The sequence below is a fragment of the Pezoporus wallicus genome, unplaced genomic scaffold, assembly GCF_028554395.1.
Source record: "Pezoporus wallicus isolate ANWC-B61680 ecotype Strahan unplaced genomic scaffold, APGP_CSIRO_Pwel_v1 contig_8218, whole genome shotgun sequence".
NCBI lineage: Eukaryota > Metazoa > Chordata > Aves > Psittaciformes > Psittacidae > Pezoporus > Pezoporus wallicus.
In genome coordinates this window covers 844,033-916,121 of record NW_026636063.1, presented here as the reverse complement: position 1 = coordinate 916,121, position 72,089 = coordinate 844,033, and the positions used below count along the sequence as shown (strand labels likewise).

At 37.2% G+C, this 72,089-nt stretch overlaps 1 long non-coding RNA gene across 1 annotated transcript; it reads left to right on the top strand.

The window, feature by feature from the left end:
• The first annotated feature begins 55,364 nt into the window (after nucleotides 1–55,364).
• Nucleotides 55,365–65,495, top strand: LOC130593644 (uncharacterized). Its single transcript, XR_008970846.1, has 2 exons — nucleotides 55,365–55,465; nucleotides 65,078–65,495. It is a non-coding gene; the product is annotated as an uncharacterized LOC130593644 (long non-coding RNA).
• The last annotated feature ends 6,594 nt before the right edge of the window (nucleotides 65,496–72,089 follow it).

Below are 72,089 nucleotides of genomic sequence, written 5' to 3'. Positions count from 1 at the left end.
CAACATGTAACTCTCCAGTTACTGGACTGTATTTACCTGGTGGGTTAGGCTGCGCAAAAGCCAGGCTCCCACATAGACCCTCACTCCCTCTGCTTAGCCAGACGAGAGAAAATAGGATAAGAAACTTCATGGATGGAGATTAAGGCAGTGCGACTTCTAAGCAGCTACTGTCACTGGCAAAATCAGACTCGACTTGAGGAAAATTTACTTTTTCTGCCTATTAAAATAAATTTAGATAATGAGAAACAAAAGACAAACATTAGAACAACACCTTTCTTCTTGCACATCTGCCCACAGAGACCACCCTTGCAGTGCTCATACTACCAAAACCTTGCCAGATCCACCCAACACAATACAATACAAAAAAGTGCTTGTCTAACAAGTTTGAAATAGTGAGAAGAAAATATTTAAGTTGAATGTTGCTGTTGCTTTTATATTTTCTGTTTATATTCTGGCTAATTTTCTGAAGAATACCCTTTTAACCAAACTTGATGGATATGATTCTATTTTTATATTAAAAAAAAAAAAAAGGCTGATGTTAGTTTTATAAAACCAAAATTTGGCTGGATTCTTCATTTAGTTTATTTTAACCCTATCAATACAACGGAAGATCATGAGTTTATATAATTTCAATTACAATTATCCATTTGCAGTGAAACTGATAAAACAACCAAACCCCTGATTTGGTTCTAGATACAATTCTATTTAGACTACTAAATAATTGCTGTATATTTAAATGGATATTGTAGACTATAATATTAAATTCTTGAATGGATCTTCCTGTCAGCAATCCATTAGATGTAATGAATCTAGTAAGACACTAATGTACTATCCATATTAGAAATGTGTGAAGTCTGGAATATCTGTGGTATAAAGTCTTTCTTAAATTTTAAAATTTCTCTGCTTGCAGGAATGATTTCACAGAAAGCAAATTATGGTAGAGCAAAGAGGGGACCTTTGAGTCACTCAGATATCTTGCTTCAGAAAATTAGAAGGATTTGTTTTGATTTCAATGTTTGAGTCTTTATTAAATTAGAGCACTTGTCATTCTGTTATGATTATAATTTGACAAATTATTTCTAATTGAAAAGCCAGTTTCCATGAAAAAATGAAATGTCTAATATAATGTAAAAAAAAAGCAATTTCAAAACTGTCAGAATTTTTCCTTACAATCGCAAATGAAATCCTTTAAATATCAATCCCGTTTCACAGAGCATTTCTGTTTTGATAGCAATATTTTTCAGTGAACTGTAAATCCATCTCTAAATGACTCTAATCTTACTCTCACAAATTTCTGTATTCTTCATTATCAGTTGCCAGTTTGGTTCGTTTTGTGCACAAGGTACTAAGCTTAACAATTAAGTTTTACAATTAGGCATAATCATAGAAGCAAACAATACATTAATTATTTCCCAATTAAAGTGTTTTGGGTTTGGTATTGTTGGGTTTGTTTTTTTTTTTCAGTTGGAAGACAGTGAGACCAGGATTTCAGGATAAATTACCTAGTACAATGAATTTAAGGAAGTCATTAATTGACAAAATGACAGTACTTTACACTTAGTTTGATTTCTGTGTGCATCAAAAACAGGCACAGGTAGGAAGATACCAACAGCCTGAAATATTTGTAGTACTTTCCGTGAAAGGAATAATGAATTTATTCTCACAAATAAAAGTAAATCAAGTTTAAACTGTGAAGTAGGAGGCTATCCTGAAAGAATAATAAAATAAAAATAAATTCTTCTCCATTGTTGTGAGTGCATTATGCACATTACCCCAAACATATTTTGTTGAGGTGATTTAGCCATAATCCACTTGTTTTGTGCTTGCATGCTTAAATTTTATGTATCATATGCACAAAGATGTATAAAAGACTATTTCTGTGATATAAATATGCATATGCAAAGCCAAGTACTGTAAGATTGAATCATCTCCATATATTCTGTAACAGGAAAATAAAAAGATGACAGGGAGCATCAAATTAACTTATTTTACTAGCTTCTCCCTCAAACACATTTTAAAAAGTGCAAAACAATGTAATTTGTTGTGGCATGCTACTCCCTGTGTTGCTATTAAACTATCCAGGTGATGCTCTCTTGGGAATCCACTCTGAACAGAGGCCTAATTCAAGACTGGATCACAACATCTGCACCAGATAGAATTTGTCATCTTCTATCTTCAAGCCCATTGGCTGTTGCTTAGCAACTGGCCAATCTCACAGAATATTTGCCATGACAAATTAGTAGCGTTGTTACTATGACAACCAGCTTTGTTACTTAATTAAATTGATTTGAATCAGAATTGGCTTTCAGGGAAACAAGTGTGTTGTATGAAGTAGTAAACACGATCTTGCAGCTAGCCATTCATGCTTTGATGTGGCAGTCCCTAAAATCAACACTATCAGGATGAAATCCACAATCAAGACCTGAAATCACTGTGGACAGATTTGCTCAAAATTTTCATTTCCTTTTCCAGAATTTTAGAGGACTTTGGATATATTTAGCCATGGTTAAAAAAAAAAAAAAAAAAAAAAAAGAACCGGAACCTGAGGCTGCTCCAGTTTCCTATTAATGCTTTGACAGTGTGAGCAGGGAATGTACTGCTCTTTAGCAACTAGTTGTGGAGCCATGTTGCACAGCTTCAGACAGAAAAAGAAAGAAAGATCAGACTATGCGGGGTAAAGAGCTAGGAATGGATTTTCTTTACATTCTTTCTATTTCTACTCCTGTGGCATTTTGACTGTTACCTTGTGAGTCTCAGTGTTTGCTATAATACATGGCTCTGCCTGGCTTGGGGAAGTGAGGGAAATCCCTTCTTTTGATACTTCAGGCCCAAGCATCACAAAATTAAAATAAGGCAAGCTAGAAATTCTGATTTCACACTACTGGCAAATTTCTTTTAACAGAAACACCTACACACATTTAATTATGTTTTCTACCCTTCTTATCCTCTCTGCAGACTGACAGAGGCTGAAGATTAACATATTTATATCTTACATATATTTAATGAATGAAACCTACATGTTAAGTATGAGTACAGCTGTTTCAGACTTCAGATATGCAATCTCACAGTTTTTCAGTTATATCTCTATTTCATCACCAGTAATGTATGGGTGGCTGCTCTTGCTGTCCTGATCTTGCAAATTTAACTGCATAACTGAAGTTGTATTTTTATTATAAAATATTAAATGAATTGCTCAGAATTATTTGAGCTTTCTCATTATGTGTGGCTGATTTAAAGCTTGAATGTGCTGTTTTGCATGGATGTTCCAAAGCTTACGCCTATGTAAACAATAAATGGGAAACATCAACCAAGTGGTGACTCACGTGGGAAACTGCAGAATGTTGACAAATTCTAAATTGCAAGGTGCCGTGTGGTCTTGCTGCATTGCTTGTGTGCTATCTGTAATTCACACTGCTATCATTAGAATATGCAGACAGCCTACTGATTCTCTCTGAAGTAGATTTTTATTTCTTTAGACTTTATTAGCAGAGTCTCACTTTTTAAATTCACTTGTTTTGAAAGTTTGACTTTGTTCAGAAGCTTCTGGAAAAATAAATCATTTAAAAGAAAGAAGAAAAAAATATGTATGTACCACTAGCAAAACCAGCTAAGACTATCTTTCACACTTCTGAATGAATTCATACAAAGCATTTTTCTCCTTAAATTGTTTTCACAGAACTTAGTAATTGTGAAAGACAATTTACATCAATGCACATAAAAGTTTCAAATACTTTGATGTCTTCTCCTGGTAAATATTAATGCGTTATATGTATTACGCTGATACAGTGATTTCATCTTCAAAAATCCTGTTGAAATGTCAGATTGTCCTTCTCATTGTTAGAGCAGAATTAATAATAGGAACTGACATCTTTACTATACAGAGGGGGAAACTGTAGATGAAAAAATAAGAAGTTGTCAAAAGTTCAGAACTCAGAATCACTGTTCACATGTCTGCCACACACATCAATATTAGGCTTCAAGTTTGGCCAGCTAAAATTACCATGAAAGAAAGCATTTCTAAAAACTGATTTTCAGGTTTCTTTATATTGTCTAGGGGGCTATAACTGAAAGAAAAAAAAAACCTGTTAGGAGAAAAAGAAATTCTGATGAGAGTTTGTCTTTTGGTGTATTTGTCTTGTATTTTTCCAAGTCTGACTGTTGAAACAATACGTTATCAGAATTGTTGTTTTCTGAAAAATAGTTATCAATGTTAATAATAGAAAAGTCTAAGGAATTAAAGTGGAAAGGAAGTGTGGAGTAAAAGTATATTCAAGGGATACATGCAAGTCTAAAACAGGGTGATGTTTCAGAGTATTCACAAGTTGGACAAGTGGTTGGAAGAAGCTGAGAAGCCATGCATAAGAAGTCAGGAACAGAACAGTTTGGAAACAAAAGAAAAAAAATAGGTATTAACTTTTCTAATGCATTAGTGAAGTGAGCCAAGGAGCTATAACTCCTCTGTTGCGTGGCTTACTGCTTCAGTCACCAACAGCAACCAGCATCATCCAATCAAGGTATATTTTTGAGAAAGGGTAACCATTTCTTTCCAGGTGAGAGGAACAGACATGTCAGCAATGTTTAGACATTTAAAAGGAAAAGGTAGCAATACAGTAAAAATTTGGATTCCTTCCTAAGAGTAATTGGCCTTCAGAAATCACGAACTAGACCAAATGTTAGGGGATTAGCAAAGCCACAAATTTAGTAGTTGAGGAACCTGTACAGATATCATTCACCACAGCATGGGGATTCTGGTTTCAGGTGTAGAGTGGAGAATTACATTGGGTTTAAACACCCAGTTTCATTCCTGTTATCTTCTCCTGCAACATAAACACAGTAGTATTTGTAACATGCCCCTGTTGCATTCAGTGATGGTGTGGTCCCAGAAACAGGCTTTCTGGTTGACAAGCAGCTGCTCAATGGCTAAAACGTGGCTAAAGCAGAGTCCTTCACTACCGTGGCCACTTTACAGTGTGAGGGTTAGGTAAGTCCAAGGGTGACTGATACAGAAAAATTGTCTGACACCCAGCATGACTAGTTATGCTACTTCTCTTGGGCAAAGTGGGCAGATACTTGCAAGACACTATCTGTTCATATTTTAGTAGGTATGTTAAATAGCAAAAAAGCTTTAACTTGGCTTAGTCACAGCTCATGGATGTCACAGTTTTATAATATTGTTCTTTTGTTTTTGTTTTTGTGGTTTTAACTGTTTCAGAGCTAAGTTAAAGCAGGAATTTAGAAGTATGGCACACTCTTTTCAGTAGTTTGTCATCAGTTATTACACTTTTCAGTCCCTACAATGGAAAAAAAGGATGGGGTCATATTTTTATCTTCAAGACTAGTGAGTGTTATTCCATTAAAAATGAATGTTTCAAGATCCTTCTATAATGATTAACTTCATATTCCAAAAAAGAAAGTTTTCTCTTTTGGAAATGCTTTAATATTCTTCTGTAACTGACTATCCTTTCCTGATTCACTGTAGGAAATGATTGGTTACTGTTATTTTCCCTACCCAAGCTATAGGATTAAAGGTACAACTGAGCAATTGAAAGCATGTCCCTTCTCTCCTCCATGAACAGTGACAGATCTGAACCACACAAATATAAACAGATGGAGTAGGACTAATTCTGATCTTTCTTAAAGCCTGGTAGCTCTGTTATAATTTCAGGGAATTAGCACTATGAAGCATTAAGATTCTTATCATGAACACAAACAGCTATTGTACTAGGCACTGTGGAAACACAGTGTAAAACATTGTACAGAGTTATAAGTCAGAGATAACAATAATGGTCATATAAGAAAGGGGAAAACACGAAAACAATGAGTCATTAGTAGTCAATGTGCTATCCATTGCACATTACAGATCAGTTTTTGGAATGCAGTGGACCTAAAAGCTGGTAAATGTCATTAAAAGAAAGTGAAAGATAAGAAATAGATAGGAATAATTTGGCAAGTAAGAGCATCATGGTTCAGGCTATAAAAATGCACTTTAAAAAAACCTGTAGAATACCAGTTGTAGAAATTGGGATAGGATATCATGAAAGCTGGCAACGGTTTTAACTGTGAATAAATAAGAAAGGTTGCATCCCAATTAAATTATGTGGATAGCATTTGGATATAAAGAACGAGGGTGTCAGAGATGAGCCAGGTTTCAAGCCTGAGTGACATGCAAGATGATGATGAATTTGTTGAAAATGAAGAAAGAGTAGAGAGTTGTTTTCTCTTAGGTCTATAAAGAGAAGTAAATACAAGATGATGATTACATTACTTGGAATAAATGAGGTGACCAAGATCTGTGATTTAGAGGAAAAGAAGAATATCAAAGAGCAAGACATGCTGCCATAAACTGAAAGTGAGTGTGAAACAATGGACCAGAGAAGAGATGAAGAATTAGAGGAAACACAAAAACAATTAAGAGTCAGGAGGACAAGATTTCAAGTGTGGGACTGATTATGCTGATGAGCTGAACACAATTTGATCTGATCATACATAGAAAATGATGCCAGCTTTGTAAATACCTGTGTGCCTATGAAAAGCTTGCTAAAAATTTTTTGTGGCATAAGTCAGATCATAATTGGCCAGATATTTATTAGAACAAGTTTATGAAGAAGACATAACTGTGTAAGAGAAAGGTTAACCTAGAGCAGGTCTAAGTCTTGACTGAAGAATCAGCAAGAACCTGGAAAAGTTGACCATCCTTCTTATAAGACTTCACCAATTAAGAACTTTATTTCATTCTACTGATCCTCATATTATTCTCTAACATAATGAAAAAAAAAAAAAAGTAAAAATTGTGCCAATATCAAAGTGACACATTGCTAGGTTACAAGCTTTATTTCCTGCATCCACTTCATATTTGTAATATGACCTCGTAATGATAACCACGCAAATATATATATGTAAATACATATGCATATAAATATACATCCACAATGCTATAAAGATACCTTGCAAGATCTACAAATAAACATTGTATTTACTGAAGAAGTAAATGTAACCAAGACCTATCACCCTGGTTTTATTTATTATAGCTTTTACTCCATTGTGCAGTACAGTGGAGTAAAAAAAAATGTATGAAACTTTGCAATTTCTTAATAAACCTCAAAACTATATGTCTTTTTCTTACTCTTTACAAAGCACTTAATAAATATTACATTATATCAAGGCATACTTTCTTAAATAGAGCAATACAAAGGACAAAGTTAAGATTGCATGGTACTGAAAGGAAATGATGTTGAGTGATGACGGATTATTTTGTAGTTAGGACTGGATTCATGTTTTCATTCACAGAATCACAAGGCTGAAAATTACCTCAAGAGGTCAGCTAGTCCGTCCCTCTGCCCTAAGGCAAAACCAGCTATACCTAAGTGATTCCCGACAGTCGCTGTCTCATCTGCTAATGATGGAGATTCCAGAGCTCCCAGACACTCTTTTCCCAATGTTCCCTAGATTTTCTGTTAGAAGACATTTCATAATGTCCAAATGTTCTGAGCCCTAATTAAGCCTATCACATCTTAGTCAGAAGGTGATCTACTAATTTCCAGATTTATTTAGATTTTTTTCAGGAATATTCTTTTAAGAATAAATTTGAAATGAGGTATTAACTTTCTGTCAGGGCTGGACAGGAAAGTTTCTTTAAAATATTTTGTATTTTTACAGTTACTTTAAGAAATTATTTGGAGATGGGATTATAGCACTGATTTATAGCACAATTATTTTTCTTCCTTTATGTTCACTGAAATAAACATCTGGTGAGTTGTAGGAACGTAGTTAGTGTACATTCAGGAGGGACATAATAAAAAGAATATACTTTTATATGAAATGTAGCATTTCAAAATATCAGGGAGAGAACTTATGTTTATATTGAGATCTGTATCTGTCTTCAGCTGATAGAGATCACTGCCCACTGGCAACCACAGAGAGCAGAGAGCAAAGAGCACCCTGAGGAAGTGTTGCACTTCGCTGTTGTGGTCAACCAAAAGTCTAGTGGCAGTGACCTCATGTTTGACTTTTTAGGTTCTTGTGTCTGTAATTAACATCACAGGGGCTTTCAGGTAGCACACTGAGAAGGGTATTGGCAACCACTGATTTATAAAACACAATGACTTTGTAAATAGCTACTCTAAATTTAGAGGGACTGAAACAACCTGAACACATTTTGACATGTTTTATTAGTTTATTTTCTTCCTTCTTTTTTTTTTTTTTTTTGCAGAGTCCAGCGCCAGTATAAGCCTTTACCTAATTCTTGACAATTCATTTATGATAAGAGAATTATAGGTCAAGGAGCTTCAGAAGTCACATCATAAGCAAGAAATGACACAACATGTGACTGCACTAGCAATAGTAACTATAGAAAATGAAAATGTAAGATATGCAAATGTTACTAGCAAACCATTCCCTCTCCCGTTAAGACAAGAAAAGTCAAATTCTCTAAAAAAAAAATGTTTTTTGTCCAACTAAAATTGTCTCATTAAAATACTGGGAGGAAGTTCTTACTGTACCCATTCTCTTTTGAACTGGTTGACCTGACCCTGACCAAAGAGTTTCAGTAGGGTTTCTATAAAATTTTTGTGTATTTATTTGTTTTGATCCTCTTTCAGTTCAGCCATGTCTAGATGCAAAAGTCTGTCTATTCCATGCATTTATGGGTTTGCACCCTTTACTAAAGATGTTGCAAAAGCTGATTTTTTTTCCAAATGAACATTTTTGCTTTTGGGCAATTTTCTTGGTTATTTTGTACCCTAAATTCTTCTGATCTACATGAAAATAATGTAAATAGAGTAAATCCTTATAAAAACACTGAAATTAATGAAAATTAGGGTTCAGCTTCAATTTGATGATCTCTCATTTATAAAGAATCAGACTATAGCACCCCTGTGCAAGTTAGAAAGGAAAAGAAAGGAGCGACCTGAGAAAACTGGAGTGTGGCTGGGAAGTGAGATACATTAGCTAGTGCCACTAATGCTCATTCTCCAGACAAGCTGGGGGATTACTAAGCTTAGACAGAGCACTGAGGGCAGTTTTCTCACAGCCCAGAAGGCCTACAAAATAGTCTGTTTTTTTTCTCTGTGCAACCTATATACCACAATCTAATCTAGTATAGCCAACAAAATTTACTGTTTAGAATGTTTTAAATAGTGATTTACCATCTCTTAAAATAAATGTTGTTTGTAGCAGACAGTCTATGGGTTAGTTTTGTTTTCCCTATCTGCCGTGAGGATCCCATTTTCCCTTTAGTATGCTGACAACACAACTTCGTTAAGGCTGGTTGGTTCCATTTGCATTGGACATCTCTTCTGCATATAGATTGATGGGTTTAATCAGCAAACCAGGAGAAAGACTTGGACATCAATCAGTGTCAGCTTTCTTTCTTTCTGTTTTCTGATTTGCTGCTTCTAGTTATCAATGAAATAAAATGGTGCCAATTTAAGATAAAATCAGAGAAATGCGAAGTTGGTGTAAAATTGTCAAAAGGCCCAGGAGCTCTACTGCATTATGATCATTGATATATTGAATAAAAACCAAAAACACCATATTTAACAGCCAGCACCAATGATTAACCCATTGTTCAGAGCTTGATAAAGAAAACATTTAGTAGGGTACTGATTAAACCATGTCATAACTTCTTTTGTTTTATTAATGAAACAAAACTGTTCCTATGCATTTTCATGGGCTCCTAACAAACAGAAGGAACAGTTTGTGCCTCAAAATAAAATCCTCTTCTACTTTTAAAAGTAATATATTCAGTACCATTTCATATTGCTAGTGTAACTGGAACATCTCAAAGTATTGTCTATCGTATCTATTTTCACAACAAACTCAAGAAGTAGGAAATCTTTTTTTCTTCATTTTAAGAACACAGTGGTCAAGTAAGGCATGGTGAGGTTGAAGTCTAGAACCTCAGGATCTGCATGCCCATATCATGCTTTTGGAAGATAATTCTGATCAAATTAAATAGGAATAAGTTTACCAAATTCCTCTAAGTATCTGGATGTATCTGGCTTGCTCAAGATCTTGTGAAGGCAATGAATCAAACTAGACCTCAGGCTAATTCCAAGCATTGCGCTGTTCTTCTTCTGCTGGAAAATACCATTTTGTTTATAGAAATTTGCCAATATGAGGTTATTTTCCTGCCTGCAGGGGGAATGGATCTTGTATTTCCTTATTGCTAGACCACCTTTATTGTGACACTGGGATAAGAAGAAAGGTATAGAATACTCCTCCCATACCTACAGCTTAGAGATGGAGGGATAAGGGAACTGGGAGAGAGATCACTCCTCCTCATGCCCTAGCATGGCCATGTAGTTTTGGTCCACAATATGGGCTTAATTAAAGAATTAAACTAGCATCCTTTTTTACAAGGCTGTAGACTGAAAAACAGTGTAGTTATACCAATTATGCCTATATCTCATAATATGGCAAAACCAAAAAAATATCAGCTCAAAAGCCAGCCACCCAAGAAGATAAAATGTCTCATATAATTATACCTTATGAAGTATGTTTCTGCTTTTATAAATGCTACTACATGTTAATGGAGATTCTCCTTTAGTTTACATGTTAGAAGTCTGTGGTTTTGAAGCAGTAAGGCCTAAGATTCCTCCCTTAGCCATGAATGTTTCTGATTTAGCTATTTACAACATTTTAATTATAAGTGGCAATCACACACATATTTGTAACATCAAGTTTATTTTACGGTTTTTAAATCTATGGCCAAACAGTGTTGCCAGAAATATCTGAGGAAATATCCATTTGATTTTAATTTATATGTAGGCAATCACAGAATCACAGAATCGAATCACAGAATCTTGTGGTCAGATATGCTTAAAATCGAAACCATATCCCTCACATTTTATTTCATACTGCAGTCTGCAATGTGGCACAGACTGAACATGTACTATCTTTTTTGCCACACACTTTTTAGAATTTTTTTTTCAAAATTTACTTTTTAAAAACCCCAAATAAATCTGACAGATACATCCATTGAGAATATTAAAGACAATTACCATGAAACAATATTTATGAAATCATTTTGATATCTGCACAAAGCCAGAGATAATGACTTGTAGATTTCTTATATTTAGGTATATTTTTATATATAAATATATACATGTTAATGTAGCTAGAAATATGTAAATATAGATATATTCATATATGCATATAAAGATGCACGTATGTATATATACATACATGTGTTAAGTCTATAGAAAACAATCTTAGTACTACATGCATTTCAACACATATGTTTCATAGGGATAGTGGGAGAAGATCCAACTGGGACTTACTTAAGAGTTATGCAACCATCCTATTCTGGAAAGAGAATTATATAAACCAAGAAGCAATAACAGAAGAACAAAGACGACCCATCTCAAATGACAGAAGGTAAGTTATTTACCCATTGTGATAATGGTGACTGGAGGAATTCTTGGCTATCCAAATGGCAAGTAGCTTGGTTTTGGTATAACAATGCTTGATATATACAGAAGTCCTGCAAACAGGACTGAGAGGCTTTCATGTTCCCAGAAGTTTGAACTCACTCTGAGATGTAGGTGCATAGGATCAATGCTGTCTAGACCGGAAGATTTCCAAAAGTATCCACTGTATTCTATGTGGGTTTATTTATCACCTCTGTAACCACAGAAGAGTAAAACTGGAAGTCATGAATGCAGAATGATTTGACAGTGATTTTAAAATATATTCAATGTGGCAATATCATATCATCTAAAAGAGCAATACTTTGTCATGTATGCTGAATTCTACCTCCCAGCACCCATCAAGGTTACTTGATGGCTTTCTGGCAACCATATTATAGTATATTCCTTATATATTCAGACTGTACTTTGCTATCTTCTATTCCTTTTCTTATAGAAACAAAGCCAGATAGATGCTTAGGGCTCACTTCTACAGGCATTGAGCATTGCAGACGCTTTGTGTCATTTGAGATGCCCTAGAACATTCCTTCCTGGACTCAGCTGCCACTTCAGAAAGACACAGGCCTCCCGTAGGTGCGGCATTGTATCTGACAGGCGTATGTGGATGCCTTCGGGTGTGTCAAGCAATACTTGATGACAATGTGTAGAAAACTGAATCAAATCCTCCCAGAGATGACTGCAATAACAAGTCCTGCCACCCCAGGCAGGTACCTCAGGCAGCCAAATTCAAAAGTTTGCCCCTAGAGAGGTGGGTCAGAAGTGTCTAGCTCCTGCAGAGGCTGTGCTGCTTGCTGAGGCTTTTATCATCACATGTTGGAGTGGTGGTTGTGAAGTAGATGAAGGCAAATTGTGTGGATCTGCCATCACTGTGTTGAGCCCTCAGACTGCAGCTGCAGGCCTCATGTTGCACTAGCCTTTTCTGAATATCTTTGCAGTCAATCCACTGCTCAAGGGAAAGATTTTCCTTTTTCCCTTATAGTCTGCTGTGGAGACACTTACCACCCAGGCTATTCAAACTGGCTCAGGGGTCCTGTTTAAAAACAATCAACTGCATAACATATGGGGCTGGCTGCGCTTGTACGGCTACCTAACTTTAAAAAGTAAAGTCAGAGATTTCAGAGGAGGCTATGCTCTTAATTTAAGGCGAGGCCATACTGAGCAAGCAGGATGCAGACTCCTTGGCTTGTATGGTCTTACAATTAACTGTAACAATTGAGGAGACAGTTGTCCTGGAACTAACTATGCAGGTACCCCTGACCATGTGGATGCAGAAACTGAAGAAACCTCTAGAGACCCACACAGTTTTCATACCTCCCTGATTCGTGACTGGAGCCAGGCCCTTTTGCTTGTGATAGATTAATCAACCCTCTCTTAGCCTCTAATTAGATGACAATCAGGTTCTCAGGGTATGCTGAATGGGGGAAAAAATTCTCCTTCCCTTATATTTTATGTGTCTTTCATTTCTAGCCTAGATGTCTTTTTTTTTTTTTTTCCCACTTTTTTATGTGATTCATTTACTTTGTTACGGTTTCTTCTCCTTTAAATGAGCTGCATATTTTCACCCAGCATTACTAACTTCCATCAGTTTTACACCAAAGACACAACCTTTTCTTCTTATTATAACAGCACAGCTTGTAAAGTGATAGGTAGGAATCAGATTGTGTCAGCACTCCCATTACAACCCCCCATTTTCAGGGAGCCATTTTTAGTGTGGCCACAGAAATATACTCAGGTTTTACCACTGCTATATAGGTCTTGTTCAAAAAGTGAATTTACTTTTCTTCTGCTCAGCTGAAAAAGAAAATATTTGACCACCTTTAAACTCCAGGAATATAAAAAAAAAAACAGCACAGGGTAGAATGTGACAGATTTATGAGGCTCAGGTTATGTCAGTGATTGTCTGGCCAGCCCCTTTTCTGATTTGCCAGTATTGGAGACCTTATCCTCCCATATCATGACCATGTATCTTGCCAAAACAGCTGTGGAACCTTCTACATGAATGAATGTACAAGGAACCTCTGAGATCTATTTGCTCCACAGAAGAATTTAAGCTCTTGAATGTTTACCCAAACTTTCTAGGAATCTTCATTTAAATTTTCCTCCTAGTTCTCCAATGTCAGCTGAAGATGAAAGGATCCTTAAATTCCATTTCCTGGACTTTGTTCAATGATTTGAATTTAATGTTGGGGGTTTTTTTTTTAATTGACTATTGATGATTTGTACAGTATTACCTGAATTCAAGAAAAACGTTTTTTCCCCCTCAATATTTGTTTTATAATAGAGTTGTAAACCCTCAAAAGAGCCACTTCCCTCATTGATTGCTTTTTATAAATATCAGCAGGAAGGAAACAAGATGAAGATATTCCCAGAGCTATTTTTACTGTTTTAAAATTAGTAATAACTGCACTGAACAAATTTGCTGAGTGAATTCTGAATTCACAGTCATACAAAATCACTTCTACGCAGTTTCACATTCCATTACAGCTGAGCAAGTAGGAGGAGGAGAAAGTGCCTCTAATTGTATAAGTGTTTCTTATTTTGTCCTAATTTATCCTAGAAGAATTAAGGCATGTAAACTGTAGTTCCCTTGACTATTGAAGTTTGTCTATACAGAATCTATCTGTAATACACTATTCTAGGTCACATTCTAGACTCTAGGAATTTTCTCTGTCCAATAAGTTAACACTTCATTCAGTGGAAGCACCTTGTATCAGATCCTAACTCCATCACATGTAAAGCCTTAATACCATGCTTACACTGTCTCTTTCACCTAAAGGGCTAACTAGGTCAACTCCATTCTTTAAACCACTACTACTACTACTACGTTAAATGTAAACATTGTGTCCTTATATTTAAGGCTTTACCTAAACATGTCCTCTCTTTTTTTAATCAGCCCTTTTAGGTTGTTTTTATACTACTGCTTTAATTATACAAATGTCCCTGCACAATTACAAAGGGAAACAGTTAAACACCTTTCTCCCCACTTTGAACTCATGTTTGGTTACTTAACTCTGAACTGATTCTTGTTCATATTTCCCAGCTCACAGATAGACTGCAGTGATCAGTTGACTCCTGGTTACCTGCCACAATTCCCTCCATAAACACAAGCCTTCCCATAAACTGGCTGTGAAAGAACTCTGGTGTGCCATTACAAGTATTGCACTAGGAAGACCAAATAGTTCAGCCTATTTTTCTGTTCCACTTACGTATTTCATCAATAAACAGAATTTTATTTTTTTTTTACTCAATCTGTAACATCCTTTCAATTGTGTGTATTCAAAACCTTGTGTCAATCCATTTCTTTTTTGCTACCTGCAAGCAGTAGCTTATAATTGCTTGGGTAGAAATCATCCTACATGAAAATAGATTAATAAACCATTTGTGTTATTAAAACTTACAAGTTAACAAGTACAATAATTATCCTGACCAATACGGTTGTATGATGCACTCATCTAGACCTCATTAATTGTTTATGCTGTTGCTTCTATGAGACAAGGATCTTTCTTTTGGATGTGGTGAGAATATATTCAGAAGGCTGAAAACCATAGTTTACAAAGCCTTAATTATCATAGCTCATCTTGGTAATAAAGGGAAATTGTCTTAAACTAAGTTCTTATTTTCAACAACTCCATAATTTTTTATCTGAACATCACAGTAAGTCTCTTTTTTTTTTTTTTTTTTTTTTGGCTTTTATTTTAGGAATCTCTTCTAAAACAAACCAATAAAAATTAATTTGTATTTTCCAATTTTTAACTTTCCAGGTAATAATTCCCCTGGAGTTATTACTGTAATTTTTCACAATATTTTTCAAGTGCCTTTAGCAGTTGTTATTTTGTTGCCTGTGGATAAGACTCTTTATTTCAAAGTCTGCTCTCAGACCTACTTTTTGAGATTGTTCAACTGCAGAGTGATGAAAAGTAGGAAACAAAGTTGAGTGTCAGAAAAATAAATGCACTAATATAAATTTAGTCCTCTTTAGCTCCAAAACATTTCCCAAGAATCCAGTGTGTTGCTACAGCTTCACTGCAAATTGCATGAGAGCAGACTTAACAGGTGATGCTTATTGGGGATGATTATTATTATTATTATTGAATTTTTGGGAAAATTATGATGTATTTTTGACCACTAAATGAAACAGAGACTACTGAGGAAATAGCCATACATCTGAAATTTTAAAAGTCTTGGTTTTTCCATGACTAGGGCCTTTTGGATAGAAACTTGGTGGTTTCCAGAAAGGAAAAGATGAACACCACTAAGAGGGTGTTCATTGAGATGATCCACATTAGAGTGGTAAGAGAAACCTTTTACATATGGATTTTATGGAGCACAAATGACCAGTTTCTGGCCTCCTGGGGTGCCATAAGTCAACTTCTTCTGCCATTATATTTGCAGAATACCATCTTTGACTTGGAATTATCTAAATGCATAATTTGACTTCATATCCCCACATTCCCACGTGTAGCCTTCCAGGTATTTGCCATAGGTTATGCTCATATTATATTCCTTTGCTTCTGAAGTTGACCTTTTAGTCATTTTTTTCTTCATCTTCCTTAGCAGCTTTGCACATCTATAACACCTTTCCTACAAAGGTCTCAAAGTGCATTATAGCCATCAATAAAATAAAGGTGAGATTTTCAAGGGCATGAAGGGCACTTGCAATGACTCCTCCACCTGGTTTTCAGTGAGACCTGAGAATTTATCTTTCACTTTTCAATCTTTGAATATTTGTCTTTAACACATCTCAAAAGAATGGGAAAAGGTTAAATGTTGTTATTCCCATTTTACGAAAGGGGAAACTGAGGCTCAATTGCAGCTAATGGGCTAGATGAGGTTCACATCTGCACTTCCCTAGAAGAGCACCTGAGGGAGTCAAGTCCTGGGCCACTACCCTCATTATTAGAGCACCCTTCCAGGCAAACCTTTCCATTTCCTTCTGTTGCCTCAATTCAGATTATGTCCATGACCTGAAGGGAAAGGACCTTGCTTTAAAACTGTTTCAGCTTCTTCAAGTCCTTTCTAGGCTCTTAGATGTATTTTAAAAGCAAACTCTATGGAATGTACCCCCAGAGCCTAGAAAAAGCTTTTTTTCAGCTGTTCTGGTCTGCTGGGTTCATATGTATTCAGGGCTTCAGGCACTTTATGTAGCCAGTTGATTAAATATATATTTAAAAATTTTTAATATGCATACTAATTACCCAATAGACTAGAATGACTCTTTAGGAGCAATTTCTGCCTATTGTGTAAAAGCATTATAAAAATCCTCACAAATAATAATGACTGCACATGCTTAAATGTTTTTCTCCCTATGCTGGCCCTCTCTCTTGCTCCCTAACATACCAAAACTAAGTTGTATCATATCCTGGATTAACCACTGGATGAATTTCCATTGTTGTATTACAGGGATCTCCTCTTAACCTGGAAATTTTTCCCCTTAGAACACAAACCAGCAAATCTCCCCAGGTGAAGATTGCTACAGGGTCAGGACCCTTACAATGTAGCAGATAGGTAGGTAATCCATCATTAGCCTTGCTACTGTTCTAATATTTTTTAAAACAAAGGAAACTGGGGAAAGACGGGAGGTGCTGAGGTAATTTTCCTACAATGCATTTCACCTTGGTTATATTTTATGCGCCCATATTCAGGGACGGACATGAGAGGAAAAGCAGAGTAATAGAACTGGAGGTACTGAGCACATAGGTATATCTGGACAAGAATAGCTAGGCAGAGTGATGGGTGGGTGGATGTGTGATCTGAGGAGCTGGTGAAGAGATTAAGACAGACTGTGTTATCTTCTTTCCCCAGCCCTCTCACTCCTTCCCTAAAGCTCTGGACTCCATGGTGCATGCTTTCACAACACCTGCCATATACATGATTGCATATACAGCCCTTGCTGTCTAACTCCAGGAATTCTCTTCTCCTGCATCCTCCCTGACTATACCTCCAAAATACTGAAGTCTTCTTTATTCACACTCCTGCTAGCCCTGTAAGTATGTGTTTAAAGATGCATGCTGGTGTTTTGAACACAGTGTTTTACAAATGGAGAGATGAGATTTACAAATACTAGATGAGGAAAGGAGGCTGCTTGCAGAAAAGCAGTACACAATTGCCTAGATCCTTGCAGACACACTCTGTTCTGTAATAATACTGAAGACCCAACAATGAAGAGGATCATCTCATCCAGGTCTCTCTCTTCCCGCTTGAAAGACCACCATAGTGGGACTATACTGCAGCATGGCTGATTCAGGGCTTACCCCATTTCCTTCCTGTTGGGTTACAGGAGGAAGATCTTAGCACTTTATACTAGTTTTTTTGGATGCAGTTCCTAATCTTACTTCTCCAGCTATATTTTTGCATATGAAAGAAGATTGCTTGGATAAGATGTGAATGACACTGAGTCACTTACAGCTAAAAAATGAGGTGCTGAATAGCTCCTCTTGGAAATCTAGTGAATTTGCTGGGTTTTGGTCTCAAATCAGGCTCCTGGCATTCAAGAGTTAAGTTCTGCCTGCTTGTTTACACAAGTTAACAGCAATTCCTCAACTGACTGATCTTTTGGAAAAGCTTCAAAATTAATCCTGTGCTGTTTTAAAGCCCCCCTCTCTCTTTCCTGAGGGCAATGGGCAGAGCAGCACACCATTCCCTAACACTGGCTGTAAAAACTACACACCCCAGCAAGTCAAGTATCAAGGAAGATAAATGCTCTGTTAACCTGCTATACTGTTATTAAAGCACAGCTGAAGTGTGCGCTGGTGGACCATGAAATCTGAGGAGAGCCACAAGCCATTCAAGGTGAGAAATATGCGGTGGGAGGTCACACAGTGTCTTTGATGCTCCTGTGAAATTATCACACCATAAACTGACAGACAAAAATATTAAATTTTGACCTTTTAAGTCAATCATATAACTTTTTATCTTAAAGATCTTTCATTTGCAACTTGGTCACATATCAGAAAATTTAACGTCCTTTTTGTGGTAAAAAACAGGTGCAAGCAAACCCTCTGGGAAATGGTGAGCTATGAAAGCCATTTGTAATCTTGTACTCTTGCCACACTATCTCACTTCAAATGTGGTATATATGCGTTAACTTAAAGCATAAATAATACCACTTGTACATCTGCCCAAATAACTCACAGAAGATAGAATGCGCTGTATTTTTCACAGGCATGTTCTTGTTTGAAGTGTGTAGTGAAGCCCACAGTGAAAGAGGCTGAATCCTCAATAAAGAATTGCCAACACGCAAGCAAACATGAAATCCAGTACACCACTAATATGAGTACAGAATAATAGTCAGCAAGCACCTTTCTTTATATTTTCCTGGACTGCAGTTGCACTCACTGATTGGAAAATAATGAAAATTCTGATTAACGCTTCACTTTTTCTTTGACTAAACTGAACGTTGTTAAGATGTCCTCCTCCGTCCTTAAAATGACAATAAGTAAAAAATGTCTTCAGCATGAAAAATTAATATCTGCTGTACTAGTATTATTGTCTAAGGTTACAAACAAAATTAAAAATATCTGTTCTTTAAATTCACATATTTCACATGAGAAAGGGATGAGCTTGTTATGCAAATGAGATAAAGGTACTAGATCTGCTGAAAATAAGGGCTGCTGAACAGAAATTCTTTTAGGGAATATAAGTGTCCACCATTATTATGGCGTCTTATTTCTTAATATTTTCTTATTTCCTAATACACAGAAAGAAGATGATCCCCAGGTGCTGAAATGTTCATGAGAATGAGGGAAGGGAAGGGAAGGGAAGGGAAGGGAAGGGAAGGGAAGGGAAGGGAAGGGAAGGGAAGGGAAGGGAAGGGAAGGGAAGGGAAGGGAAGGGAAGGGAAGGGAAGGGAAGGGAAGGGAAGGGAAGGGAAGGGAATTTTGAGAGGCAACATAGCCTGGAAAAAAAATTCTAGCAAGTAGCAAGCTGCTGTTTTCTGATGAACACTTTGTCAGAGAAAATGTTATCTCTCTTTTACTTTAGTTTGTAGAAAAGAATAGCCATTCCAGATGTTTATTTTCATTCAAGAGTGGGAAGAAATGGTCAATGTGTTGATACTTCCATCAGTCTCTGTGTTCTGTATGATGGCATATAGGATTCACAGCAAGTAATACTTAGTGGACACCAGCATTCACTGTGTTCTGCCCTCCCATAGATATTTATTATAAGTGGGGATTTGATAGCACTGCCCAAAACTATTAATCAGTCCAGGATCCACTTTGATTGCTTTGGGGTTACCATCATTGTATATACAGTTTAAGTTTCTGAGCTAATTAGTTATGCCCATGTTATTTCAAAGCCATTTGAACTGCTGTTCTTTGATCAATAACCACTACTCAATAGCCACTGTTCGTCCATTATTTCTTCCTTTCCCCCGTTTAAGTCTCCTCCACTTTCTATGTCTTGTGGGCTGAAAGAAACCCCTGTATTATTTAGACAAATATCTTTTTTTTGTAAGTTGCACAAAAAAGGTCACTTCCTATCCTCATTTAAATTTTCCTTCACATCTTACAGCATAAAATGCCTTCTCATTCGTACATGATTCATAGCTGCCCACAGAACAGTCCTGAGATTTCCCAGCTTCCACTGAGTGATTGCCAATGTCCTGAGACTGTGACAACAGGAAACAGTAGATTGTCCTTTCCCAACAGGTCTTCAGCTCCATCTCAGCAGCAGCATTTCTGTCAGTCACAGCAGCGGTAGATGAAAGTTAGCTGCTGTTGAGAAAAATGATGCTGGACTGCAGGGAAATGCATTGCCAGGATGAGTACACTGGCAGAAAAAGCGCTCGGATGGCTTATGGAAAATGCAGGGCACCAAGAGGGGCAGCTCTAAAATTTAAGAAGTCATGGAAAGTGGAACTGAGGGACACAGAAAAAGAAATAACCAGAATGCAGGAAGACGGAAGAAGTGAAAGAGGAGAAGGGGGATCACAGCCCTCAGATATTCTAGACCATTTAAAGAAAATGACAGAGAGATGACCAAAATGTCAGTCTGTTTGCATTTTTAGGCCCAACAAAAGCTTAGGGTAACCTTGTTGGATTCTAAGTTCAGACCCTATCTGCACTATGGAACAGTAACCCTTTAAAGTAAATAAAATTAGCTATGAAGGTATTAAAATAAGGTCCTCAAAAGCACTAGGTACTTTTTAAAACTGTGGCCAGTCAAGCCATTATTGTGTCCTGTGAGGCTTGACACTGGCGCAAGACCCATAGGAAGGTAGGCATCTATGTCGTCCCATGATTGGAGCATGCAATGGACTTCTCGGTCTGACTCAGAACAGGACAATCTTTAACACAGGTGAGGAGTGCTGGATTTTCTTCTCATATGCATAAGTCCCAATGTGAAATGAATAATACCACTTTTTCACTTTGAGGTGGAAGCTTTCTGCCTCAAGCATGGCCCAACTACAGTGGCAACAAGAACATTTATACAGACCTTGTTGTTAAAAAAAAAAATCAAAGAAAAAATCAGCCTTCACTAACAATTTCCTTCCAATAGCTGAAAAGAAAATTCATTTTCTCTCCCAACTTGCAGGTATTGCATGGTTGGAAATAAAAGACTTTGAAGGTAGATGATATTGTATTGTCCACCTAATGTGAGCTCAGGAACAGGGACAGCACGTGTGAGGACTTTTTATTTTGAGTTTGCTTCTACATCTCGAGAATAGGATCTTAGGTGCTGCAGTCATAGATCCTGAGAAATAAAGCTAGTGACGAAGAAACCTGAAAGCCCATCTGTTACATACAGATGTCACATATTGTACAGAGATGAGAGGCTTTGCAGGGTGTATGCTTTTCTTTTAAACTAGTGGGAGGAGTTTCTTATAATTGAGAACAGATGGGAAAAAGAAGGGAAAAGCACCCAAATCATCCTCCTTACTGTCATTCTTCAAGAAACGTGGTTTGCTGTTTGCATGTTATTTATGTACCTGTGTTTCTACCTGACAGTGTGTTATCCAGTGTTTAATAACATCAGATTTTTACAGAAGCTCCTTATTTTAAGGCACATGAGAAACTACAAATACACTGTGTAAGGTGCGTAAGCATGGTTGCAGAGGAAGTGAGCTCTAATGCAAGCTAGGAAGTGACTGATCCACTCAAAGCAGGCAAACCTCTAAAATTATTCATGTATTGCATTAAACAAAACTATATGGACCAACCTTAGCCTCTTGAAAGTGGCCTTAACTTGGTGCAGAAGGAAATGAGAATGGAATTGAGTTTAGAAGAGAATATCTTGGGTTTTCAATCTGTTTCCTGGTGGACTTCTGTCTCCACTGCAAACCCGCAAAAAACACAATCTCATTTAAAAATACTGTGCAAATAATTGTCATTGCACCTGCATCTTGTTTCTCAGAGATTATTGCAGAGACAGAGGAGCAACTTCCTACTGTAATCTCAGGCATCTCTTGTGTCCAAACATTTAGGTTTCAGCAGAACTACCCCAGCTTACCTTGTGCTGCATCAGACCCAAGAGCTGTCATTTTAGAGTGCTGGAATAGATATTTGTATTAGGAGAGAAATGCATCAAGCACAAAGGCTGGATTAATAGATGAGTGATGTATTAAGTGTGCAGTAATTCAGGAACACGCAAACTTAAAACAATTCTCTCTCTAGCTCTTTCTCTCTCTTTTTTTTTTTTTTTAATTTTCAAGCACAGGTTCCTGTCCTTTTCAGTGAAAAATAGCCAAACAAAAACCATGCTGTCTGAATAAAATCTACATATATCTGAAAACTGGACAGTTAAGTAGCTTCCAACAGATCAGTTACGTGTACCAGTAAGCTACACACACATCCACACACACAAAAAAAAGTAAGTCATGTGTTTGTGACTACATAGTGCAGTTAGCTGATGGAAGGTGGGAGCCTGGAATGTTGTGTTATCTTCTGCCATCAATGCCACCTTCTTTAACTGCACTGGGGTCTAAGACACACATGGGTCCTCACATTTCAAGACATCCTGGCATGCATCGGCAAGCATCAAAAGCACCTCATCACAGCCATACCGCAATGAGCCGTGCAAGACTTGCTGCTGGATGTTTCCCTTTGCACTGCTTACCTCAGCTGAAAATAATCATATTTAATCCAAACAGGAAATGGTTTGCTCACACCACCACAGCCAGCATGCAGGGCAGGGTGTTCCTGTTAGAACGCTCAACAACAAGGTTCAAAATACAGATAGAGGAAAAGATATGGTGCATCACCCCAGGTGCAAATGCATGTGTCAAAAGCAAGCAAATGATGAGATTAGTTAATCAGAAAGTCAGTTATTTGTGCAAATGTGGCTATTTACATTTCATATTTATTTTGTTCACCTATTTTAAACCAAGTTTGCAGCTTTCCAGCCTGTGTCTCTGGCTTCTGCAGTAGTGACCATTCTGTTGCAGTATGGATTTGGAGGCAAATACCATGGGGCAAGATCACTACGCAACCATTTGCAATGTAATCCACACCTGATTACTACAAATGACCCTTAAAGAGTAAATCTGGGAGTGAATCCAGAAATTTCCATGCTTATCTGAGTTTTCCAAACAGCCTTCAGGAGTCACCAACTGCAGCTATTTTTCAGGCTGCCTACTACACATTCTACTAAACCTGCCTCATACAGACATGGCCCTGTCGTGACACAGAGTGACTGGGAAGATGAAGGTCCTAACTCTCAGTTAATTCTCATTTAGAATGATTAGGTGCTCTGTTATTTCATGGCTGTGAGCATATAAAAAGTTTTAACATTCAGGTAATAAGCAGAATAAAGAAACACATTTTTTGAGAAACTGAGACATTTAAGTACCTGTACATACCTACTGAAACTGCCAGTGTGAGATTTAGGATCTTTAGATACTTTTCTTCTTTGTAAATTCTACTGAAAGGCTCCTGCACCTTTTACCCCTGAAGAGCTTTTAAAAACCTCTCTCTAAGCTACTTCAGAATTTAGGATATCATAACCCCCAAATGTACAAACTCCCAGACTCTTAGGTACTTGTGAAATAGCACTCGCTTTCAAAACTATATATGTTCTGATAATATGAAGGACAAACATCTCTGCTTTCCACTAGACACAACTGAAATAGTTAAGGTCCCTGACTAAAGAAACTGTTCCTCCTATTAATAAAGAACTGACTCAAAGCTTCTCTATGTCATGCTGTTTGACCACATTCATTGTTAGTTATATTCCTGGAAGAAAGTGAGCTTCAACTGCACATTTAGTGTGGAGAGCACAACAACAATAACTCACTGCATCATAAAAATACTTCAGCAAGTTTTAAAGACAAACAAGGCTATAGATCTCTGTTTTCATACACTAAATTAGGGATTCCCATTTTTTTCCATCTTCTTTAATTCCATGTTAAACACAGTAAACCATTTTCTAATTCTGTAGAAATGTTAGTGTGCATATTTAATCTAATTTTAACCTGTTTTGTGGATCATCGTAGCTTTTCAGACTTCTTTACCCCAGGAAAGATTAATGACAATGGTCTGGAGTGAAATTTTAATGGCAAATGGATCCGGATTTCTCCTTCCAGACCTAGCATTTATGTTCATGCAGAATTGGAGGGAAAACTGCACTTAGATGGCAATATATTTGTATATTTTTTCTTGTCTAAGCTTCAAGTGAATCCTAATTGTTGGAATTTTCATTCATTCTGAAAATTTTCATGCTCCTCTAATAATTCACCATCATATATAACCCACATAAAGCACATAAAGTAACTTTTCAATAGTTCGATTTTTTATTTATAGACTTCCTCATTGAATAGTTTGATCTACTTTAATTGCTGATTTGTTTAATTATCAGTCAGATTTTTTTTATTGTAATGTGAAATTTAATAGTAGTTTACTCTTGTCTAATGACCAAATATGGATATCTGTTGTTGACGTAAGTATATCTGTTGAATATCAACGAGGTATAATTATGACTACTATAACTGAATAATTTGGCAATGTGAAAATACTTTTTTCTGTAATACTTGTTTTAAAGGTAGAAACAGGACTTTTTGCATGCTTGAAGGTTTTTTTAATGTCTTGTGAATATCATAAAAGTTTTGAGCTTAAATGATTTTTCAATTTTAAATAGAATTTTAGATATACAAATGCATTAAAATAGTTGCAGCGGTGGGTGAAGGCAGATTTTTTTTATTATAATTTTTTCAAAATATAGTCATGCTTTTCATCTACATTTACATTTTAATTACACTTTCAGAAATTTTTCAAATTTCAGAAAATTTCATTTTTTGTAGTAATTGACAAATAGATGAGTTAAATTTTGCTATTTTTTTATTCTATGCCACTATATGGTACATATAAATGTGTAAAAGATAAACATATTTTAAATAGAATAATCATTTTAATCCAATATTTTGAAATTTATAGCTATTCAGTTTAGTAACAGTAACTGTCTCAGAAGGTGCGATTTTTTGAGCTGCATCCAGAACCATCATATCCCTATTTGAGAAATCCAAAACTATGAGGCATGATTTGGGTAAATTTTAGCCAAGCCACTAATCTTTCAAGTCAAAAAAGAAACATCCTGTAGTTACATCACTTATATTTTTCCTGAGCTCAGTTTTACACATTTTGCTGCAAATTATTCACCCAGTAAATATCTTTGTCACTCTATCCTCCGTATGCACACACATTTTCTCAGAGCTGACTATTGTTTAAACATGGAACACCAAGCACAGTGTAATTTAGAGCCTGGAAAGATATTGACTGGAATAAGACTGAGTACTTTGTAATGCAGTAAGCACTAAAATAATGTATTACAAGTGTAAATTTAAACATGGGCAAATCATTTGCTTTTTCACTTCTTACATGCAAAAAGCCAGAGGATGGCTCTTCTGGAGCATCACTGCCCCATCCCTACAGTGCTCTGCTCAAAGGGTGCCAGAGGATGGAGACAAGGGGGCAGCCAGAAAGGATTTTCATGTTGGAAAAGGTGAAAATAAATGAGTTGTAATAGGGAGAAAAATGTTAAAGAGAATGTTTGCAGAGCAGAAGAGCTATGTTGCTGTGAGGGGTGACAAGGGGAAGGGAAAAGAGACGAAGCAGATTCTTGTGTTCTGAAAGGTGCGAAGGCTGCTAGTAGAGGTGAACCTGAAGGAGGTGAAGTGACAGAAGGAGATAGACCCTTTCTGGCACAGACACATAACTATCTACAATCTGTTGGCCCATTTTAGTCATTGCTAAAACTTTACTTAAGTACCGCAACAGAATTAATTTTGCAGTTTAAACAGGAAGAAAAGCTGTGCTTTCTTTTGTCTCAGCCTTTGGTATGATAGACCCCAGTTTAGCCTGCACTGTGAGTGGCCTGGGAATGACTTGCTTCAGTTCAGTACCTCCTTTCTCAGCCTACTCCTGGAGCATTCAGAGAAGCATAACATTCCCATTGAGCAAGGAAAAGTTCAGAAAGGAAAATCACTGCTAGAAGACTTTGAGACTAAACAATCTGCAGTCCTCTAACAGATTTGCTCTCTGATTTTCTGGTTGGGAACACAGTTTCACCTAAATTGCCTGTATTGCCATCTAACTTCCCAAGATATTACCCATGGATTTTAAGACATGGGTGTTTATATACCAAGCTGACCAAAAAGTAATTTTCTCTGATATAATGATAGATCCAATAGTAGTTTCAGAACCCTATTTTATAATGCTGCATTCACTGATGATAAGTGAAGTACTGAACAAGACAATTAAATAACTAAAGTCCACATGGATTAAGACTACCAGAGGATAGTAATTCGAGATTCCTGTTTTCCATCTACTCATACCAGAAGGATAAAAAGAATACAATGGGGATTATGAGAACTAAACAGCCAAGCAAAGGCTCAGCTTACTCATATTAAAGCATCTGTGATTAAAAAAAAAAAAAAAGGACAAAAACCCTATTTACTCGTAAATTGCATTGCAATTACTTTCAGTTCTGTATTATTATCTTTCTTTGTGTTTATAATCAAAAAGGTATGCCTATTTTGATAAATAACTGGAGAGTAAGATTCTGCTGGTTGTGTTTATTGAATCACATGTGGTTTTGCAAAAATACAGCATTTTGAAGAGAGAAGATTTTTTTAGCCTAAAAAATATATTTTTATTCAGAACTTTCTATTTAGTTTATTAAAGCATCTTGCAAGTGTGAGCACAGTTTCTTCGTCAGGGACCTTAAATATTTTAGTTGTGACTAGGGGAAATCAGAGATGTTTGTCTTTTAGATTATCAGAGCATTTATACTTGTGAGAGAGAGCACAACTTTATGAGTACCTGGATTTGGGATTTTGTACGTTCGGGGTGATCTCCTAAATTGTGAAGTAGTTTATAGAGATACTTTTTAATAGGGCACATGTGAATTGAAAATCAAGGGGACCTGGAGATAAGGAATAGATAAATGGTTTTTAAAAATCTAATGTTTACCTTGATTTATTTTTTACCATAAGTGTGAACAATAAAAAAAAAAAAAAAAAAGTGCATCTATTCTGGTAAAAACTACATGAAGCTGAAGTCAAAACTGAGAGTTCCTCTCATTTGCACAATTGCCCTGCCTGAATCTGGCTGGGATAAGCAGTGTGTTATCACCAGTTTAGCTTACATGACTTAAACCAGGAAAACATGTGAAAAGGCCTAGTTTTGCCACTCCTTAATTTAACAGTGATGCACATCTTAGCTTCATCAAGATGAAGAAGATATTCCGGTAGAACAGGATTAGTGAAAAGAAATTAGCACTTTTTTCCTATTAACACATTGCATTTTAGGTTAGACCCAAAAAAAGAGCAGATCTCTTTCCTGTACAGGTTAGCTATTCAATGGTCTTGAAATCAGTCAAAGCAATTATAAAATTCAACAAACAGTTTTCTCATTGTATAAAGTATACCTGTAAACTGAAAAGTGCTGTGAGAAAGGCCAACATAAAAAAATTTAAATAAATTTTTTTCCACCAACCTGAGGTCAAGAAGACAATGGAAAAAGTAAGTTGATAAAAGCAGCTTGATTTCTCTCTCATAGCTGGCTGTTATCAGATATGGATCTGACAATAATTATGAGATTTATCAAAGAGCAGAATGACATCCCAACAGTCATTATTTTCATTTCATGTCCAGCTGGAAGCCTCTGGAATACATATTGTTAATCTTTTTTCCCATTATATCTTCTCTACTCCATTCCCAAATTATTCAGACCCTATGTATGCTTTTGTGGGAAAATCTTAGCTTCATCTGTTTGGCAGATGATACAGAATACTTTTGTGCCTTTATTTTTTTTTTAACTGGTTTTAATCCAAACAAATCACAATATTGTTATCTAGCAGCAGCAGCAGCATGATAATAGCTCAGAAAACAGACATATACTGTAGTTTTTTGTTACTTTTCAGAAGTTAGAAAATGATGTAAAGTTCACTTTCTTATGATCAAAATAAATGTACTTTTTCTCTTCTGCATAACAGTAGGCACTGTGCCTCTTCCTGAAATACTGCAAAACAAAACACCAAGTAAGTGCAGGTTTGACAGAAGCTCTATCACTTTTCTCCTGGGCCTCAGGCGGTTGAAATGAGTTCGGATTGTTTACCAGAATACATTGTTTTTACAGTTACAGGCACATCTAAATTCTCAAGTACATCCCAGATGATTGTTGGAAGGCAGTCTAGATTGTCTCTCTCTTTGCTACTTTTCTCATTAGTACTAGTTTTTTCGGACAGCTTTACATGGTCCACAGTGGAAAATATTTATTAATGTAAGCCTCAAGTACCCACTCCAAGCTAATAGTTACTTATTTTCTCCAAAATGACCAGTCTCATTCATGTGATGATTTTACCTTTAGAATGTTTAAAAAAAAAAACAAAAAAAACCCACTATGATACTATTTTCAGTAGGGCAGGGATCTTTGCATTTAGAACAAGAATATTTAACCACAGTTTAAGGCTTAAAATCCTGTTAGCTAAAAGGCTTGAAGTCTCTTTGCTTCTGTAAAATAAATTTTATATCTGATAAAAAGTGTGGATTACATTGATTGCTTTAGAATTTAAATTAGGAGTTGTTGTGAAGCCTGGGACTTAGTTTTATGAGTGTTCACTGAGGTTTACAAACCCATTCAGCAAAAGTCATGGCTAGTGAAAGAAACTGTGTTCCACAGAGCTCCTACCCACTGCTGAGACATGAAGATCTCTATAAGGCACACAGAAGCATTTAGTAGAAACGTTGCTGGTATTAATTACAAGAAAACTAACTTGCATTTTTTAGGTTAGATCGTAAACCCTCCAGCTGCTGAACACATCTATAGATATCTTCCTACTGTATTTATTTGCCTCCTAAAGTAGCACAATGCTGAGAAAATGGCAAGAATTAAAATGAACCGAAGTAATTTCTTACATCTGGATGGCAACTGAGAGTCCAGATAAATAAAGTCATGAGGAGTTTTTTAAAGATTCAGATTCTGCGGTTGTTTATTCAGCAGCAGTTTAGGCACCAGGCAAACTAACTGTTTCTCTCTAATGCCTTAAATTAAACTACAGACATCACCGACCTCAGGGTAAGGAAGAGACTTTTACCAAACTCACAGACTCCAGAAGTGAAAAGAATTTCTTACTGCTGCTGTGAAGGAAGCTTTATGCCAGAGTGCCATGCTCAACAGGAATTTCATGAACAAAGGAGAAGGAAAAACCTAGAACCTCATTCCTTCTAATTAGGGATTAATTCTGGTTTATTAGAAGTAGGTTGAAACAAAAAACTAAAATTAGGGGGAAAAAAAGAAAAAAGAAGATTAAGAAAGAAAATACAAGAAAAAAGAAGAGACCTAGCTGTTCAAGGACCCAAAGCTACTTAGAAATCCAGATCTGTACTTTGACCCTCCCTGTACTGACTATTTCATCTTTTTCATCCAGCTTTTAAAGCAATACAAATGAAAAATCTCTTAATTTCCACAAAGCAAAGCTGTCTGCTAATATCCCCCAGTTACCACTGATATATGTAGTAAATGACACCAGAAACCCTGCTACTCAGTGTGGGGTAGAGTTTCTCGGACGCCCCAGTGTGTCCCCATCCTCCTCCGATGAAAATGCAGGAGCGGCTGAGTAGGATCTGCTGCCTCTGTGTGAATGAAACTGAACATTTACTTCAACCAGGCAGTTTCCTGTGCAGGCCTGCAAGAGCTCTGTAAGAGAAGCCCCTAGAAAGGGAGTCAGGACGGAATTTTTTATTTGTATAGATGCAAGATAAGGTGCTTAGATAAGAGCATAACTTCCTCATTTCTGCTACGCTCTCAGTGTTTTTACATAAGGCTGATCCTCTCACTTAACAGTGATGAAAATTTCATCAACAAAATTTGCTTTTGTTCTGCCAAGTCATGACAACCTCAATTAGAGCTGAGCTGGAGAGGCATTTGGGTGATTACATCAGTCTAACTGGATACCCCTTCTCCCTGTGATGCCTCTTTCTATTCCATTCTCTGGGTGTTTGATCTCCCTAACCGGATCTGGGCAGCTGAGAAGTGAGATGAAATAAAGAGTAGCTAAAACATTTCAGAAGAATCTGCCCACAATCATGATTTTCATTCTTCATTCGTTTTTGAAAGCCGTAAGTGGAAGAAGCTCTAACCACATGGCACTGAGATCCAATTTTGCTAGGTCTTTGCTGAAAGCTTGAAAATTCTGATGAATTAAAAAAAAACAAAACATTATATAAAGCCTGTCTTTCTCAGAAAGGTCTGCATTGCTGGTCAAATAATCTTGACTTTCTTTTCTCAAACCTATTACCAACATAACTTCCTTAATCTTTTCAGTGCTTAGATATTAGGCTTTCGTAGCTTATTTCAGAATTTCCATTCCACAGAGCATTTAACAATACAGACTATCTAGCATTTAGTGAACTGTGCATATTGGTCTCTCATGAAATGCTAACACCTGGAACACAAACTAACAGAAGGATTTAACCCATTTTAGATTTCTTTCTATTAAACAGCCCTCAAAAATAATATGATCCCAAGTGAAAAAGATATAAAGTGCTAGTCACAAGTTAACATGTATTAAAACTTTAATTTACTGCTCATCTTAAAAACTGTAATTATATTAAACCCTACTGCACCTCAAACTCAAGAAAACGTGTAAACTGCAAATGAGAGAAAGTGAAAGAGGGAAACTAAAGGGATTTGCTTCAGGTTTTCTTGCATTATTCTTACTTTATTTGTCCTTTTAGGCCTGCTTTCTGAAGGAGATGTGGCCAGTATGACAAACCCATCTGTCATTCTTTCACAATAACTTTTCTTTAATCTATGGAGAATTTCAAAAATTTGAAAGAGTAAAACTTGAAGGGCAATTAAGTATCTGCAAGTTTTCTGAAAGTTGGTGAATAGCTAGTGGAAACACACAAGAAGAAATGTCTCCAGAGAAGAAAAGATGGGTAGAATTCAGCTATTACACCTCCTGTCAAAGGACATAAATCTGTAGGAAAACAGGTTTTGATTGTTCCGCTGCTCACAAAGTGAGTCTTCCGCATTCCCAGCAGTGCATCTGAACATTTTCTTGCGTTGATAGAAATTGGATTTGTATTCTACCCCAGTGCTCAGGTTTTCATTTGTGCCCCTGTGAGGACAAAACCTGTTTGCAAAATTGCACCCCTAAATCTGAGTTTCTGTTCTTCCTGGGACTTGTCTTTTTCTCAGGTTTGGTTTTGATGTTCAAGTAGCTTTTATAAGGAAATTACAAAGCCAAATTAATAAGTGCTGTGCCTTGCAATTCATTTGTCATTGCGGACATCTGGATGGGGAAAAGAAAATCTAGTTCCATAACCACATTTTCACAAAAAATTTTCCTCAGGCAACTCTTTTTTGGAGCTCAGAGCTCTACAGATCACACAAAGTACAGTAGAAACTTGCAACCACTCTCAATTTCTGCAGCTGGATGGGCTTATATTTAGTTATTTTACATAGTTGCTTGAAATAGCCGTGGGCTGGGCTAGGTGACAAATTAGGTTCACTTTAGATAAGTTGGAGAGGTTTAGTGAAAAGCTGAAGTAATATTTAAAGAATTAAAAAATAGGTCCTACAGTGAAAAGTTCAAGAAGCTCTGTCTGTTACAATTAGAAAAAGTTAAGAGGTCATTTTTTCACAATTAGTCATTGCCTTACATGGGAAAAAATAATAACAAATTAATCTAAACTCTCCCCAAAGATATAAAATGATCTAAAGACTGAATATTGTAGTTAGATTATTGAGGCCAGACATAAAGCATATTTTTAAAACTCTAAGTTGTTCACTTCACCAAAGATTATGACTGAGACAGCAAATACAGACCTGCTCAACTGCTCAACAGTCAGTCCCACTAAACTCATGCAGTAAAACACTAGAGGTTTAGTATCACTTTATCAACAAGCCCAGGAATATTTTAGTCCTGGATTTAACTTTGATACCCTTTTACAAGCTGTCCACAGCAATATTCTTTTTTTGTTCACTTCAGATCCACTCCTTACAAAAGATGCATAGCTGATCAACTAAACATTTTACCTTTACTTGCTTCTGCTAGATAGGTAGTCACAAATTTATTTCCCCCACTCATTTTCCCAGCTTTCATCATAACAGTAGTAGCAGAGCCATAGACTGCAATAGGCTAGGAACTACAAGCTTATCCACCACTTTGTAGGTGAACTGTTATTACCGAAATCTAATTTCCTGTCTTCATCAACAAAAGGTATAACAGTCTTTCAAACACTGTTTGGCTGAGACATAAAACCTCAAAGGTGTGTCCACCTTACATTCAGTGTTCTTTTTCAGGCAGTCATGACCCTGGGTGAGACAATGAAAAAAAAAACCAACAACCAGCTATGGCCTCTGCAAATTCACCTTTATGAGGCAAAATAAAAATTGGAATTAATGTGTTGGTTGCCTACACACCTGGTCTCCTCTGAAAAGGCCTTTGAGTTGATTAGTCATCCCTTCCAGACAAAATGTTTTGCTTTCATTCTAGCCTCTGAGATATTCCATTATTCAGGAATAAATGCTGCTTGGCAGAGCATGGATCCTGCACAGAAAGAAAGCAAAAGAAAAGGCATAAGCACCTCCCTATTTTCCTGAAGGCAAAATATTCTAAGTAGCAGACATTAAGGTCAAGGAATAGTCCATAGCAAATGTTGCTAATGGCTTCTCCCAGTCAAAATGAGATTCTTAGGGGAATGCGAGCCTAGATACAGGAAGCAGTTCCTAAATTTTTAGACAGCATATGTTTATTTTGCCATCACCAGGTATCCTTTTCATGCCCACTCCTGCTTCTACCTGCAAGAGACATATCTGCAAGAACATTTCTGCTTCAGGTATAAACATTTTGGCCCCTAATCCCTTCAGATTTAGCATATACCACCATTGCCTGAGATGATGCAAAATGGCATTGCAGTTTTGCTCCTGCCACAAGCAGTATTAGGAACAGGACACAATTCTTTCCTAAAGGTTAGTAATCATCCTACAGTGTGGTTTACTTTTCCTTCTCTGAAACTGCCATCATTAAAGAAGCAGAGGAAACACCTTCCCATTGCACTGAAATTCTGCTTTTCTGTAGTTTTACAATAGCAGAAGCAATTGAAATGCTGTGTAAGGCCCTGTATGTTCAAGTGTGGCTGTCTTCCTCCACTCTGCAGGTGGAGGTTTGAAGAGACATGCCCCCTTCAAACATAGTCTTTGCTTTTTTCCCACTAAAGGAAACACAACATATAAAGCAGCTTACTTTCAGATTTGAAATCCAGAAGGCAAAATCATGACCAGCTGTCATTTTCAGTGTCTCTGTCAAGCAGAAACATACTAACTGGAGAGCTGCACTCTTTTATTGAGTCATTATGACTGCCATTATCACTGGCAGCGCAGTACTGGGTCATCCTAATGTAGAGTTACAACAGTTTTCAAGGAAAAAGATAATCTTGGCTGCCTCTACTTGTTAAACCATCTTCTTCCTCTGGTAAAAAACAACCCACCTCATAATGCCTAATCTGCTCTGACCCCGTCTTGCCAATTAAAGGTCCTATACCTGTAAAATGTGCTAACCCCTATCCTTCCTCAACCAGATGCTTGCCAGATGTCAGGTTCGCTGTACAATAAAAACACCTTTGACTTACTCTGCTTTCATTCTTTTTCATAAGCAAGCAACCACAAAGAAATGTGGTTTAGAGGTATGGAAGTCCAGCTGTGAGCAAGTGTCTCTTAGACTCCCACAATGCTCTTCAAGTGGAAAGACCAGTTTCCCTGTATTACAAGGATAAAGAGGGCTGGACAAGTGGAGGAATCTCCCTGTGCAGTAGTGCTGGGGAATGTGATGAGACAGCACAGAGGGACAATGGCACTCCCAGATACCCAGAAATGGTTCAAGTGCTCATTAACACAGGGAAGCCATCGCAACAATTTTTAGTCTTGCAATTAGAAATGAGTCCCTATGGAAATATTTCAAAATAGACCTGAAACTGGTTTTAGAACTATAAATAACATGTGTCTTGGCAGGCCCCTGAAGAAAGATTTGTCCATTTGTTTTTCTTCTTCTTAATCTAAAATTACAAGCGTAGATATATTCTTCCCCGTTTTATGCTCCCTGAAGGTCACAGATCAAATTTAAACCCTAGACTGCATTATAGATCCCTCTATGGTACAAGACTTGGGAGGATCTGACCCAAAAAAATCTGAAGCATTTTTTTTTTTAACTCCCTTAAGAATTCTCATTAAAGCTCTTCTGGTTGCACAAGTAATGTCACACTTGAACTTAAGGTAGTTTGATACTTTTTCTCAATGGTAAGCATGCGTGATGTACTGTAAATCCTAGTAGTAAGGTATATATTGTGTCATCTCTTTCAATCAACAGCTTCTTAATGTCAGATTTTGCTTTAATTATGTGTATCTCAAAAGCTATAACAAGAAAGTCTGCATCTAACTTGAAAAAATCTTAGCTTCCCATATCATGAGCAGATCATAGAATCATAGAATCAGAATGGTTTCTGTCGGAAGGCACCTTAAAGATCATCTCTGTCCAAAACCCCTGCCAGATGAGGATAAATGTCTGACTAAACAAAAATTTATTGTGTTAACATTTTAAATATCCTTCAGATCATCATATTAATTGTTTGCAAAAATTAGCAAATATTTAAACTCCCCTTCTATAATCTGCTTGTTAGCTTCAGAAAATCACACCACATAAAAGAAAAACAGGTTAATTTTTTATCAGTTCTACACCTACATAAAGAAGACTGTCATTTGAGTTTCTGGATCACTAGAAGAATGATTGTTTTTTGCATCAATAAAGTAATTTCAAAAGCATAGCTTGTTAAAGTTTCTTCCATTTAAAATACATTTGTGCCTATGGTAAACAAAAACAGGAAAAAAATCTGTATTTCTAGTTTTCCTACAAATATAACTAATACTGTAATGTATCAGACTGCATTTTAGAAAATGCTTCAGTGTCATGGATTTGATGCTCTGATTACATTTTGGTTTTGCCATGTACCCTCCTTCAAGGTCTTCTTCCATGAGCATTAGTACAAGGAACACACATGCTCTTTTCAAATCAAACGGGGCTTCTGCAGAGATAAAATTACCATTAGACATCCTTGTGCACATAGTTTAAATCACACAACCAAAAACCACAGTTCAACACAACTGTGTAAACTGATGTCCTTTATTAAAACACATACATGGGAGGACTCTGGAATGGGTAAAGACTAAATTATTCTTCTTACCAGACAAGTTGTCCTTTCAAGTCTAGGTTTAAGTTCACCAGTGAGATGATGGGAGTGAGCTATGCCTGTACAGTACCTCATCTAAAGACAGATAAATCTTCAGAGCTCTGCAGGGAGCCCAGGTGCCATGGTATATTTTATCATCACTCTATAAACTATGCTTTGCATCCATGCCTTTATAATGAGCACAAGGACATGAAGATGAAGAGCCTTCCTGCATATGTATCATGTAAATCTATCCGTTTCATTGTTAAATTTGAGCAATTCTTCTAAGGTCAGTCTGTGTAGCAATGTCTCTCTCTTTCTGGTTACAGAGATTGAAAATTAGCTTTCTGTTGTTTTTCATGGAACACAGTATATTCAAATAAGTTTTTATTGTATGTTATTCTCTGTAATAGAAAAGTATTGCACACAGTAACGTGGATGGGGTCCTTTCTTTTTCTTTCTTTCTCTGTCTCTTTCTTCCTCTCTTCTCTTTGTCTTTTTCTTTGTCTTTCTCTTTTTTTTTCTTCCTTTCCCTTCCTTCCTTCCTTCCTGCCTTCCTGCCTCCCTCCCTGCCTTCCTTTCCCTCCTTCCCTTCCTTTCCCTTCCTTCCTTTCCCTCCCTCCCTCCCTCCTTCCCTCCCTCCCTCCCTTTCTTCCTTCCTCCCTCCCTCCCTTCCTTTCCCTCCCTTCCTTCCTTTCCCTCCCTTCCTTCTTTTCCCTCCCTTCCTTCCTTCCTTACTTCCTTTTTTCCATTCCTCTTTCCCTCTTTTATTTGTAGTAATAGAAAATTACATTCTATATATGTGAACATAAAATGTCTAAATATCTCCTGAGCCTGAATATCTCTTTTACCCAGCCCAATCCCAAATGTGATCCTAGACTGATCAGAGAGTGAGAAATAGTTTACAAAGCAAAGGCATTAACAGAAAGATACCAGGGAGGATGAGTTAACAAGTCAGCCTAATCTGAGAGGGAAAAGTCATAATGAAAAAGATACTCTGCCTTTCTGAAGAGATGTGTCACATGGCCCCTCGCACTGGGGCAGACAGCCTGCCGCACTCCGCGCCGAGTGCTCTGACACCACCTCCGACTGCCACTGACATCCCTTTTTAGGGATCACTTTTTTAGACTGCCTGTGGAAAGCAGTTGATAATTGGAGTTTCTATGAAACTGAAGCTAAAAAGAACCCCCACAAAATGTGAAAAACTTCAAGTAACATTGTTGTCAGTGCTTTTGATATAACTTTGTTTTTAAATGATTAATATTAATGCTATGATTCCTATGATAGACATTACCACAGCTTCCAATTATGGCAGGACAAAAAGTGTTATTTCATTCAATAGGACATATAACAGTTATTGATATAGAATCATAGAATAGTTAGGGTTGGAAAGGACCTTAAGATCATCAAGTTCCAACCCACCTGCCATGGGCAGGGATACCTCACACTAAACCGTATCACCCAAGGCCTCGTCTAACCTGGTCTTGAACACTACCGTATATACACTGCCATATACATAAAGGGAGATTAGATATGCAGACGGACAGATAGGTAGATAGAAAGATCGATAGATAATGTCTCTCCCCTAGCTATTAGGATTTCTTTTCATTTCACGTTTGGCAAAAAAATTATCCCTTTCAAAATCTGCGATGAAAATCTTGTTGAGGCTGGAGAGCAACCCTAGGGTTTGCAGTGGCTTTAGTGACAGCACCATGTGTGCATACCAGGTGATGTGCTGAGGCAGGGGCACAGAGCCATGGATGTTACCATGACCCCAGCAGTCCAGGCTGGTGCCTCTGAAGCACTTTCATGAGCACCTTCAGGTTCAGATCACCAAAGAAAGAACCACTAAATCTCCACACCCAGAGTTTAGACATTGGTCGTAGAATCCTAATTTAATTGAAAATCTTCAGCCTAGGTACTTTTCAAATGCACACATTTTTTTTAAGGTGTATTTGGATGTTTCTTTCTATTACAGGTTTCATTTAATGAGATAGCGGAACACCAGAGGCCTCTGTAGAAACAGCCTCCTTAGGGTAGCAGGAAATCTTACGCTGAAGCTACATTGGTTTTTATTATCAGACACAGGATTTTAATTTATTTTATTGTTGCTTAAGTGCCCAGGGTCCCATTCTCAAGGGGTTTATTTATTTATTCTAGTCAAGGATAACTGAATTCTTTGGCAATATCTTTGCCCTGTGCCCCCTCAGTTAAGTCAAGGTGTTTGCTTTCCTTTGTTTGCTTGTGTATCAGCTGAATACTTTTTATCTCCATCATCTTAAGTCTTTTTCTCCAAATCTTCCTGAAGTATGACTGTGTTCCTGCCATCTCTGTCAGGAAATAATATCTACAAGGCCATACAGAGTAACCATGTTGAGAGAGTCAGTGAGTGTTTTGCACTAATGCAAACATAAAGTTGGCTGCAGGAATATCTGAGAACGGGAAAGAAGTGACTCCTTACCCTGGACTGAAAGGGCTGAGCAGCTCCTGAAGCTCCAGTGAGCATGGCGCCTGCTTGCCCTGGCCCTAGCAGTCTAGCTCCTCAGTCAGAGTGGGAGCTGGGAAGAGAGGATGAATGAGCCACAGGGATTTTGGGGGAAGAAAGAAACAGTGTTTGGATGTCATATGAAAGCTAAGTGGTACCAAAGCACAGGACTGGACCCCCTTTGCTTTATCTGAAGTGGCACAATGAGACACAGCCTTCAAAATAAGGAATAGTTTTGAGTAGGTGACAGCCTGAGCTAAGATCCGTTTGCTGATTATAATGAGCCTCTGAAGTACACCTAAAAGACCCTTGAGTGTACTCCTTAGTTATATTGGCTCTCCGCAGTGATTATCTGTTTGTCATCTGTGTCTATTTTGGAAAATTATATTTTAGTTACTGTGAGTTAGTCAGCAGCTTGCACAATAAACAGCTAGTCACAATGAGAGTGTCAGACTCCTACTGGGTCCAGTTACAGAAATGTTTCCACCAAGAGGATTTATAAATGAAACACACAAAAAGCCAGCCTCTTAAACACAGGCCTGTGGTAAGGCTGTTCAGTGCAGCAGCAGTAGGAGCAATTGTTTGGAAAAGGCTAGGCAGAGAACTGAACCGAACCAGACTTTTCTCAGGACAGTTTGAACTCATTAAGTTTTGGGGGGAGTGTGATGACCCATCCAGGAACAGCAGGAAGGATTAGTTTCAAATCACACAGCTCAAGAGAAAGAGAATAGCAAAATATCAGGGAGATGACTATTCAACCCAATGCTGTTTCCAGGGAGTGCAAGGTCTGTATTGCTACTCCATGTGTTCCCAGTACTTAACATCAACATAGTTTTGATCCATGAATTAGGCTTTTTGGAACTGCTGCAATAAAAAATGAATCATGATAATCTATTCTGGAAAAAGATATCAATAAAATACCTGTAATACTGCTTATTTGAGCCTGTCATGTATTGCATTGACTGCTTTGGAAGTGATTCATCTGCTCTAGAAGCCAATGCCACTAGCTTGAGAGGGAAGCTGTTTTCCAAGAGGTGTGGGGGAAGAAGGGAAGGCAGGCTGCTCATGTATGTGGTTCTATCTTCTGGACAGGGGAAAAGAATGCTCCTAAAAATGACTGACCAGAAGTAATTTCCAGGCAGTCATTTTGTTATTTAATGTCCCTCAAAAGTGTAATTTCTTTTTTATAGATTTCATGTATGCCACATCCTGTTAATAACACCATCTCATTACCACAATGGTAACAGTCGCTTGATGCTCAGTTAACAGAAATCTTTCAAAACAGCATTATTAGATTTTTCACAGTTGGTTCAGTATGGTACAGGTTAGCAGCTTCTTAATTCTGCTTTCTTAGCATAATTACATAATTTAGATTTAGTCACTGATGTTGACCTTTAAATAGAATCAAATATTCAATTTATATAGTTGTTTTTTCATTAGCAAACAGGGAGCAGCTGAGAACTTTTTTGTGATCAGCTGACAATGTCATTGTGAACATGTACAGGTCCAGGTAAAGTGCAACATCTATACTAATTATACCTGTACTTTGAAAGATCTGTATTCTCATTAGTCATCACAATGGTTAAGGTCCATTCTCACCCCACTGAAAGAGTAGCTTTCATCCTTTCATCAGAGGCAGACTCAGCGTGTTTACAAAAATAACTGACATACAACAGATGAAGGGATAAATTCTGCCCTGGAATAACTCTCATCAGTACAGTCTGTACATATGGAGGATGGTAAATCTGAGCCCTGCATACTGAAGTTCTTTTATCTCAGAAGTTTTCCACAGGCAGAAATCACTCTGACCACCAAGAAAGTTTCCCCACATCTGGGATGGTATTCAGCAGCTGTTTGCATTTTTGTGCTTAGGTACCTGGCCGCACCTTCTTGGAAATCAAAAAGGTTATTCTGGGGTAACAGAAAGCAGAACATTGCCTGTAGCTTTTAGCTGCTCCAATCCTCAGTTCACGTATCCCACACACAGTGGTTTGAGAAAAACAGGAAGAAGCAAGATAAGCCAAAGCCCTGGTGACTACAAAATATACCTTAGTAAGTCCCTAACTGATACTGCCTCTTATCAGATGAAATACCTTAGTATTAATTCCTTTTAATTAAAATAGTATTTGATTCTCCAGTGATCTTTGGTGCATATTTACAGGTACTCTTCACTGCAGCATGGTGCACTCAAAGTTACAGAACTGTTCAGAGCATTTAGATAGGAATTGAAATATGTGATACAAAACCATGAATAAAGGCATACATTTCTGTTTACAAATACACATAAATGCATTTTTGCACACACAAACACATCAGCACCATATGCAGTACAAGACTAGACACTGAATAGATTTTACTGACTTATAATTTTACTCTCTCAGGACACTTTCTTCCTCCTACAGGGTTTAATGTGGTCTTTTATGGACGAGGTAAAATTGTATAATAGGCTGCTGACAAATTGTAGGGCGCCTGTGAGACAGATGATCTTTAATAATAATTAGCAACTTCTGACACACAGCAAATATTAATAAAAGATCATGAAGCTAAGGAATGACATGTAGGTGCTGGAAGAGCCGCAGCAGAGACTAGGACCCATACAAACATTGAATGCTTTTTTTAAATTTAAAATTTTCTGCAGTGAGGCTCTAAAAAGCATTGACTGTTTCTTTTTGTCTTTCAGTCAAAGTACAACTTTTTACATTGTTTTAAAATTTAAAAAAATTACAGTAAGATGCAGGAAAATTACTTGCAGATTTGTCTGATGCTTATCTCGAACCAAAATTCTTTTAAGCTCTTTTATTAATATACTAAATATTCTTATATTATAAAGGAATAATATCGATTATCATTTTTAAAAAGATTTATCCTATCCAAAATAAAATTAGATGGAATAGTGTAATAAGTGGTCTTGTTTGGCCGCTTAAGCAGGAGAATTACCAAACTGCCATTTTATTCACACTTGCTTTAGCAAGTTACAGTTTGTGACTAGATGGACTTACAGTTCTGGCAATTCCCAGAGAGCTACCACTTGTAGACCAGCCTTTCTTAATATACCACCTCTTACTGTAAGTACAAAAGTCCTGTTTTGTAAGCTTACAAATAATAGAAAAAAAAAAGTATTCCTAAGCACAATATGATAAACTGAGGAATTACAGTTCTAATAGACTCAATAGTGAGTCAGTGTTATGTAGAAAGGTTAATCATGGTTAAGGACTGTTATTCTGTGGCCAGAAGACCATACTTATCCTCATCATTTGTGGCCATTTTTAAAAGGAACTCTATGATAGGCCTGGCTAAAGCCTTATCATTGTGGTTTGTGGTCAGATGGGTCAGGTGAAGCACCAACCAGAATGTATTTACACACTCCAAAGCAATTTCTGGTGAGACTTCCTCAAAACCAACAGCTAAACCATCTATTAAAGAAGCAAATGATTCCTATGGTTAAAAATGATATTTGTGAAAATATCACTGTCCTTGTTTTGTGAAAGAAACAATCTGGATGAAATACAAAAAATATGAAAATATGATCCAATACCATGATTTCCAATATGATGATTTCTTAGAACACTAAAAACTCTTTGCAGCAAAGGAATAAATCGAAAATAGAGTATTAGAAATGTGCAGCCAAACTACAGCTTATGTTTTAGATTTTTTTTTACAAAATGCTTTTTACTGGAAAATACCGATCTACAAAACACTCAAGTTTTCTCGGTAGTTTAACAAGTTCAGTGGATATTTCACCAAAAACTCTTTTCAGGACCAAAAATGAAACTGTAAAATGTGTCCTACAAAAATGTAGGAATTAGATCTTTCACCTTCTGTAAAGACATGATTTTGAATTTCAAATAGAGCAACTCATAAACTCTCCTGCTGAGGATCTCCAGCATCTTTAGTGTTCGCCCCATGATCCTTTGCTCAGGGAGATGGAGTCAGAAGGTGCAATTACTATTTCTGAAAAATTCTACAAATGCTGTAATTCTTCATTGTGAGGAAGGACCAAAACAAAATAAATTTTCCCAACCTGAAATCCCATTTTTCTAGTCATCTTTAGCATGTTTCTCCCAGTACAGATTTATCTTAACACCAAACTAGCTTTTTTGAGGACTAAAAGAGGGGCATGCTTTCTCACTGTGCAGGCAATGAAGTCTCTACATCAGAACCTGCAATTCAGCTTTTTCCAATAATTTGTCATTTGTCTTAGTTCTTATCAAGCTGGGTGTTTCAATTTGTTTTGAAGTTTTAAATTTGGCTGACCTATATTTAGGTGAATACACATTGCAAAATACATAAATAAATATATAAATAAATCTTGCCAGCCTGGCTTAGTGTTGTTTAATTTACCAGATGATCTTTCTCTGTGTGTGAATGCGCTGGATGCTCAGATTTTGGAGAAATCAAGGCAATCTCTACCTATGAGAAAATTAGCTCATCCACTTTAGATACCACTGAGGCTTATTCTGGGGAATTTCAGACATTAATCAAGGTTCTCTGCAAGTCCATTAAAACAAACTAAAGCGGTATGCACTGAAGCTGTTTTTTTTTTAACACCTATGCTCAACATTGAGGGCAGTCAAAGTGGTCGCAGGCAGCAGTGTATTCCCAGGGGCTGGAGTAGTTAAAAGAAACCAAGCCTTGTGCCAGCATGCCCCAGTTGTCTGATTAGCAACTGCATAGTCTGCTTTTGTGCTTCTATCATTTCATCTCACAACATTTTTTCTGAGGGTGCTGGTCAGTGTTTACCCATACATTGTGACACTTGGAAAGTATTTCTTTATCAGAGAGATAATTGTCTATAAATCCCAACTAAACAGTAGGCAAAGAGATTTCTGATAAGCACCTAACAAATTATTTAAGGGATTCCTAGGATCACATTTAAAAATTCAAACAGTGTCACTATATGTGTTTCACATAGCCAAATGCAGTTTGGCATAATAATGCAACTCTGAGAATCTCTTAATCTTTACTGGACAGAATTCAACATGACTCTATAAGTAGATATGATTATTATTTACAGAACACCGTGGGCATGTCTGCTATATTCATATACATCTGTGAACGAGTGCAGCATGTCCGTGCCTCATGGAAATTGCATTCTGTGAAGGAGAGAGCCTTTTGTTTCAGCCTTGTGTAAGGGCTAGCATGTAGCAGCAGTGCTCTAGGAGAAGCCCTGGAGGAGTGATGATGGCACAGTGAGTCAGAGAATTCTCATCTCCTCTCTGTCTCCTAAGGGAGTCATTTGTTTTACTTCTTTACTGATTGCAATTAATTTGCCTCCTCCACCCACTCTCTGCCAACCTGCCTGCCCAGTACATAGATAACAGAGGATTGGGCTCCCAGTCCGTTCCCACTGCCTGCTGTTCTTTTGTGGATGTTCTCACATACATACCTGGCATCCCCTGTGGGAAACAGAAGCAAAAGATGGTGAAGAGGCTACCAGTGGAAACAGATAAGAAAACAGCAGACAGTAATGGCAAGAAAGGACATATTTTGCATTTAAAGAATCAGGACTCCAAATGCTCATGCCAGCTCAAGAAAAAACACTCAGAGGAAAAACACTTTCATGGAAGGAAAGGAATGTCCCTAATGAGATGCAATCTACCCATTATAGAAATGTAGTTCAGTTGCCTGAACTTTCAGGAAGCCTGAGGTTATATCTATTATTCTATGATTCTATATGAAAAAGCCACAGGTAACAGCTCTTCTCATCTTTTCCTTGGTTGGAAATGCAGATACAATGGATGGAAATTGAAGGTGTCATCACTCACATGCTGTCTTATTGTTCTTGACAGGTTAAATTTTGAAAAACTGACTAAGGATGTAAAAAAAAGTCAAAACTACAAAATATACTAAATCCAGGAATTCCTTGATTCCCGTCCCTCTAATATTAACTATTACCTAACAGTCCTTCTTGTGTTCATTCATATGTTGCTTATAACTACATAGAAGTAGTGTTCTTCCTAAATACCTTTTGAACTTTTACATTTTAATAACATCAGAAGAGGTCAGCCATTTATTAGACATAGTAGAATGACCCATCTCCAAACCCTTTGGTCAACTTTAGAATCATGGAAAATTCAGTAACAGGGCTAGCTCCCTAGTCCTAGGCAAAGCTAAGGAGACAAGCCATATACAATAATTACTCTGTGGTCGATATAGGGATGATGTCCAAAACCTGAAAACTCATGAATGACAACACAAGAAGAGGATACTGTTTGAAAGCCTAACTTTTATTCTCTAGATTAGCACAGTAAGGGCTATAGAAGACAAAGAGAATCCAGTATTTTAGGAAATTATTTATGAAATGTAGATGGGCCTTCAACTGGGAATAGGGCTGGGCAAAATGTTAGTGGTTCTTTGTTCTTGCAGCTGGCCTGTTGAATTACACAGAGCCAGCACAGTAAATAATACTACTATTGTCTGCTGTGTCAGAGACAGACAGAAGGTACATTTGGACTTGGTCCAAACACCACAAGGGCCACTCATAGCCACAGTGTCCAATTACTGCTTGCTTGACTATAAAATGCACTTTTTTTGCTGAGCTAATTTAAGAATGGCAGCTTTTAATAGGATTTGTATTAAAAGGGGAATGCTGCTCCAGCTTTTGCCTGAAAATAAAGTTATACACTGTACAGGAAGCAACAAACACATGCTCAGAGAAATTAAAGTATGATAGCATTAGCACACAGTAACAACAGTGATAGCAAGGTCAGTGCTTTGTGAAGGGAAAAAGATCAAGCCCTTCTTGAAATAACACTGTGCAAAACATGCAAAAAACCCAACTAGATTATCTTGAACAATGAAACAAGTGCATCCACTTGGTCTCTGCAGATGTGGGCATACTGCATAACTTTCAAAGAAGCACTGACCACAATTTTCCCACTCTTTGAGATCATACTTTTCTTCAAATTTCAGTTGCAGTCATTTGCATTCATTGCCAAATGCTTTAGAGTGCAGTAAATTCAGCGATCTATTTTGTGATTAGCCAAAATTTGTTTGTATTAGAAATAACTTTATATATATATATATATTTATAGGAGATTATTCATACAGAAGGAAGATCCCATGGGATTAAGGGCGCAGAAGCTCTCTCCTCTGCAGTAAGTACATATCAGGGCTTTGATTTTCTTTGCCTATCTATTAGCTAGAGATAAATTTAGTTCTCCTGTTTAGAGCAATCTGCCTACAGTGCACAAGAGATCAGTAGTTGTCAATGATCTATGAAGACTTACTGTGTTTCTCTCCTCTGCCATGCTGACAAGGTGTTAATTTCTTTCTTGGAATAGCAAGCAAAAAAAAAATCCAGCAAATTGATAAATTTAGGCAAAATTCATGCAAGGACCACATCGCTTTTCAAGGCTTCCTGCTACCACCATTCCATCATAGAAGTCTTACAAGTCTTGCATAACAATCAATAACAGAATATGCCTATTCTCTAACTTAAAAATCTTTTCTGTTCTACGGTTTTTATACACACATGCACACACTATGAGTGTTCGTAAAAGTATTTTAGCTCACAGTTTTAGAAGGATTTTAAAATATGTGCCACAGATACAGAGGCATTATCAATCAAACTGTTAAACCCTTCATAAGCTCTATGTAGGAGAGTTCATTCTCCTTCTCTTTTATCTTTAGATGTCTTGCAGAGTGCTTCGTTTAGAGAAAGACCTAAAAGCCACATTGGGTAATAAGAACGGATAAAAGGGTAAACCTGTCTGTTCATATTTGCCCATCTTCAACATGGAGAACACAGCAAGCATTCTGTCAAAGAAAATGAGGATATTCTTTTTTGCTTCTTTTAATCCTCAAAAGATGCATCTTCTTTGTAATAGAAAAGAAATATCTCAATATTTAAGTCAAAATAGCAAACTTTTCAAAGGCCAGAAACTTGGAGCTGGTCGTGCGACTTGAGAATTGTGTGCTGTAGGATTGTTTGATATGGCATAAAACAGTGAGAACCTGAAAAATTTCATCTTCAAAATGATGGATATGGGCAGTCCTTTCTCCACAAAGCAACCTTCAATTATTAACAGCAGGACTTGTGCTCAGAAGAGTAAAAAAATCTTCCCACTATCCAGGGTGAAGCTCCCTCCAACAGTCATGGTTGCTTCTCTTATCGTATATAGAGACATTAATTCTTCTCCAGCACACATGAAACTATTCACATAGAGGGAACTCTTCACCTACAGAGAAATATTCACATACACACTGTTAAAGTCAGGTTAAGGATGTTCCGTACCCAGACACACACAAAAAAAGCAAGAGAGATTCAATGTTAAAACATCTGCTTGTTCCTTAATTCATGCTTTTGCAGGAAAACATTGGTCTGTGGGTTACATAAGCCAACATATAACACCAAGACTTTTGTGATGCTGTGACTGAATAAAAGACTAAGGATAGTACCCTCATAAATGAGGTTAGAGGAATTACTCCCATGCAACTAGATGAATATCCAGCCTTCAGGATTACATGAGAAGTTAGTTTGTCCTCATGTTTCATACCTTTACGGGCTTAAGAAACAACAGAAGATATCTTGTATTCATTTTCTTAATTAAAACTCAGGTGAAGTTTCTTTCCTTTTTCAGATAAAATATTCAACAATTCCTGTGTATGGTTTGTCTGGTAATGTAAATGCTACTCAGTATATACCACATCCATGTTCTGTAATGTCAAGGACTATGGTACCACAGGGGCTCCTTAGTATGTAAATTATTGACACAGTAGAACATAGCAACTATTTTGAAATCGTTATGTTTTATTGTGTCAGGGTCTCATCAAGAACTCTTTAATCTAAGGATACTTGAGAAGATAAAATCTAATATTTCCTCTGGAGCTGTAAAGTTCTCTAATGTCATAGGCTATTTGGACACTCCTTATTACAGTATGAGGATTATTAAGTCACTGACTATAATGACTTTGTGACTCCTTTGTGGTCTGTTATGACTATCTAGAATTTCATAAGGCTGGTCATCACCATGGTATATGAGTCTCCAACACAAAAAATAAACCAAAATCTTATCTTCCTTTTTTATTTCCCTCTGCCTACCTCTCTGTAAGGATACACCAACTTTTTCCTGGGCTGAAGAGGGGAAAAAAAAAGAAAAAAAGAAAGACATAGTGAAGTGTAGAAATTAGTGTTTTGAAACACTTTACAAGAATTTGAGTCAGACAGCCTCACTTTGCATTTAGTTTTGAAAAATTGTGGTGGCCAGACATATTTCATCTGGTAGTGTCAGTGGAAATTTGCCCAGTATAACACTCTTCCCAGGCAAAGCTCCCTAATTCTTTTTATGGAAATTACTTGCAGCATTGTCCAGGTGTCCGTGTCTGTACATGTCAACATGAATGTTTTACTACTATGAGCTGCAAGTTTCCCCCCAGATCAGACACAGAAAAGAGTAATAACTAAAAAAGGAAAACCAAATGCAGCAATTTGCATTTCAGACCGATGATCTGCCTTGGATCCGGAAGCTCTGAACTCTGTTCCGTCTCATAAGCTCTAGGAGTCCTTGCTGTGTTTCCCCAGTGAATGTGGAATTTGCATAGCTATGGACTCAGAACCCTTGGCTTACCCTATCCTGAATCTTTTGGGGACTGATACTCAGCTGAGAGCCAGAATTACTAGGATTTAAATATATATCAAATGCAAAACTAAGGAGGTGCAGGAATTTCTACAGCAGCTACAGGGTGAGCCTTCATGATGTGTGACAACAGAGCCTCTGCCATTTCTCAGCTGGAGAGATATAGGGCAGGAGTCTTTCATTAGCCCATAAGTGGACCCTTCTGTCTATAAAGCTTTTTTTTTTTTTTTCATCATTGTTGTCCCTTACTCAGCATATGCTGTGAATTTGTGTATTTTTAATACTTAAATTCTATAAAATATGTTCTTTTTTTTTGATGATGTCTCTACTATTTTACCCAGGATGCCACCTGAAAATGCACAGACAAGATATCATTTACATACTACCAGGTAAGCCTATTGTTCCTTATGCTACATGAGCAGACAATAAAAAGGCAGCCTCAGGGCTCAACAACGACAGAATGAGAAGAGGAAGCAGTACTGGCCAGCAAGATAAGAGATGTCCAGTACACACCAGCAGCTTCCTTGGTTGCATGTTTCCAGTCAGCATTTTAAAAAATGCCTTTCAAGAAAGAAGACAATGCGAACACCTGAAACACATTAACCAGGTGGGAATGGCACCAGGAAGTATTAGATGGAAGTGACATTTGAGGCCAGAGATAAAAATCCCAAAAGAGACAACCAGGAGATAAAATCATTTGGGAAAATCTTTGATACTGGAAGGTGAAAAGAACACTGAATACAAAGTGGTTGGCAGAATGCAAAGAAGGAGGGTATATGGTCAGTGCATTAATCTCAAAAATAATATTGAGGACCATTTAGATATTGTACTTGAAATTTTTAATCTGTCAAAGTCAGAGACATGTATGCCGCATTAAACCAGAATGCAAAACAGTAGGGGCATGGATGAGTTTCACAGTGTGAACAGCAAAAAGAGGTTATAATCTGAGGACATTATGCAGCAAGGGGTTTCAGGTTTTCTTGTGAGAGAAGGTTGTGTTCACTGTTTTCTGTATCAATCTTTCATGCACTGCTAATAGGTTGGAGAAGGTGCCAATCTGAGCCCTTTTTGACTGATCTGCAAAGCAGCAGCTAAAATATGCTGAATCCCTTTTGCGTAATACTGAGAATCCAAGGGAAGATATACAACTTCTCAGGAACTGCTGTGCAGAGTTGCTTTGGAGAGCCAGGAGTGTGAGAGTCCATTGTGATTCCAAACTTAAGATTTTTATCTGATAGCTGAAGTACACCAGCAAACTTCTGTCTCATCAGTGTACAGTAGGAACTGTCAATGTTTTCTGTAAGCATTGTTCGGCATAGTCCCCAAACCATTTCCCTTTATAATATATTAACTTAAATGTGCATAGTGCACGCTTAAAAGCAAAAGGAAGCGGGATAAAAAAATAAAAAATAATAGTATTTCAAAGAAAATTAGTAAAATCCCTTTAAACATTTTCCAAGCCATTTAGTATCACTCAAAGTGGTGAATATTAGGAAATATATGCATGCAGCAGCACACACACACTGCATGTGTCCATATAACCCTTATTTCATTTGAAAGGTCAACAGATAGTTTTATGCTTTTAAAAGGTGCAACATATATTATAAGCATATATATTTAGGTTCTTTACATGTCCTATATGCTTGCTTCAAAGTTCTTTAGTTTTTATGTATTGCCAAATACACATTGCATCACTAAAGTAAATACCAGTTTTACCTGTCCCTTCTTTGTCAGAGGAGAAACTGGACTTGTGAGTAGTTCTGTATAAGCTCAGATTCTACCTGTTTGTTGATAAGGTACAATAGCCAATTTCAAAACTGGGACACTTAAAAAAACATGTCTTGCTTTCATGACCAGTGCCAGATAAATAGATTCAGCATTTTCTCAAAATACTTCATTTTAGATTGTGTTGACACTTTGCAAATTGTTTTTTTTTTTGTTGGAATATGCAACTTTTTTCAAGATCCTCAGAGTCAGTGAGTGATAATCCTTCTCTTTCTTACTTTATTATGAAAAAATATCCTTTAGCTGAGTAATCGACATCTGCTTCCTCTCAACTGGTGCTTATTTTGATTAAAAGTATGTTTCAATGACAGTTCAAGAACTAAAACTAAACTTCTATAACTCAGGTGGTTCAGAGAAGTGAAGATTGTTACTTTTTGCCATGAAATAAGGAAGACTTTGTTTTAGTAGTTTTGGGTTGTTTTGTTTTTTTTTTTTTACTCAAGTATTTCATTCTTTGATTTAATCTGAGCACCAATAAAATACATAATCATGGAACTTGTCACCAGCCCAGGTGATAACTCAAATGAAAAATGGATGAACCAATCGCACCCAAGACAAACCATTCCAATGCCTGAATCCTTCCATCATTATCCTCAGTTTACATGTCAGACCACAGGACTGTAGAAGGCGTTCTAGGTCTTCAGAGCTGGTTCTCTAGAAGTTATATTTTCTTGTTCCTTCAACAGAAAAAAAAAAAAAAAAGAAAAAGATATATGAAACTGAGGGATGGTCCAAAGTATGTTTCCCCCCCAAACAGACAAAGAGAGGCCAAAACTACTCTAGACACTGAAAAATAATTTTTTTTGTCCATCACAGTCTTTATCATAAGTTCCTGTAAGTTCAAGGGGTTTGTGACGTTATATCAGATTTTGTGTCTGAATCAAGAATAAGTCTTTGAATTTGGAGTGTATTAGAAAGCCATGGCAATGAAGCATCTTCAGCTGTAGGAAACTAATCTGATTCATCATGTCTAATATTAATTTCTAAAGTGTAATAATTTCTGCATAAGCTGGCTATGTAGACATCCTTCACAGGCAACAGAAAAAAATAATCATTTCTAGAACACAGTTTGCTTTCTTTTAAAATAACCATTTCAAACAGAACTGGGAAACAGTGCCCTAAAGATTTACTTTTCCCTCTGATACATGTACCCTGGAGCAACTAGTTCAGATTTGGATGCCTAATTTTTAAAGGGCTGAATCAGATGAAAAACACCCACCCCAGACCTTGTACGCAAGATAAGGTCAACTTGAACAAAGCTATTCCCTTTCGTGTTGCTACTTTAGTATTTTAACAACAGTAGACTGGTGGGCCATTTAACTTTCAGAACCATTATGTCTCATGTTTGCTAACAAAACAGAAAGCAATTCTATGTCCTGATCAATTCCTAGTGACACATTTTTCTTCCAATGCATTCAGTAGTCTATTCAACAAAACATTGAAAATCAACTGTAAGCAAACCCTATCATTTCTTCCTGTTCACCAATGCACTTGGTCATAAAATCATAGAATTATAGAATAATGAAATAATTTAGGTTGGAAAAGACTCTTACAATCATTGAGTCCAACTATAAACCTTACATTGCCAAGTCCACCACTAAACTGTGTTCCTAAGTGCCACATCTACTGGCACCAGGGATGGTGACTCTACCGCTTCCCTGGTCATCCTGTTCCAATCTTAAAAGCCCTTTCAGGGAAGAATTTTTTGCTAATATCCAACCTCAGCCTACCATGGCATGACTTGAGGCTGTTTCCTCTCATCCTATCACTTGTTACCTCGGAAGAGACTGACACTCACCTCACCACAGCCTCCTTTCCTGTACTTCTAGAGGGCGATATGGTCTTCCCTGAGCCTCCCTTTCTCCAGACTAAACAATCCCAGTTCCCTCCTTGTAAGCCTTGTGCTCTAGACCTTTACACCAGATTCAATGCTCTTCTTTGGATGTGCTCCAGAACGAGAGTCATGAAGGTGATGTTAAGGATGTGCTGAGTTCCATACTGAATTAGAGATGCAGGCTTCTGGCATAATAAAAGTCTATTGCAATCTACCTATTCAGTGACTTGAAGTTTCAACAGGTGAACACAGATGTCCCTGGTAAAAATCAATCAGGAAACCTACTACACTTCTGAAATCTCCAGATACACTGGAGTTGTTCTGCCACACAAATGTTCTAATGAGACCGAACACAGTCCCCATTAAAAGATTCTTGTGAACTTTCATGGGATTGAGATTAGGCCTGGATTTCTAAGGTCATAAATCAGTTCAAAGAATCTTGCAGAAGTTTAATGGCATTGTCTAATTGGAGAGGAGAGGAGAAAAGAGGAGAAGAAAGGAGAGGTGAGGAGAGATATCTTCACCCAACAGAATGTGCATCCTCTACTATCCTGCATATTCATACATTGCAGGAGATGTGTCATGCACAATAATGAATCATCAAGAAGCCCTTTTTTTCTGATAATGATAGCAAGTATCCCAGAGTATAAAGAAGACCAACCAGTTAAAAGGTAATTGAAGGAAGAGTTTCATTGCATAGTCACCTCCATTGCAAAATTAATACACTGATCCATTAATAAAAAAAAAACAGAATATTCCTTTTTATAACATAAATGTATTAAATTAATTGTGAGTAAAGAAATTAGAATAAAATAATAAAATAATGGATAATATGAGCAAGTAAATGAAAAACATTCAATCTTACTACACAATAGCTTGTTACCTTTGGAGAAACAAAGCCCATTAACAGTTACCCTGCAAAGTACCTCATCAACATAACATAGCATTCATTAAATCATATTTCTTCAATTCTTTTTTTCTGATGATAACATAGGCTGCTGAGTCAGGGCATGCCTTTTTTCCCAAATCTATGAAGTCTCACAACTGCCAGTATCAGCTGCCAACTCCCTTTATTCATGTTTAATTCTTCCAGTCCTTACACTGCTTAGGACAGACAGAAGGTTTTGTCCTCTAAAAGATTAATTTTTTGCTCTTATAGCATTGCATCTTAAAAACACAGTGTATCAGAAATAAATAAACAGAAAAGATATCTCCAACTTTTGATTGAAAATACCCCCATGTTAGGGACTTTTTGAGTCATTGAGTTTAGTTTCACCAGCTAACCGAATCTATTTTGCTGATGCAAAACCTTGTGAGAATGATGCAATAACAGAACAGTCACGTAATAGTCAGTTTCAGAAATTAAAAATGCAGACTTCTTAATCCCTAAATTTCAAAACTATATAATATCCCTGAGTTTCAGTTTTGCATGTGTTGTGGACTTCAGTTAATCCTGTGGTGACACAGTGAGAACTCTGTCCCCTTTTCACTGAGTAAGGGGAGCAAAATGTAAAGATCTGATTAAGATAAAAAAGGCTTCTGATGTCTCTGAAAATAAAATATATTCTTCTCTTTGCCAGTTTTGAATACAATTATTCCTATTATTTTTACTTCAACAATGCCTTGGGGTCCCAAATGAGATCAGATCCCCTTTGCAAATACAGTGGGAAAGTTCTTGTCTCAAAAATTTTACAGCCTATATTGGCCACACAGACAAAGGATGAAGATAGGAACAGAAGCACTGTGGTATGCTCAGAGATATACAACAGGCCGCAGCAGATTTGCCAGCAGATTTAAGGTTTTTGACCCTGTATTCACAACCTTGACCAGGTTGGTTCAAGAATAATGTTCTCTCACAGTGTGCTTCAAAAGGACATGGCAGTGTAATGCTGAGATTTAATGTGACCCATGCCTCTGGTGAGAGCCCATATTCATACACATGAGCAACATAAGCTCCACATGGTCATAGGCATATTCAATTTAGGAAAAAAGTAAAACAATATTACACACTTTATAATTTTAGCATTCAGCCCTTACAGCTTATTTATAAACTACTGCTGAATCTCTAAATGACACTTGGAGCTCAGAGTACCAGCAGCAAGCAGAGATTTGCTTGCCAATATAGCCAATTGATTCCTAAGGGGTTCTCTTTGAACACTGTGTAAGTCAGCCCTGTTATGTGGCAAAAAAGCTTGCATATTTACTTACAAATGTAATTCTCTAAGTCCACACTTGATCAGAATGCAGTTCCAAGAGATCATAATTTTTTTCTGCCCGATATGCAAGTCCTCTTATAAAGACCCACCTATGTGTGGTGATTCTTTGTTCTTCATAAAACGCAAGACAGTAAGATACAAAGGATGACAGATTTTTCAAATTTTGTACTAAAAGTGCATTATACAATATTAAGGACCAAACTGTGACACTCATCTCATACTGGGGCCTACTGCTTTACTGCACAAATCCTCAAGTTAAATTCAGTAGTTTTTTTGAATATGACTTTATATGAAGAAAATGCATTACAACTTGGTAGTAAATTTAGAGCTGTGCTTTGCAATTAGTGTTATCCTTTCCAATTTAGGAAAACTGAAAAGATGCATTTCTGCAAAGTGTTTGTGGTACAAGTTGCTTTAAGGGTGAACCCTATAAAGTTCTAAGAAAGAACCAAAGAAAGGATTTGCAGGCTGAGAAAATAACAAGTCCACTTGATCTCACTTGTAGCAAATAGAGTCAAAGCTGAAAAGGTAAATTAAATAGGGTGGCATACTTTGGAAGCAAAGCTTTTTTCATTCACCTCTTTAGATTATTTGACTTAATAAGGTGTCTTTCTTAGCCAGAAAAAAATTATTAGAGTTCATCAAGGAAGTCCCAAAATAATTCCAAATCCTGAAACAGGGAAAGGCACATCTCTGTGCCTAAGCTGTACACTGTCAGCGCCCACTGGTTCTGGGAGGTGCTCAGAATCAGGAAAAAGATAATCATCACCTCGCACAAATGGGACCTTTTTCACTGGAATGCTGAAGCTTGCTTTCAAGGAGTCAGACTCTCCACACAGATTATTCCCTGAATACAGCCTACAGCTTCATCTAGAACTGGTTATTCCAAACTCAGCACTCAGCCTCCCTTTTTATTATTTCCCCTAAGTACTCCTGTGTACTTTTCCCAGACTAAACAAGCAACCCTGACCTGCAGCCACTTAATCTCACACAAACAATTAACTTAAAGCATGTGTTCTAACACGAATTCTGGCTCCACAACAACCTAACATTCCTATGGGAAGCAACCCAAATTAATAACAGCCTTCACTCTGCAATACCTGAAATGCCCTCTCTTAAAAGAGAGAGATAAGAACACCTTTTTTTTTTTTTTTCTTTTCTTTGGACTAAAATAATTGATTTTTTGCCTAAGATGGTCTCCCACCAAACACTTACGATACACACTGTAATGAATACAGCCAACATCTATGTTCCTGTATCACATCACTGTTTTCCCTAAGAAAATATGAGAGTTAAAGCACTAATCTGATTTTCAATATAATAACCCATTTTTACATGCTCTCACTAGTCAGTACTTTGGACGCTGTCCAAAAAAGATGTAAATTTGCTGGGTTTGTTTCCCCCCATGTCCTTGAAAGTTTGAGTTAATCCTTTTGCCACTTCAAATCTTATCAAAGTAGAGGAAAAAAAACATGCATTTGTTCTCATAATTTTGAAAACTATTTCAAAATTATTTTGTTCCTCTAAATGTCTGCTGACCTAATCAGATCAGTGGTGTCTCCCATGAGATGAGCAAAAAGCCAATATCTGCACATCTCTGTGGTGCCAAAACTTCCTGAGACAGATCTTTTTCTGAGAACTTCTGGTTGCACTTGAACTTACAGTTCGATTTGAAGCCCAAAAACTTCACAGGGGCATTGGTGCTAGAGAAAACATGTCCTTTCCACTTCCCCACTGTAAGCTATAAACCCTTTTACTTCATTAAAACATTAAAAAACTACAGATGTGATGCAGTCCTCTGCTTTCAGCTGTCTTCAAATCTGTTTGTGCGGCATCAGCACTTTCTTATTCCACATTTCTTCTAAAAAATAGAATGTCCTTTGCACTCACCACAGGCAAATTCTGATTTGTACCATGCTACTGTCTCTCTTAATAAAGACTAGAAATGACCCAGGATAGAGCAGTAAGAATGGGCAATTTGCCATTTCCTCATAGAACTATGTTCTTGCTCTTTCATTTCAGCTACTACCCATGAAACTCTTGCTTTCTGTCTGTCAAGGTGAGGAGTGCTTAAGATCTCAAGACACGATTAGGTTAGATTATTCTGCTGATTTCAAACCCCACCATATCCACATAACATGCACTCCAATGATCCCCCACAAATGGTATTCACTCTTATTTGTAAGACAAGTGAAAAGAACTGAAAAAGCACCTTGGGGTTCCTGCTAGGTGCTTGGCCACACACATGCTTCCTTTCCTGCAGAAGGCACCATTTGCAATTCTACAATGCCTCATCCATGATGTAAAATGGTGGCATAAGTTCTCATTCCTTAGGCAGAGGTAGTCAAGCACTAGGTGTAGGGGAGGGAATTTGGCAGGAGTCTCATTACTTGTAGCTGGACCTTTTTCCCAAGGCCACAATCTACACAGGAAAGAGCTGGCTTGTGAATCAAGATCTCCTTGCTCAGGGTACACAACACAGGTAATGGAGACTTTAACGCTGTGCATCAAGATGGTTTAAAATGAGATGGTTTGCATCACAGAATAGATGAGAAAAATGACATTTACTCTTCAGTTCCTTGTTCAGAATTATTCAGGTAAAATCCAGTAAACATCAGGGGAGCTCCAGGAGGCAAAATTTTCCAACTTGGCCTTTTGTTTTAAATGCTTCTGCTACAAGGTTACAATAAAAATGTAAAAACTAAGACTCCTTTGGTGATGTTAATTCAGCTGCCTGAACTTCTAGAATATTTTTCCCTCAGTTTCAAATGTCCCACTATACATACTCCACAAAATACAGTGCAGTTCTATACACCAACTAAATACTGCTTTGCCAGCCTTTGCTTTCATGCCTCCTAATGCCTTTAATTTACCTATACAACCTGAAGTTCACATTCCCATACATGTATAGCAACTTTTTAAATTCAACGTATTAAAATCCTGCTCCAGGCTTCTCCTGTGATCATCCTCTTCCCATTTATCTTTCAGACAGCAATAAAAATATGTAAATATTAAGCCACAAAAACTGTATTACTGTAATGTTAAGGATGTGACTAACACCCACAAAATGCCAGAGGTTTCAAAGTCAAGGCTGCATGTTGAGCTTGACTCTTTCAACACTCATGTTAAGTAAAATTCAATTAAAAAAGCTCTGATGAGCTGCAGATAAGATTATTTTACTACCACTACTACATGTAATAGTTGAATTATGTGAGTGCTTGCAACCTTAGCAGTGTCCATGCAGCATGGGCTAGAACCACAGTTTCATCCGAAATGAATACAGCCTAGGTTCGGGGAAAGCTGAAAAAAATGAATAAATAGCTGCCACCCCACCTCTTTCTATATGATTCTGTGACTACTGGGCACAAGGGTCAGCCTCCTGGCACAGCAGAAAACAGCTTAAGGCTGTTCTGATTTATACTAGTTGTTAAAAGACCCAAGAAAACAGAAGTGGGTAGGTGAAAGCTAGCAATATATTTTTACGAATTGAAGCTCTGCACCACAAGATGCTATTCACAGGACTTGAGAACAGCGATGATTAAACATACAGGATAGATTAATGAGCAAAATTCCCTGATATCTGTGGTGAAAGAGCTTTAGGTACAGGTAATGAGAAGAGATTAGAAGAACCTGGACTATTCTACATGAAAAAGACTTAGGACTTGTACATCTGAGAATACATTTCGACTCATGCAAAGTAAGCCCAAATAAAGAAGATCACAATTCTAGTAAGTATGTGATTAAGTGCAATACTCTTTTCACAGCTATCTTAAATGCTTTACAATATTAACTGATTAAGCCTCCCACAGAACATTTGCAAGTATGTATCTGTAGTTTACAAATACAGTTTTATGTGGCTTGCCCAAGGTTGCAAAACTAGACTGGTGAAATCAAATGCTTTGTCCCAGGCAGTGCTCAGCAAACCCTTGCTGCTTAGATTGGTTGAAATTGGATGTGAAATTCTGTCATTCTCATTTGTACTTTGAGCCATCCCCAATCCCCTTTGTGGAAAACAAAAAGATTGCATAAAGAATGATATATAAAGAGCTTTCTAGAAGCAAACTAAATGAGAATTTTGCCAACATTTGAAGGTAGGATGATAATTAAAACCTGACTGTCCAAAATGTGTTACTGATCCAGCAGCCCTATTGATTTGTGTTCAGGTTTAAGTAGGTAAGCAACCTTCTTCTCAATAAATATGAGTTTTATTTTTCCTAAGTGGCATATAGGTAGATTGAAAAACACACTTCCTTTTTCCCTGAAAAAGGGAAACTGTAGTCATAACTGTAGTCATAACAGAAAAATTGCTAAAAATATCTGTAGATAATTAAAAACATAGAGTTAGTGAAAATACATTATTTCATTTACTATTAAAGAAATTACCGATATACAAGTTTAGCACTTATGTATTGTTTACAATTTACTACAAACTGTCCTCTTTATTGGAGAGAAAGCTTTGCAGAATCAAGCTGAAGATAATAATTTATTGCTTTTTATCAACCGTCTTTGAAAATCAGGCCCCAAAGTCCTAATTAACTGACATTAGCGGTTTCGTACCTCTTAGAGCAAACAGTATCGGATGTGAATTACAAATGGGTATATCTCTGCCCCAAACCTGTGTTCGATCTCTGATAAAAAGTGTAGTTGCAAAGAAAATATTAATTAAAGTAAGGTGCTTTGTTTATATAGTTCTCTCGCTCTATGTGTACTTAGTGAGAAACAGATTTTTTTTAATCCAAAGGCAGAAGTAAATTAGCAAAAAAGCACAGGAAAGTGTATTTCAAGTAGGATTATTATCCCTCTTTTCTTTTTCTATGTTACTTTTGATATTTAAACTATAGAAGCACTTTCATCATAAAGGAAAACTGAACAATGACATGAGAACAAAATAATTAATTCAAAGCAACCACATGGAAGTCTGTGCCTAGTAGTCAGGAAATTGTAGGTACTAGTATTTTCTGCTGTCGGATACAGAAAGTAGCTACATATTCTTGAAAACTGCTTTACCTACAGGGGGAAAAGAGGCATTGACACAGATTAGTCCCCAGATAATAGGGTGCTCCTCCATTTTCTGCTACCCTTCCGTTGCCTAAGAATCTATTAGCTGGACCCAATTTCCTAGCAGGGAAGGACAGAGAAATTATACATAGGCTTTATTTATCTATTTGTGATTTGTTTATTTATTTTTACACTGCCTTATTTTCACCGGCAAACTGGCATGCACATTCTGATTTTGATAGGGAATTAGCATTTAAATGTGGAGACATAAATGTAGTGGCAACCAGATATGGATTGGTAGCTGTGTAATCACTCATCTCAGCAAAGGAAATTACAAGAGAACTTCTGCTATCAACACTCAGATGCTACAGCTATAGGCCTGTAAGGTATACTAAACAGAAGACTTCATCAGTTACAAAACAGAGAGTGTTCATTTGCCTTGAAATATAAACAAGACACATGAGAAGGAGGAGCCAGTTTGCAATGACTTCTTTTAAATTCCTTCTCCAACGATTCCACACAATGTACAATTACTGGCATTGTAGCAGCTTAATCTTGTCTGTTCTCAAACCACAATAAATATCTTGGTCATAACCTTAATGAAGTACATAGTTCTGATTTTGATCTTACATTAACTTTTCACAAGTCAGGAGTTCCTCTTGATTTAAGCTAGTATGCAAAGAGATCAGAGTCAGACGTATATCTAGAAAACAACTATAGATCTCTCTGGGCATAATTCAAAGACAACACAGGTTGTATGTTGGTTTTGTTGTTTGTTGTTTGTTTTTTTTTTTCTTCTGGCAACCATTGTGGTCTCCTTCATAGAAGGTTGCGAGAGGACATGCATTCAGACATGCTGGAATGTAGTCTAATCTCCTCATTTTGATCTTTAGAAAATAAAGATGTCTTTATTTACTTTTCTTTTTTACACACATTGTCTTTCAATATATAAATACTTTAAAAGGAGGAGAGAAAGGCTGGAAATTGACAAAAAAAAAAAAGAAGACACTGCTTTAATTGTCTAATCAGGTCAACCTTTGGGAGAACAACACTAACCTTTGGACACATGCCAACAACTGCCATTTAGGTATTTACATCTGTTTATCCTCTCAGTCAAATGTCTTTTGTCTTAGGTTTGACATGGGAGTACAAATGTTCTGACCCTTACAAGCGGTTCTCAAACACTGGATAAAAGACTTCTTTTCCCCTTTTCTAAAAGGATGAACACATACTTTTACTCTCCCTTATTCCTCTTTACCAGTTATATGCTTCTGAGGCAGTTGTTGACACGACCTGCATAATTCAGTTTATGTGTGTGACTAGAATTTCTCAAAGACTCTACTGGACTTTGCAGCTAGCCTAAGTTAACCCTCTACAACTCGGTCACAATTCTTTAACATATGCTTTTACTTTGCAAATCATACCATCATGTTACCATTGCCGAATATAATGTGCAAAACTTTTAGGATTTGGGGGAGGATTGGTTGTAAGACCTAGAAGTCTATCTATCTGGAGACAAATTCCATTGAAGTATGCATGACTGGCTTTCTTATAAAAAATAAAAACAACAGAAAAATCACTTGTTCAGTGTGCATGGTTTTTCATGTCCATATGCTATTCAACAGATAGTGAAGGCAGTAAAAAATAATTATCGGAAATGGCAACCTTTGCAATTCCTCTCTTCCCTGGCATGAAAACTGGATTTTTTCCTCAATAGGGACACCACCTTGCCACTAATAAAGCCATCATTTAAGTACGTAAATAATCATAGCTCTATTGTGGTTTTAAAGAACTCGGTGAATATCATGTTTCAGCAATCACTGAATGTTTTCTTCAGGTCTGGTATGAAACACAGCAATAAAGTTATCTCTCAGCTTTATAGAACCCAAGCTATTTGATGGTGTCTCTCTAAGATCAAATGGAAATTAAAATCTGCGGAGGAAGTTCAAATGAAGCTTCCAGCTAGAACTGCAACATAAAAAGTTCCAAGTTAATTGATAAACTTCAGGCAGAGAAAGAAGCCTCTAGGCTTGGCTTGGCTGTTCTCTCAATCTACAGCAAACTCAAATACTTCTCAGCTTTAATCATGTGTGTAGTTGGAAAGAGAACCAGGAGGTCTCCCTGAGCTCTGCACCTTTCCTGGCTGCCTACACAGACTGATAAACAGAAACTTTGACAAGGATTTTGTGGCTACCCGCCACGGCCAGTAATCCTCACTTTTGTGTCTGGAGGAAAGAAACAAACTCTTATCACTGGTAAAACCAATTAACATTTTTACAAAATTTGTCAAAATTTTCACAAAAAAAAAGCTGCTGTCATTTGTTTCATCACTTTCATAAAGAATAATACTCAGACCTAAGCCAATCATGGAAAATTATTCTTGAATAAGGATTTTTTAAAATCAGGAGACTGGAGGATACAGTCCACAGGACAGTAAACCTCCTTTCTCAGAGAACAGGAGCTGAGTCAGAATTCATAGCATGAAACTTAGCTGGTAGGCTCTGCTTCTTTTCCTTTTCAAGTGCTGGAAATGTGATTTATTACAACAATTAGTTCTGATCATTTTCAATCTCTCCTAGCTTCAATATTGATATTTCCCTTCAGGTTGAAGATGGCAGCCACAAGCATTGGCTGGCCAAAACTCCTAAAGCTGGTGTCATTGTGAAACATTGTGAAAACATTGGTTCTGAGTACAAGACCTTTAAGAGGGGGCATATGTTTTTCTGTGTGTCTGAAACAGTGCACGTGTAAAGAACAACATTACTGTTACTTATGTAAGTAAAATGGGTGTCTTCAGTATCTTTCACTGATAATATTTGCACTTAGAGAAAATAAAAGGGGCAGGTAGCAGGGTGTTCACCCTAAATGACCCAGTGCCCTAGAGTACCTTTGTGGTCCCAAATAACATGGAATTTTCATTTTCCTGTTTGAGAGTCATTCTCCTCACCAAGCCATTATGAAAACTACAGCTCTCTGAAGTCTAGGGCAATGTGCTGGAGTTTTGTTTGGGTTTTTTTATTTGAAGTTGTTGCCAGGAAAGGCAAGCTAATTGAAATGTGGAGTTGCTTCTGTCATTTAATAATTAGTAAGCACTCAGAAAATATATTATTCATTTCTTAAAACATAAATAATTAAGATGTAATAATGACACTTTTATAAATAACATTTCGTTCTCTGTGAACACTCTCCAGGATTTCCTTACATCCTAAACCTACACCTTGCTCCCAGCTAGTAAATGCCTTTTCTGCTGCATTCACTGAAAGCAAATGGGGTAAAGGGATCACAACTTCCTTCCCATTTAGATATCTGTGGGAACATCTTTAGGAGCTTTTCCCCCACCATGCCGAGAAAATTAGTCCTTTTTAAGCAGCCAGACTCTTAGGCATTCATATTATACAACCAGAATGGGTTTCAACCAGAATGCATCTGCAAGTGGGTTTTTTTAACATGTAAAAACATGTAAGCATCAAACAGTTATAATTTTGGGAACCCAAAGCTTACAGGCTAAGGAAATGAGTGAGTACTAAAAGTGGCAGGTCTATGTTTCCATTAAAGATTTTGTAGCTTGTTTGGCTTATTTTTAAGTGAATATTAAACGAAGATACAGCTAGGCAGAATTCCAGGAAAGCATGTTCTCTTATTTTACGATCAAAGAGCCCAGCCCTGCAGACAATAACTGCTGGATATAGTCCCAATGTGCTTCAATCTCCTCTCTCTCCTGCACCCATATAGGGCCTCTGGAGCTCAGTCTATGGTCCCTTTCACTCTGCAGTGGCAGCTTAAATATATACAGTGCTTCAGAGCAGTATAATAAAGCTACAGTATAAATTAAAATAATCCCAACCACTTTAATGAACTTATTCTTGCTTTATACTAGTTCAAATATAAGGAAATCAGGACTAGTTACTTTCTGGGAGTATTCATGGTTGTAAACCATTTGGAATTTATTCTCTTTTCTGATAGTATAAAGCTGACTTAAAGCCAATGCAAATGTAATTTACATTAAGAAACTTTGTCAGTCTTGTGTAAGCGCATATTAGCATAGATGGGAAGCATAAAAACTGCAAGTGCAAGCTTTACCATAGTATTGTCATGAATCAACAGCATAATTTTGTTAAGTTCTCTCATTCTTATATTAAAATAAATCTTCAGTACCTAAGCTGAAACAAGTAAAAGCAGTGGGTAGAATAGAGACTTGCCCACTTACCAAAGTCCCTGAAACTCTCCAGGGAAGTGTTGAAGAGCAACACTAGGGATCCGTAAAAACTGCCCCAGAAAAATGGGAAGATAACAAAACATGAGTACAGGCAACATTACAGGTCTCCTGCTGCAAGGTACAGAGGGCAAAGGAAAACTGATGAGAACATGTCCAGGTGGAACCAAGAGCGTTAAGGTTAGCAAAAACCAAAACCAGTGGATCAGATCATCATGGGTCTCAGCCACACTAATGCTTTGCAGAAAACAACAGAAGGAGGCAGTGGAAAAGTTTGCCAATAATCTGGCATATTAACTGAATGATGACTGCAGTCTTGGTGCAGTTCTGTCTAGCCCAACCAAATGGTTTCCTTCATTGATGCCAGCTACATTATCAAGTATATCAGTAACCATATCAGTTGTAACATGTACAGAATTGCTGAAATTAACAGAAACCCAGAGCTTGGAAAGAGTTAAAACACATTATTAGACACAGAGCCAAAATCAAAGGGCCTTCACCCGTCCTACGGGTGGTGCTATCTCAAAGTATAATCACACCCTGGGGTGGCATAATGCTTTTTATCAACTAACTTGACTATATTTGCGATGGGCAAGACAGGGACTTTTGTTTAGCATGCATTTAAATGCTGCCGAGCAAGAACTGCAGCTGTGACAACTGTTCAGTACAGATCTCAATTGGATAAAAAAAGAATGTAATAAATCAATGAATAAAAGGTGTGTGAAAACACGGACCCACAGGATCATAGACCCTCCTTGTCATAAAGAAATGCATGACACTGAAGGAAGGTAGGAACAGAGGAGAAAACAAACAAGAAGCATTGTAAGATTTGGCAATCTAGAACTTTTTACCTATTATTTTACATCTGTATAATTTCCCCAGCAGAAGTCTGAATTAACTGGTTGTCGTGGTTTAAACCCTAGCCAGACAGCCAGACAGCTTGTTCACTCACTCCCAGTGAGTGGTGCCGGGATGAGAGCAATCGAGGGCCACCCCCCCCCCCCTCCCCGGGGCTCTCCACTTCCCCGCTCCCGGCGGAATGGAGAGGAGGATCGAAAGAGTGCAACTCCCACGAGTTGAGACAAGAACAGTCCAGCAACCAATGTACAACACAAATCACCACTGCTACTACCAACTACAACAATGATAAGAGAAAATAACAAGGGAAGAGAATACAATACCACCGGCCAAGAAACGAGTCCCACTCAGAAGCCCGTGTCCTTCCGGGTAACTCCCTGTTACCCCCCACCCCAGGCATGATGTGCTGTGGTATGGAATACCTCTTGGGCTAGCCTGGGTCAGGCACCCCGTCTCTGCTTCCTCCCGGCTTCCCCTCCTCCCTGGCAGAGCATGAGCCTCACAAAGTCCTTGGTCAGGGTAAACATCACTTAGCAACAACCGAAAACATCGGTATCACCAGCACTGTTCCCAGGCTGGAAGTCAAAACACAGCACTGCACCAGCTACCACGAAGGAGAAACATGACTGCTACTGCTGAACCCAGGACACTGGTCTGCTAGTTAGCAATACAGGAAAATGCCAGCCATGACCAAGGTGCAGAAAAGAACATAGTTTATTTTCCTTTTATTCTGGTCTGATCTACAGTGACAAAAGAGAAATGAAACTTTGCATGGTTCCATGAGATGTACCTCTTGTTATCACTTATATTGACTTTACAGCAACGTCCAGATTCGAGCACCTAGAGCATCCCTACTAAGGATGTGCAGTAAGAGATGGCTAACAAGACCCAAACCCCCTCAACATGGTTGAAAAATTAAGCTGTGTGAAGAGTATTAGTGAAAAGTAACCCTTCTCTTTCTTTTGCCTTACAAAAAAAGATAAAGATAAGAGATCCAAAGCTCCTGCCATTGAACTAAAGGCTCTATATGCATAGAACCAAAAAAAAAGGACTTGAATTTTCACAGTGCATTGGCATACTGTGCAATTTAATGCCAGAATAGGTCAGTAAGTCAAATACCATAACTAGATTTTTTAAAGGGCTATATGTTTCATGACAACTAGCAACATTTGAAGCTATCTGAACTAAGATAATAAGGATAATCAAATCTCATGCTTCACTCTACAGGAGCTGAGAAAGAATTTTTCCTCCATGTGCTAAATGCACTTTTGGTAGGTCAATTTATTTCTTTGCAAAGAGGAAAGTTTCCTTTTGCCAGATATTTCCTGTGCTGAGAAGAACATACCAGCTTGCTGTGCCAGGTATGCCAAAAACTATTTAGAGGTCTGGCTCAGAAGGGAAATCCACTGTATGTGAATTTAAGCTAATACATTTTATCTTGCAAATGGGGCAGATGAAGAAAGCATACACAGTTGGTTACAGCAGGTCAGCTGACAGGCACTAATTTGTTGAACTGCTGTAATGTAATCATATCCCATACTGTGCCTGTATCCTGGGGAGGAGAGGGACAAATAGCTGATCGTGCTAAGATGCCATGAGGTAAAGCCAGTGTGGGTTTTTATCCACATCTTTTTGGATTTTCACAGACTGCCTACACTGTGCAAGCAAGTGCTTTTGTCAGTACTTTTTAACAGCAGGCTGCTGTGTAATTTTAGAGTCTTCTTGTTCTTCCTCTGCTTCTCCTTATAAACACATTCACACACAAACACACTTTTACAGAGATAAATCCTACATAGCCATATTTGTTTCTCAAGGCTGTCTAATGTGGAGAATATTAACACTCAGATGGAAATTATCCTTTGGGTGAATGCTCTGAGAGCATTGGAAATTGTTTACACACATGTCCACAACATCCACGGTTCCACAGACAGACACAGGTAGGTTGTAAGAGCAATCGGGCTACCATCTGTGTTTGGCAGAAGATTTCTAACCACTTTGCTGTTTTCTCTCTCTCGTCTCTCTTAGTGTGAAGAGACAGAGGAACCCATGGAGATTCGGTGAGAATTTAAACAGAACATACTGAAGGCTGCACTGTCAACTGTGGATGCAAAGCAGATGAAAAATGAGTACTGAAGCAGCAACTGAGCTATGGATTCAGAATTGATCTCTGAAGTGGCTAACACAGGCAGCAGCTATAAGGGCTCAGTTGGCCCTCCCTTGATCCCCCATGCCCAGCTCTACTTCTGTATGCAAGATTTTACTGTTCACAGCACCTGGTTGCTGTTGATACTAACTTGAACAGCTCTCTAAAGTACATGATGAAACAAGTCTTTGAATGAAGAATGTTGACTTCCTCTGCTTTCTGAAAATGCAGCCATTCTTTGTATTTACCTTTAAAATAGTGACAGCAAAATTTGGATTATAAAGAATGGTTGTTCTCTTCTTGATGTCTGTCATGTTAATATCATACACATGTTATCTCCCCTTTTCCTATAGCTTTGCAGGATCGATCTCCTTTGAGTAATTTGAAAGTGGGATATGCATATTTGAGCTTCTTTCTTCTACAAAAACTAAGGGCCTTGGACACAAATACAGTGTAGGCACCGGAATGATGATCTCTGTTACTCCAGAACTGAATGCAATACTCTTCCAACAAAGATATCTATAGAGCTATAGGAAGGAGAAGAGAGTAAGAGGGAGAACCTTATTTTCAATGTGGCTCTCTAGAGATGAACAAGTCTGCAAGTCAGGATATATGTGTTGGCTTCAAATAGTTTTATCTTGCACAGAAGAAACAATTGAAGGAAGAACTCTCCTATTTTCTTAATAGAGAATTTCTCTTCCACACTTCTGCCAGCAGCAGTGTAGCTCACTGTACACAAGTTAACATTACTGCATTATTTAGAAAATGTATGCAAATAAATGGTCTGCATGGTCTTTCGCCAAGCTTTTAGGTCTCAAGAAGACTAGGAATTTAAAGAAAATATCCAGTAACTCAAGTGAGTTATCCATTACTTCAGGGTCTTGTTGAAGTTTTTGATTATATGGTCCAATTTGCCATTTTGTTCTGAAACTCATAAGGTTTGTGTGATTATGGATAGAAATCTCACTCAGTAAGCGGAGCCAGTAAACAGTAAGATCAAGCCAGAGACTGTTCTGCCTCTTCAGCAAAAATGCAAAATTCTGATTGTAAAAATTTTTAATGGGCTATTCTTTCTTATCTATTTATTGAAATAGTGTAGGACAAGTTGAGATAAGCTCTAAAGAGAAAAAAAAAACAAACCAGCAAAGCTGACAAAACTGACAATAAAATATTCACAAAATGTACTGGGGATGTAGCCTCTACATCCCAGACTAATACTTTTCTTTCCAAATAATTACTTTAATAACATGTAATATCAAAACTTACTGCCCTTGAGGGAGGAGAAGAAGGGAGAAGACAGAAAAGAACAGTTTTACTTTTAAAATATCTGCCTGAGTTGGCAGAATGAATGATTTGAGAACCTATCAGTTTGCTTACACTCCATGATGAATCCAACCACCTTAGTACTCAAAACACTGTTAAACGTTTTATAGAGAGACAAATAATCAAAACCTTGACCCAAAGACCAATGCTTCTGTGAAATGAGCCACTTTAATCTGAAAATTATTGAAAGAAATAAGGACCTTCCAAACATAAATTGAGTGACTTCTTTTTTCTTCATTTTGAGATCAATTAAAACATTAGAGTCTGCGCATCTCAAAAACATATCAAGGGCATAATTCCAAGAGTGTAGCATCCACAAAGTATTACAGGATTTAAACGCCATTCCTTTTTTATTCTATTAGTAAATAGATAGAAGATTGTTAAAAGATGTTATACTTCTTTGAAAAACTGGCCCAGAGTGTTATCACCAGAAACTACAGAAAACAAAGTACCTTTAAAAATCTGCTCTTTATTAAAGCGCCTACGTGAGAGTTGAGCTTGTTAAAACCCATTTTGGTTGCTTAGCAGATGCAAAGGCCGAACACTTCACTGAGATTTTACAAAATACTCCCTATCAAAATGTCCTGAATCAACAGCTTTGAGTTTATTTGATTTAAGAACCCCCTACAAGTACTCCAAATAAATGAAAACCCCTCCCGCCCCCTCCTGGGAATTTATGCACAATAAACTTCTTTTCCTTAGATTCCTCAGTAGTCCAGAAACCACAAAATATATTTGGACTACATATTGAAATGGGTAAAAAAGCAGAAGTAAAGAGCAAATGATCTGTTCTTGCTATGAAGATCACCTGTGAAATTCTGCAGAAAACAGCACGGCTCAACACATTCATAGATGACATGGAGTAAATGCTAGGGTGATGAAATGTGATAGATGTAGGTACATATAAAGGGAACCACATTGAGAAAAATTGTCTTACATTCACACCATTACTATTCAGTGGAGAAAGTTTGTCTTTAAAATATTAAGGATAATTCCATGAAAAATATCAGCTCAGGGATCATCACAAAAGTAAATGAATTTTTCATTTTAAATTTTAAAACGAAAACCTCATCATACCACAGTACAAATCCACTATTAGCCATTCTATGACTATGTAGTGTTCAGATCCTATCTCATAAAAATGATATGTTAGAATGGGGAAAGTTTCAGACACAGGCCAGAAGGATCTGAGCGTGGAAGAGCTTCTCTAGGGAAATGGCTGAAGAGGCAAAAACTGTTCTGCCTGGTAAAGAGACAATGTAGTGAAGATGCTGTAGAGATCTACCAAGTCTCAAGCAGCCTGGAACCCAGTTACTGCTTCCTATCTTCCAGTTCAAGTACTGAGGTCCTTTAAAGAAACCAGACTCTAAACAAATAAAAGGAGGTATTTCTTTATGCAGCAGATAGCAGACCAGTGGAACACCTTGCTAAAGGAGAAGGATGGGGAGCATTTACGTGGGTTTCAGTGATGGAAGAAAGATCTGCAGATTACCAAACAGAAAAAATATCAGTCTTAGAAAGTCCTTTAAGCTGAAAGTAAGAGGATGCTTAAGGAGAATGACAGGGGAAGATCATATGCATTTACCATGTCTTCAACTTGTATGCTCTTACACTTGTACTTGCAGCTACTGTTTGAGAAAGGATACTGTGTTGGTGAACCCCTGGTCCAGTATGAATGCTTTTTTAGAATCACTACATCAGTTGAACAGAAAGAACATTAATTTAGGAAATCTGCACTTAAGACACTCTCTGTAACAGATGACCTGGTGGGTTATTTGTTGTATAAAGCAAAATATCCAGAAGAATGTTGCAAAACTCCATTTGTTGAGAGTATTGTGACATGACTTGTGTCAGATGCCCCAAAAGAAAGAATTATGATATCAAGCTTTTGTTCAAGCATAATTTCTTTTAACAATAAAATAATGGAAGGATACAGAAATGTGAGAGGTGTCTATTGTTAATATAGTGTGCTTTATTAGAGTCCCTGTGGTTAGATATCATAGCAGTACTTTTCGTCTCACAGACTATGATGGAAGGAGCTAATGTGCTATACAGAAGAACAATTAGGGAACTAACAATAAGGTGTTGCATTTAACAATGTTTTTGTGCAAAACTTGGCACTTCACGGGTAGGAGAAGAATTTGTCTTTGTATTTGTTGGGTGCATTAAAACCCATTGAAGTTTTTGCATCACCAGTACAGTAGGCAATCAGATGGAATACAACAGAAATGTTTCTAAATAATATATTTGTTTCTGAATAATTTCTCCAATTTATTCACTTTTCATGAATTTCAGAATAACTACCAAAGTTGAATAGCTATGGGTTTCATGTCATCCTTGCATTCATGCAATGGCAGCTGCATAATACTGCTTGGTACTGCAACATATAATTGAAATTAGTTCTTAAGAATTTACTAATACAAGCCTTTGTTCAAGTTCATGGGCCAACTTCACCCCTGATGGAAGCCCAGTGAAGGCAGTGAATTTGAATAATGTTAACATCATGTGTTGATTTAAAAATGTTGACAGGATAGCATTACAGACATCAGAATGTCACAGAAGTTGGAGAAAGTGCTTTGGAAATGTAAGATATGGAGAACTGCCAGTGTTCATTGGATTAGCGGCACTTACAAGCCACAATCCAGCCAAAAAGAGGCAATATGAAAGAAGTCTGTGATTAGAAGAAATGCCCTGGCTTAATCAGCTAAAATCTTATATGGCTAATACTAGAAGTTCTTTTTCATGCACTCAGAAATGCTTGATAGGTCTGTGACTGAAAATAAGTTTAAAGATTATTTGGTTCCATTCAGACTATGACTTGAAGAATTCTAATTAGCAAGTAGGCTGAGGCAAAAACACCAGAGAAAGAGGCAAGTTTGAATTAGCTTAAACTTGGAAATATAAAGAAATAATTGTCTGATCTAAGACACTTAAGAAGAGTATGGAAATGTCTTCTGCCTATGCCTTTGCCATCTCACAAACATGAGGTTCCAGTTTTACAAAAGAAACTGTAAAGTCTCAGGGTAGGATTACAGCCTGTTCCGACATTAATGTTCTAAACTGCTGGTACTACTCCCTTGTTCTCATCTTCCTTTACTGATCTGGATAGCAGGAAATGTTATATTACTAGACCTGAACAAACTGGAAAGGGATTGTGCATTTGAAAATTAAATTTTCTTTGAAAAACAGTGGTATAAGTTTAGGAGTAATTATCTCAAAACCCACCAAATTATAAACGTTACCAAGGTTATATCAGTCTCCAAATACCACTTCATTTTCCTGTAAATGATTGCATTTCACTGCATTTCATCATGCTGCTAAAATATGATGAGTTTGGTTGGAATTAGTAGTAATACTCCAATGCCCTGTTATCTCTGCATCAGTTGCTGAAAAAGAGGAAGTATTTTCAGTGCTGCAAAGTTGTGTTTTAGAGAAAGAAACAGTAAGAGTCATAAAATATATACATATATCTGTTTGAATTGCCTCAGTGAGAAAGAATAACCTGCGCAGGGGAGGAGGAAGTAACAAACATGGTGGTTAACCCACACACTAAGAACGCTCTTGAGTGTTCTGGTTAATCACAGAGAGGCCAATTGTTTCATGTGAAAGATGTCTCATTATTTAAGTATACTCGGAAAATGGTTAATTAGTTTACTTAACCAACTGTACTTTTAGTTTGTCTTATTGTTTGTGCTCTGAATGATGTTAAATGCATTTTACTTAATCTGTGCATTTTCCTTTATTTTTGTTACAAAGTATCAATATGAATCATTGAATCATCTAACTACATTTCTCTCTTTGGGGTGAAAAATAATCAAAGGAAAGAAAAGTAATTTAATTTAGTGTTAATAAGATGCAGACTGATGTTTACAATAAATCAGCCACTATTACAATCCTTAATAGTTGTAAGTGAGACAAAGCAGATGTGGATACATCTCTCCTTTTCTTTATTCTTAGGGGCTGAATCTCTCTTTCACTATTCTAAAATGAGCATATGGGTTGTTCAGTTTGGTGAATAGCAGGACCATTTTATGAAATAAAAAACAAGGCCAGGAGTCTTTTAACTCCTCGGGTTTGTGGCATTAAATTATTTAAAAATAATGTTTACATACAACATTTAAACAGATGTGACAGTCCATAAACAGAATCAAAAGTGAAGAAAGGACCTTTACAGGTTAGGCATTTTCATTCAACTTCTCTTTTTTATAGTATGCTTATTATTGTATTTATAGTATGCTTAATATTGCAGTCCCCTGGAAAGAAGCTGCAGCTGTACAAACCCGATTGCTTTCAGTTTACAAACATTTTTTGTTCTTGATATTCCACTGACATTATTAGAGATTGAAACACCGCTTTTCTGAGAAATCTTTCAAAGTATGACATAACAGTTAATATTCTGGACATATAACAGATGCCATCTGCATTAGCCACTGTGTCTCTACTTCAGGTGTCAGCCAGGAAAAACTGAGAAACCCAATGAGAGATAAGTCCTTCAAAAAAATTCCTTACTATTGCCAGACTCATGATATCCAGAACTCACCTTATGTTTCTACAAGATTGCTTCCTAAGAAGCTTCATCTCTGGAATTATATACAGGAGGAGTTAAACTCTCAGCATATTTTTAGAAAGATTATCAGAGCTAAGAAAGGCAGAAAGGAGGAGGAGTACGCAGGAAAACCAAAAATACTTTATGCTTTTGCATAAAATTAAATTCCACAGTATAAAAGTCTGAAAAGGGAATGGGTCTGGAGATCAACCATGGCTAATGCATGCCAATATTAAAAACTACACAACATTTTTTATCTAAGGATCTTTGTAAAAATGGGTATTTGTTATTCTCCTTTACAGATACTCTCTTTGCTAGAGGTCACTCAACAAGCTAAAACATGAGCAGGTGTGAGGTGTTCTGTCTCCTGTGTCTGTATCCTATCCACCACAAGGCACCACGGCCCGGCGAAGATGAACAGCTATGCAGAGAGGCTTTTGTCCTGTTAATCTTTTGTCCTGTCAGGTTCACAGCACCCTTTGTGGAACTGTAGTTCAAGGTCCTCTGATGTTTACCTTACATATATATCACCACCTATTTTTCTGAGGTTTTTATAACTCAGGCATGAAAAATTTGCTCCAGGGTGAAAGTTGGCATGAAGGTATCTGCAGCCAGGAGCACAGCTTTTTCTTTTTTTTTTTGCTTCTTTTTTTTCTTTTTCTTTTTTTTTTTTTTTTAACTAACTTTAGGAAAAGTAAAAGAAAAAGCTAAAATATTTCCAAGAGCTTGAAAAGCTGGAAGCAGCAAGAAGATCATTTACTTGAAGCAGTTTACCTAGACCTAACTATAATAAGAATCATAGCATGCCTTAGCCCAAAAGTAACCCAAAGCATTGTTACCCACTCAGTCCTCCTCTCTGTTCAGTGGGATTTGAAAGTGGTTGGGATATTTTGGTTTTATTTGAAGTAATCCACTGTGGTAAAACACTAATAGCAGGAATGCTGTGAGGTCTTAAAGTCACGGGAATTTCCAGCTCCTCATAATTTGGCTGAACTTCAGATAAGAGGACACCCATTTCATATCTC